Genomic DNA, 72089 nt, shown 5'->3' with positions numbered 1-72089 from the left:
CAAAATGAGGAAAACTGTGCAAAATGGGAAACAGAAAATACAAATAAAGACTCCATAAATGGCAGTATCCTTGGTGTAACTGTATTTTACAGTTGGGGAAGTATTAATAAAAGAGGTAACCGTACATGAAGCAAATCTCAAAATAATTGTGCTAAGGGATCAAAAAAAAAGCCAAACAACAAAACATAATTTATTCAATTTTTAATTTTTTTTTAAATTGTGAATTGAAAATCGATTTGTAATGAATGAGGAAATCAGGAGAGTGTGTGACAGATATATTCAGCTTTTTTTGGCTCTGATGAACTTCACAGATGTATGTATATGTCAACACTCATCAAACTGTCCACTCTAAATAAATGCAGTTTTGCGTATGTCCATTACACACCTAATGAAAACAATTATATCGAGAAAGGAGGTAGGTTGCTGCCTTTATAAGTTATATCATTTGTGTGCTGGTCATAGATGTTCCATAATGTTGAAGAAGTTCTCTACTGTTCCTAGTTTGCTGAGATTTTATCAGGAATCAATGTTATATTTTGGCAAATTATTTTTCTAGATGGTAATACAGCATTTAATAATTAACATGTTAATATGGCATCTGGTCCTATCACTTCATGGGAAATAGATGGGGAAACAGTGTCAGACTTTATTTTTGGGGGCTCCAAAATCACTGCAGATGGTGACTGCAGCCATGAAATTAAAAGACGCTTACTCTTTGGAAGGAAAGTTATGACCAACCTAGACAGCATATTCCAAAGCAGAGACATTACTTTGCCAACAAAGGTCCGTCTAGTCAAGGCTATGGTTTTTCCAGTGGTCATGTATGGATGTGAGAGTTGGACTGTGAAGAAAGCCAAGCGCTGAAGAATTGATGGTTTTGAACTGTGGTGTTGGAGAAGACTCTTGAGAGTCCCTTGGACTGTAAGGAGATCCAACCAGTCCATTCTGAAGGAGATCAGCCCTGGGATTTCTTTGGAAGGAATGATGCTGAAGCTGAAACTCCAGTACTTTGGCCACCTCATGCGAAGAGTTGATTCATTGGAAAAGACCCTGATGCTGGGAGGGATTGGGGGCAGGAGGAGAAGGGGACGACAGAGGATGAGATGGCTGGATGGCATCACTGACTCGATGGACGTGAGTCTGAGTGAACTCCAGGAGTTGGTGATGGACAGGGAGGCCTGGCGTGCTGTGATTCATGGGGTCACAAAGAGTCAGATACGACTGAGCGACTGAACTGAACTGATGGTAATATATATTGATTAATGTTTTATTTACACTTTACTTTTAGAGAGGTTTTAGGTTCACAGCAATTGAGGCAAAGTTATTTCCATGAACTCAACCCCACACAGCGTCCCCTATTATCAACATTCCCCACTAGATGGCCAAACCATCTACAATAGATGAACCTACATGCACACATCTTTGTCACCCAAAATCTGTTGTTCATATTAGGATTCACTCTTGGTGTTGTGTATTCTATGCATTTGGACAAATGTGTAATGGCATATATCTATCATTATGATTATCATAGAATATTTTCACTGCCTTAAAACTCTTCTATGTTCCACCTATTCATTTCTCCCCTCCTTCTTCCAACCCCTAGCCTAGCAACCACTGATCCTTTTACTGTCTCCATAGTTTTGACTTTTCTATAATGTCATAGTTGAAGGGACTTCCCAGGTGATGCTGGTGTTAAAGAATCTGCCTGCCAGTGCAGGAGACATAAGAGATGTGGGTTCAATCCTTGGGTCAGAAAGGTCCCATGGAGAAGGAAATGGCAGTATTCTTGCCTGAAGAATTTCATTGACAGAGAAATCTGGTGGGCTATAGTCCATAGGGGCACACAGAGTCAGACACGACTGAAGCAACATAGCACACACACATATAGTTAAAATCATAGAGTATGTAGTCTTTTCAGACTGACTTCTTTCACTTATATATCTATTCCTTTACTAAAGGACATCTTGGTTGCTTCTATGTTTGACAATAATGAATAAAGCTGACATAAAGATCAATTTATGTTAAGTTTTGGAAAACAAAACAAAACTAACTTCCAAACTTGCTGTACCATTTTGCATACCTATCAGAAATAAATGAGAGTTCCTTTTGCTCTGTATCATTGACAGCATTTGGTGATGTCCATGTTTCAGATTGTGGTCATTCTAACAGGAGTATAGGTGTATCTCATTGTTTCAAATGGCATTTTCCTGATCTGATGACGTATAATATGCATCATTCTTTCATATGCTTCTTTGCTGTTTGTGGATCTTCTTTAGTAAAATGTCCCTTCAGATCCTTTTCCAGTTTTAAATTGCATGTTTGTGTTCTCATTGTTGAGCTTCAAGAGTTGTATATAAGATTAGTGTATTTTGGATAACAGCCCCTTATCATATGTGTCTTTTGCAAATATTTTCTCCTAGTTTTCCATACCAATTGCATCATTTCACAATTCCACCAACAGTTCACAAGGGTTTCATTTTCTCTACAATCTCACTGACAGTTGGTATTTTCTGTTTTTTTTTTTTTTTTTTTTTTTAATGGTAGCCATCCCAGTGGATGGCCTTCCCAGGTGGCTCAGCTGTAAAGAATCTACCTATAATTCAGGAGATGCAGATTCGATCCCTGGGTCAGGAAGATCCCCTGCAGAAGAAAATGGCAACCCACTCCAGTATTCTTGCCTGGAGAATCCCATGGACAGAGAAGCCTGGTGAGCCACAGTCAATGGGGTGACTAAGAGTCGGGACATGACTGAGCAATTAAACATCAAAAACAATAACAAAAACACACAATTACAGAAAATAATAGTGTAGACTCTCATATACTATGACACAGATAAAGCAGGAGAATCTTCCTTCACTACTTTAATCATAGGATAATTTTAATTAATCATTTGGTATTTTTGTGAAGTTGCTAGTTTTTAAGCTATCATTTGTGTCATTGAAATATTGCATGTTACACATATGTTGCATTTAGGCATATAAATCATGCCTTCAGTGAAATTGCATAATTGTTCTCCAATAAATGAAACTAACCTTAAAACTATGAGGATTATGATGGTAGATAAGCACTAAATGAAGTGGCTTATGTAACAAATAGTGGGGTCAGTCAGAGGGGGTTTAATATTGAGATTATATTTGTTTTCAAAAAAATAGTTGGAGGTTATACAGAGAGCTTAGTTTGCAGTTTGGTACTTGCTGAGAAGTCAGTGATTTTTTTTTTTTTTTTTATCAGCACCTTTCTGTACCGTGTCCCACTAGTTTTTCCTTCCTTCAGAAGGATCTCTCCACCCAGCGGCCCTCACCGTTTCACTCCTTGCTCCATTTCACCTAAATACAGTTTTATTCTAAAGGAGCTAAGAAGGAATGCTTAACCCTCTCAATGGAGCCATTTGTTATAGGAACACACACCTACTGGACTGAACAGTTATTTACCAAATAAATAATTAAGTTGAAATTTCAAAACTATTGATTGTGTGAGAAGAGATATTTAGAGAGAGAACAGAAAAACAACAATACAGGAGATAAGTGGCATGGATTAATAATAAAGTTCAAGTCAATCCTGGGTAAAAACAATGAACAATGAGTCTTAAAAAAAAATCAATGATTCTACCACTTATGCTTGGTCATGTGTAAGAAGCTGTTGTTGTTATTCAGTTGCCAAGTTGTGCCTGACTCTTTGTGACCCCATGGACTGCAGCACACCAGGCTTCCCTGTCTCTCACCATCTCCTGGAGTTTGTTCAAATTCATGTCCATTGCATCAGTGACCACTATCCAAGATGCTATGGACAAGAAGCTGATTAAGAAAGCTTTATTTGTAGGCTATAGAATTGTGAGTACCATTAGTTCTTAATAGTTTTATTCTATGAGTCTTTTTATCCTTCTGCTTCACTAAATTACTATTATGTAATCCATGAAAACAGCCAATGTGCTACATGGGTGCTAGTCACCTTAATCACTAAGTCACGTGTCTGACTGTGCTGCCCTATGGCAGTATTCCAGGCAAGAATACTGGAGGGGACTGCCATGCCCTCCTCCAGGGGATCTTCCCAACCCTGGGATCAAACCCTTGTCTCTTATGTCTCCTTCATTGGCAGGCAGATTCTTTACCACTAGCACCACATGTGAAGACCCATTATAATCCATATTTATATACATATAATATAAATTATAACAATATATAATTATAATAATATAAATAATTATTTATAAAATATAAATAAATATAATTTATTTATTGAATATATATTTATAAATTGTATAAAATATAAATTATTTATTAGAATAATTGATAAAATTATAATAATAATATAAATTATAATTATAATACATATTTTTGTTCTTTTTAAACTTTTAAAAAATTTTATAGTGAAGTATAGTTGATTCACAATGTTATGACAGTCCAGGTGTACAGCAAAGTAATTCACTTGTACCCAAACATGTATCCATTCTTTTTCAAATTCTTTTCACATGTAAGTTATTAAAGGGTATTGAGTAGAGTTCCCTGGACTATACAGTGGATCCTTGTTGGTTATCTATTTTAAATATAGCAGTGTGTGCATGTCCACCCCAAACTCCCAATCTTTTCCTCCACCCACCCACTTTTTCCCCTGGTAACCATAAGTTGTTTTCTAAGTCTTTGAGTGTTTCTGTTCTGTAAGTAAGTTCATTTTTATCAATTTTTAAGACTCTCCATATAAGCAGTATCATGACATTTGTCTTTGTCTGACTTATGTCACTAAGCATGATAATCTCCAGTCCATCCATATGGTTGCAAATGCATCATTTCAGGGAAAGTATATAATGGCTAAATAATTTCTATGGTTGCTCCCAAAAATTCTAAAATAATATTCTTGCTTTAGAAATGAAATTAATTTCATTGCATTAAATAATTCTCCTAAGAGGGCTAGGTTTTACTGCTATTTTGAAAAATAATGTATTTATGAGACATTACATTTTTAATATAACTATAATAGGAATTAAATCTCACCAGACTTATTTCAGAATTCAGAAGTTTTCAGAGTAGAAAAAGAGAAGATGATGCAAAGTTGTTATTCTTTGTGATATCACCAGGAGGGTTAAGGTCAACAGCCCATAATCAAATATCTTAATGTTATCATAGGAAAATTCATGAATATTCAAACTAAGAGGCATAAAATCAGATGATGAGTAACCTCATATCTCTTCAGGTCAGGATTTGCAACTAAATGAGATCAGCTAAGGTCACATTTTTCTGAAAAATTTTTACCAAAAAAAGGTATTTAGAGCTGTTTGGACTTCATATATTTTAATAATGTTTTATACTAAAGTAAGAAAAATTATTTTTGTGTAAGTCTGAATTCAGTCATTTTTCCTTATTTGGATTATCCCATTTATTGTGTAATCAAGTTCATTCAGCTCCTTCAAACTTGTTTCCTGGTCCATTCTTGCTGTTGTTATTCAGTCGCTAACTTGTATCCAATTCTTTGCAATCTCTCTATCCTTCACCATCTCCCAGAGTTTGCTCAAACTCATGTCCATTGAGTCATTGATGCCATCCAACCATCTCATTCTCTGTCTCCCTCTTCTCCTTTTGCTTTCAATTTTTCCCAGCATTAGGGTCTTTTCCAATGAGATGGCTCTTTGCATCAGGTGGCCAAAGTATTGGAGCTTCAGCATCAGTACTTCTAATTAATATTCAGGATTGATTTCCTTTAGGATTGATTGGTTTGATATCCTTGCAGCCCAAGGAGCTCTTAAGTGTCTTCACCAGCACCACAATTCAAAAGCATCGATTCTTCAGTGTTCAGCCTTCTTTATAGTCCAGCTCTCACACCCATACATGACTACTGGAAAAGCCATAGCTTTGACTATGACCCATCTGTCTTGGGTGGCTCTGCATGGCATGGCTCATAGCTTCATTGAGTTACACAAATCATTTCCCCAAGACAAGGTTGTGATCCATGAAGGGGGCATTTTAGTTATCTTGAATAGTTTAATCCTTCTCCCTACAATGATTTTTATGCAATAAAATTTATCCTAGAAAGTAACAATAGACACACTACATTACCTTGAAATTTCATTAATAAAAGTGGGAAAATAAGGTTAAATTTTATTAATAAGATATTATTCAATAGTATTCAAGTGCTCTCAAATCCATGCATATTGAGTCCTTTGTAGAGATAAAAAAAAATCTGCAAATGAGAATTACCTATTTGCATTTCATGACAGTTAAGGGTAGTATTTTGAAATATGTTGTGTATGCATTTACATGCTACATGCTTGTGTGTTTGGAATGTGTAGTTGGGGGGATTGAGTGAAAGTGTCTTGGTGCATTTAAACAAGTGTCTATATAGAAATGTACAGGCTTCTCAGGTGGCGCAGTGGTAAAGAATCCTCCTCCAATGCAGGAGACACAGGTTATGGGGGTACAGTCCCTGTGTCAGAAAGATTCTCTGGAGGAGGAAATGGCAACTCACTCCAGTATTCTTGCCTGGGAAATCCCATGGACAGAGGAACCTGATGGGCTACAATCCATGGGGTCACAAAAGAGTTCATAAAGGGTAGTTCTGACTACAATTTTTCTTACTATCTCAGGGTCCAATAATAGGACACAATCTGTTTTGCAAAAGTCTTCCCTGGTGGCTCAGATGGTAAAGAATCTGCCTGAAATGTGTGAGATCTGGGTTCATTCCCTGGATTGGGAAGATGCCCTGGAAAAGGGAACAGCTACCCACTCCAGTATTATTGCCTGGAGAATTCCATGGACAGAGGAGCCTGGCAGGCTACAGTCCATGGGGGCGCAGAGTCAGACACAACTGAGCAACTTTTATTTTCACTTTCATAGATGTCTACTGCAGATGATCTTCATCATCTTAGAAGTCTACTATGATTCTTCTTTGTAGCCTTGAGGTAAGTTCGATACAGCATCCTTCCCCTCTGCACATAAGTATAATGCCATTTATTCAGCTAGGTCACATGGTCCATATGGCAGAGCCACTTAATTGTCAGCCTGGAGCTAACTGGATTTGGATAGATCATCCTAGTGGATTTAATACTGTTCATATATCTTTAAGGTTGCTACTGATCTCTGCTACTGCCTCTGAAATATTGCATTCTTTTTATTTCTTTCCCTTGTGAATGAGAGGGAGAGGGTTTCATAGACTTCTAATTGACCTTCCCTCATATCCCAGAAACCAAAAACACTGATGTGAAGTTTTGACCTTTATTTATATTTATTTTAGTTGTACATTTGGTCATCAGAGAATTACCGCCAGGGGCTCTGTAGACTTACTGAATGGACTATGAACCAGACTTGATCACAGATTGAACTTATTACAAAGTCCCCATACATACCCACTCAACAGAAATCCATGACACACTTTGGGTCTTCTGTTATTACTGTTAATTTAGACCCTGAGTCTGATAGTCTTCAAATGCTTTGGCATTCCTCCTTCCCAGGATACTAATACCGAAGTAGATATTCCTTTGGGAAGGATTCAGAACTCATTATCAAAAAGACCTTGCCATGGTAGTAAATGATCCTTGCGTTTCTGAATGAGGCCTGTCTTACATGCAGCAGTTTCCAGGTCTGAAAACTGGCTAGGATCCAGGAAACTGGCAAAACTTTTATTTGGTGTGGTTAGTCATGGTTTCCTGATTATTTATCCTTCAGTTCTTTTGAAATACATTCTAGCCAGATACTCACTGATTATGCCACAATAAGTTAGAACGTGAAAGTGAGAGTCACTCATTTGTGTTCAACTCTTTGTGACCCCAGGGACTATACTGTCCATGGAATTCTCCAGGCCAGAATACTGGAGTGGGTAGCCTTTCCCTTCTTCAGGGGATCTTCCCAACCCAGGGATCAAACCCAGGTCTCCCACATTGCAGGCAGATTCTTTACCAGCTGAGCCACCAGGGAAGCCCCACAGTAACATACCCTAATAACTAACCCTAACTCTTCGATCTCTATAAGGGCTTCCCAAGTAGTGCAGTGATGAAGAATCTGCCTGCCAATGCAGGAGATGTAAGAGATGCAAGCTTGATCCCTGGATTGGGAAATGGCAACCCATTCCAGGATTCTTGCCTGGAAAATCCCATGGACAGAGGAGTTGGGTGCGCTACAGTCCATGGGGTCACAGAGGATGGGAAAGGACTGAAATGACAGCACACACACAGCTTACTCTCTATAGATAATGGCATAGTTTGAAACTCTAAAACTCCCTCTGCATTTCAATAATCCTGCCACATTTCATTTCCATTGGTAAAGCATCTCCACTTGGCCTCTGTTTTTCTCCAGATTCATCAGTCCCATTGTTACCAGAAAGCTCAGTTCTGTAATGGCATATCTTACTGTCACATATGTCCTACAGAGAGCAGTTACCACTGATCCTTTCAGAGTCCATATCACCCGGACCTCCCTCTTGCTTTGATAAATGAAGTGTAGTCTGGGACCACTCATGCGTTGTATCCATCTGGTGGGTTTTCTGACTTTATCTAGTGTATGTTCTCACAGTCACTTGTTTGAGTGTTTCTGTTCCTTCCTTCAACATCTCTCATAGTAGATTTGGCATTTCTACTTCAATGGGTGGTAACTTTCCTCAGGCTTTTGAGTTTTCCTGGGATCCTTTGCTAGGATGTGCATTCTGTATCATGGGGAAAGAGTTGCATATTGATAGAATTTCCATTTTGGAAACTGATATCCAGATCCATGTTCATCCTCCTGCTCCTCCTGGGAAATTTTGTCAAGATCTCACAGATATATCAAAAAAACTGAAATGTAAAAGCATTAGTCTCCCAGTCATGTCTGTCTGTTTGCAATCCTATAGACTGTAGCCCACCAGGCTCCTCTGTCCATGGGATTCTCCAGGCAAGAATACTGCAGTGGTTTGCCATGCCCTTCTCCAGGGGATCTTCCTGATCCAGGGATCATATCTGGGTCTCCTGCATTGCAGGCAGATTCTTTACCATCTGAGCCACTAGCAAAGTTCCTTATACACGAAAGGATAGTCCCCCTTTTCCTCTTAGCAAAACCAGCACTTTCATACTTGTATTGTGACTTGTTCTTTGTTATTGGCCTTTAGACAAGAGAAGGGTGTGAGGTGATTGGAGAGAAACTTCTGGCTTGATAGGCAGAAGCATCTGTATCATCTTCAAAGAAGCTGGAATCTGTTGCCTTTCACAAAGAGGAAGCCTAGACTTTTGATGTTGTTACTGTTACTCAGAATTCCTCATCCCAAGTCTAATAATTCAACCCCTCCCAATCAGGGTCCTGACTTTGACACAGCATAATCATCAATGATGAAAGTCAGCTTTCTCTGGAGCAACACTCTCCTTGCAAGCAAGTATTGGTTTGAAGCTTTTTCTGGCCTCTATTACAGGAGATGAAATTCTCTACCTATGATATCAAGAAGACCCTCTTGTTTTCCCATTCATCATTCTCATCCTTTCATTATCTTCCTTTTTCTAATTCCTCATTAGTGCCCAACAAGGCCACTTCATTCTCTAGTTTTTGTAATGATGGTTTGTCCAGTGTTTCTCAAGTGCATGATTAATGGCCAGCATCAGGGCCCTTTGGAAGCTGAATCTGGCCTCTGTACCCCAACACTGAATTAAATCTCAGAGATGAGGACTTCCCTGGTGGTCCAGTGAATAAGACTCCATGCTACCAGTGCAGGGGGCCCAGGTTTGATCCCTGGTTGGGGAACTAAGTTCCCCTATACCACAGCTAGCCCTCATTACAACTAGAGAAGCTTGTTTACCCCAAGGAAGACCCAGAGCAGCCAAAATAAATAACAAATTAAAAAAAGTAAGCAAGTAAAATATCCAAGACAGAGTTTTGGGTGAAATAGAAAAGAATAGCTTTATTGCTTTGTCAGGCAAAAAGGGCCACAATGGGCCCTCCAGAATATGTGTCCCAGTGTGGGAGGGTGGGAAGCTTATGAGGAGTCAAGGGGTGGGGTTATTGGTAAGGATCGGGTGCAGGCAGGGCCTGTACTCCTTCAATCCAAAGATCACTTCACATGAGGTGATGATGGCAAGCTGTAATCTTTTCTGGAGTGAAGAGTGCTTCAGCAAGCAGTTGGAATCTTCCATTTGTTGGGGGCTTCAGTTTTACAGAAGAGCTCAAAGCTATTTTGTGTATCCAGTAAGGGGGATCAAGGACCTGTCCCAAGGCTGCACTATTGTTTCCTGACTGCCCCTCCCTTGTCTCTTCATCCTCTCCTTTCCCTGATTAGCAACTGTTTGAATCTGGCCTTTGAGACTCAGGGAGGGTCAAGGAGGGTAAATGAAGCCTATTTCCTGCCAAGAAGAAAACAGGAATCTTGGAAAGGTTTCTGAGCCCAGTAGCCCCACAGGATCCTGCTCTGTTTCACTTTCTCCGACCAAGAGTTAATTTCCAGTAAATTTGAACACTCACACTAATTGCACCATGCTGGAGGCTCTGTGTTCTCAACCTATCACAAATGATGGGGTTGTATTACCAACGGCTAGTGGATGATCTGGCTCTGAAATCCATGGTCTGCTGGCTTAAACCACACTGGTGCCAACTGATGCTGTTGAGGTCCCCTGAGAAGGACTCTGTGAGGGAGATTTTTGTGCCCCATTTAATGAACAGAATCAGCAAAATCCGTTTATTCAGGAAGAGCAGAGAATTGCAGTTTGGGACAGGCAAGCTATGGAGAATCGTTGGCAAGTTCAAGGAGACAAAGGAAAGATCAGCTTTCATTAGGTTTCAGAAGTAAATTGGGGAGGCTTGTTTTGAGTAAAAGTTCCTTGGAGAAGAGCAAGGGTTGGAGGCTTGGTGGCTTCTTCTTGCCTGCAGGTGGTGGTAAGAGGATTATTTGGGGGGCAGAGAGGGATCTTCCTTCCTTTTCTTAAAAGCAAGAGATGAAACTCCCACATGAAAATTGTCCTCCCTTGCAGCAGAAGTAAAGCAATGTCCATTTCACCATGGGTAAAAAGTTGATCCTGAGAGCATTTTATACATAGAATTCTATACAAACAAACCTTGTTAAAGCAATTCTTCGTGCAAGTCATGCAGGATGCAAAGAAGGGTCCATGCCTGAGAACTCTCCCTCAGGGCTTTCTGACTCCACTTTAAATGAGATTTTCTTTATGTATTTTCACAGGAGAAAGAATTTTGCAGAAGGACAAAGTGAATCATGATTTTTGTTGAAATAGCTCCTTAGTGTCATTACACATTGCCCAGGCATACAGTGGGAGATGTTCCTAATGAGAATGCTCTCTTTACCTGATGGCAGACCAGAAAGGAACTTTGGTGAAAGCTGCTGACTGCCACCCCCTCTGGGAGGTCAGGGGATGTGAGTCTCAGTCCTCAGAAATGATTATCTGATGGAGCATTGTTTATCAATGTGAAAGATGGAAACAATATAAATTCACATTAATAGGGGGTATATATAACATATTTGCAGGGCAGGAATAGAGATGTAGATGTAGAAAGCAGACATGTGGACGACTCAGTGGTAGGGAGGAAGAGGGTGGGACCAGTTGGGAGAGTAGTATTTACACACTTCTGTGTGTAAATTGCCGGAGAAGGCAATGGCACCTCACTCCAGCACTCTTGCCTGGAAAATCCCATGGACAGAGGAGCCTGGTGGGCCGCAGTCCATGGGGTCGCTAAGAGTTGGACAAGACTCAGCGACTTCACTTTCAGTTTTCACTTTCATGCATTGGAGAAGGAAATGGCAACCCACTCCAGTGTTCTTGTCTGGAGAATCCCAGGGATGGAGGAGCCTGGTGGGCTGCCATCTATGGGTCTCACAGAGTCGGACACAAATGAAGCGACTTAGCAGCAGCAGCAGCAGTGTGTAGAACAGACAGCGAGTGGGAAGCTGCTGTACAGCACAGGGAGCTCAGATTGGTACTCTATGATGATAGAGCGGTGGGATGGGGAGATGTCCAAGAGTGAGGGGATATATGTACACATATGGCTGATTCACTTTGTTGTATAGAAGAAGGTAACACAACATCGTAAACCAAATATACTCCAATAAAAAATGGTAAAGATCAATAGACAATAATATTAAACAGTTAAAATCAATAAAAGTAGACCTTCAGATGGCAATGTAGACAGTTCTCAAAAAATGTGAAATTGAATACAAAAATCAACATATAGAGTAACATACAACATACAGTAGTATATATTGTGTATCATTTACACAAATATATAATACACAGAATAATTCCCTGTATTCTTCATTAATATAATCAAGTATTTATGAAAATAATAACTAAAAAGATAAATATACAATTATTGACAGTTGTTTGTCATTGAAGAGAGGAACCCACAGAGAACACAAGTTTCTCTGAATATTATCACTGTATCATTTGTATGATTGGATTCCCTGGTAGCACAGATAGGAAATAATCCATCTACAATGCAGGAGATGTGAGTTCGATCCCTGGGTCAGGAAGATCCCCTGGAGAAGGGAATGGCTACCCAATCCTTGCCTGGAGAATCCCATGAGCAGAGGAGCCTGGCAGGCTCCCGAGGGATGCCTGAGGGACTAACACTTTCATGCTGCTGCTGCTGCTTGATCACTTCAGTCATGTCTGACTTTATGTGACCCTATAGACTGTAGCCCACCAGGCTCCTCTGTCCATGGGATTCTTTGGGCAAGAGTACTGAAGTGGGTTGTCATGCCCTCCTCCAGGGGATCTTCTCAGCCCAGGGATCAAACCCAGGTCTCCTGCCCTGCAGGCAGATTTTTTACCACTGAGCCACCAGAGAAGCCCCAAATTTTTATATATACATATAATCATTTGTACGAAAATATGGAGCAAGCTTTTATGGGTACAAATATTTGAACTCTGGTCTCTCCAGTTGCAAAGTGAATGCTTAGCAGTGAAAGTTCTAGGTGGCATTTGGCAGTGTGAGGGTGGGTGTTCAAGGATATCTGATTCTTTATGTCTCAGTGTCGAAAGAACTCCCTGAGAGGCAAAGTGACGGATAAGAAGTGATGTATTAGAATAAGACATAGGATGCTTGTGCACCTTACAGATGGGTGGGTGAGAGGGTACCAAGCCCTGAGAAGTTAGTAGGCTAAAGTACTATAATCAAAGGAAAAGTGAGGAGGGGTAAAAGACCACCTTATTCCTTATTCTTGGGTGCATACTGCATGTTAAGTTGCTTCAGTCATCTCTGACTCTTTGCAACCCCATGGACTGTAGCCATGGGAGCTCCTCTGTCCCTGGGATTCTCCAGGCAAGAAAACTGGAGTGAGTTGCCATGCCCTCCTCCAGGGGATCTTCCCAACCCGGGGATCAAACCTGCATCTCAATGTCTCCTGCATTGGCAGTCGGGTTCTTTACCACTAGTGCCACCTGGGAAGCCAGATATTGCATTTCTATCACTTTCTTCTCTGTGTCAGGTGAGGAAGGTTCTTTGTTCCCTATGAGGACTATCATGGCACTATGGAGAAATTATTTCAGGTCTCTGTACAATAAGGGTCTTTCACTTGGAAATGTCACCTCTCCATAAATTCTTATTTTTCATGTGTTCAGAGAGCATGTCCTAGGGATTATTAACTTGTTGAGCTCACTGGGAAAGTTGTGGGCTTCATGCCACCATTGTTTTCTGGTTTGCGGACTTCTGTGTGTGGCTTTGTAGCTAAGCAAGCCTGCTTGGTTTTGTAGTTAAGCAAACCTGCTGGCTTGTTCAATCATTAATTTACAGGAGTCTTTCATACTTTTTTTCTTTACTTATAATCCCCTAGTGGGATTAACTATTTAATTACCTACTTTGTCCTTTTTCTCTGTCCTTATCAATAATATCTTGAAACCTTTTTCTAAGCATTATCTGTGTGCTGTGCTAAGTTTGTTCAGTCATGTCTGACTCTGTAACCCCATGGACTGCAACCTGCAAGGCTTCTCAGTATATAGATTCTCCAGGCCGGAAAAATGGAGTAGATTGCCATTTTCTCCTCCAGGGTATCTTCCCGAACCAGGGATGGAGCCACATCTCTTACATCTCCTGCATTGGCAGGTGGGTTCCTTACCACTAGAGTAAACATTATCTACTTTATCCCAAAACAGCACTCTCCCATTTTCTCTTCATCTCCACTGCTGCCAAGTGCTTCATATCTTACTATGTGTGCTTGAATGATTTAATGTTCTCATATGTTGACTGGCTACCACCTCCAACCCATCTTTTATGTTATTATTATGAAATAGTAACTTTCCCTAAACACATCACTAATAATATCACTACCCTGTTCAAATCCATCAGTTGCTCCTCACTGTCCAGCGAAACATGTAGGAAAAAAAGGAGAGAACATATAAGGAAATAGATAATAATAATAATTTAAAAAATTCCAAGATATCAGTACCTAACAAAAGGACTCCAGAAGTATAATAAAGAGAAAAAAGAGATTTTTTTTCTCAAACAATAAAGCACCTTTATTCTTAAATTATGCCTTAAATTATTCCTTCTTTTTTTTACAAGAAATCTTCAAATTTAGGAGATAACATTCATGTTTCTTATAATTAGGACAAACTGCTTCACTTAGCACTGACCTATTTGACCTGATTATCCTAGCATAATTATTAATAGTAAGAGTACTTCTTTTTATCCTCACAAATCCTCTAATTTGTCCTAAAATTTGTATATTCACCCTACATCAAACCTCATATTTTTGAAACCAAAATCCTTGTAGCCTTTAATTATGTGAAGCTCTTATTATATATTTAAGTCTTAAAAAGTCTAACTCTAGTAAAAATTGTGGTGAAAGTTTATACAACATTAAAGATCACCTTCAAGGTATTCAGAGGGAAAAATAATAGATACATGGAAAAATAATGAGAATAAGACAGGTATCAGAATCTCATCAGTTACATTTGAACACTGGAAAACAGAGCAAGGAGTTCACAATTCTTATGTAAATTTTTATTGAGCTTAGAATTGTATTTCATTAATCAAGTGTGAGAGTGGATAACAGCATTTTCAGAAGTGTAAGAAGATAAAGTTTTCTTCTGTGTACTACTTTTTAAAGAGTTACTTAAGGATGCTTTTCCAAAAAATGAATATGTCAAGAATTACATATGAGATCCCAGAACTATGGAGCCTCAGGAGAGAGAGAAGAGTCTTCAGGTGTCACCTGGGTGACTGGAGAGAAAGGAAGCATCACAGTCTAGAACACGGGGGATAAAAATCTGAGACTCAAGAGTAGACGGAGGATTCAGCAGAATAAACAGAAAGATTGATGGCTCAGGAAACCAGGGGAATATACTGATTCTTCGAGAAGAAAAGATGGTGTGAGAAGCAGAAATACAAATGTATGGCTTGAAGTTCTAGTGATGATCTATTGCAGAAGGGCAAGGCAACCCACTCTAGTATTCTTGTCTGGAGAATTCCATGGACAGAGGAACCTGGCGGGCTACAGTCCATGGGGTCACAAAGAGTCGGACGAGACTGAAGTGACTTGGCATGATTGCATGGATAGAAGAACAGAGAATAAAATCATAATTGGGAAAAAGGAGGGTGAAGAGAGATGTAGCCTTGTATAAATGAGGTAAATTTCATCTACCAAAGCAGAAAACAATAGATTAGGTCAAAAGTGTACAAATTGACCTTAAAAAATCAATAAGAAGTGCAAGTAAATTATTCACAGATAAGGGAATAAAGTCTAGAATACCTAAATCAGGTTAATGGTATACATATTATATATATATATGTATATATATATATATGTTTATATACACATATACACAACAAATTCTTTCTGAAGTCTTCCATTTCAGCAAGACTCTGTTGTTCATTCTAGAATTTTATGTTATACACACACACACACACACACACATATATATTTCCTTCATTGACAATAAGCAAGCAAAACTACAGATTATGAGGAAGACTATAGGGACTGCCTATGCTAACTTCCCTGCTGGCTCAGCAGTAAAGAATTCACCTGCCAATGCAGGAGATGAGGGTTTGGTAACTGGGTCAGGAAGATCTTCTAGAGAAGGAAATGATAAGCCACTCCAGTTTTCTCCTTACCTGGGAAATTCTATGGACAGAGGGGCCTGGAAGGCTACAGTATACGGGGTTGCAAAGAGTTAGACACGACTTAGCAACAAAACAACAACAATGCTAAGCTGTAGTGTAGCTTTGCTTTCTGGTTTCTGTCATCAAAATACAATCACATTGGTCCAGAAACAATACCTACTTTTATCAGAGGAAATTTCACTAGATGTTTGTTTCTGTTCAGTTCAGTCGCTCAGTTGGGTCTGACTCTTTGCGACCCCATGAAGCATAGCACACCCTGTCCATCACCAACTCCCAGAGTCCACCCAAACCCATGTCCATTGAGTCAGGGATGCCATTCAATCATCTCTTCCTCTGTCATCCCCTTCTCCTCCTGCCCTCAATCTTTCCCAGCATCAGGGTCTTCTTCAATGAGTCAGCTCTTCACATCAGGCGGCCAAAGTACTGGAGTTTCAGCTTCAACATCAGTCCTTCCAATGAACACCCAGGACTGATTTCCCTTAGGATGGACGGGTTGAATCTCCTTGCAGTCCAGGGGACTCTCAAGAGTTTTCTCCAACACCACAGTTCAAAAGCATCAATTCTTTCACGATTAGCTTTCTAATAGTCCAACCCTCACATCCATACATAACTACTGGAAAAACCATAGCCTTGACTAGATGGACCTTCCTTGGCAATGTAATGTCTCTGCTTTTTAATATGCTGTCTAGGTTGGTCATAACTTTCCTTCCAAGGAGTAAGCGTCTTTTAATTTCATGGCTGCAATCACCATCTGCAGTGATTTTGGAGCCCAGAAAAATAAAGTCAGCCACTGTTTCATTGTTTCCCCATCTAATTCCCATGAAATGATGGGACCGGATGCCATGATCTTAGTTTTCTGAATGTTGAGCTTTAAGCCAACTTTTTCACTCTCCTCTTTCACTTTCATCACTTTTTGTTTAGTTCTTCTTCACTTTCTGCCATAAGGGTGATGTCATCTGCATATCTGAGGTTATTGGTATTTCTCCTGGAAATCTTGATTCCAGCTTGTGCTTCATCCAGCTCAGCGTTTCTCATGATGTACTCTGCATATAAGTTAAATAAATAGGGTGACAATATACAGCCTTGACATACTCCTTTTCCTATTTGGAACCAGTCTGTTGTTTCATGTCCAGTTCTAACTGTTGCATCCTGACCTGCATATAGGTTTCTCAAGAGGCAGGTCAGGTGGTCTGGTATTCCCATCTTTTTCAGAACTTTCCACAGTTTATTGTGATCCACACAGTCAAAGGCTTTAGCATAGTCAATAAAGCAGAAATAGATGTTTTTCAGAAACTCTCTTGCTTTTTCGATGATCCATCGGATGTTGGCAATTTGATCTCTGGTTCCTCTTCCTTTTCTAAAACCAGCTTAAACATCTGGAAGTTCACGGTTCATGTATTGCTAAAGCTTGGCTTGGAGAATTTTAAGCATCACTTTATTAGCATGCAAGATGAGTACAATTGTGTGGTTGTTTGAGCATTCTTTGGCATTGTCTTTCTTTGGGATTGTTTACATATACATTAATTCATATGACAAATGTATGTGGGGTGTCTTTCACTCTACTACATGAGAGTCAGAATGTAAAACAAACAAAAAAAGCAAATCCATTTTTTTCTAATTTATAATATTTTACACTAATGATATACTAATGATATAAGACAATTAAATAGAGTTTAGACTAAGAATGTTCTAAGTGCTCAGAAACTAAAACTGATTGAATATATTTTAATTTTATAACATACTACTTTGAAGAAGTGAATTGTACTAAAAAGAGAATGAAGAAGACTTGGATCTATGGAAGAGTCACTGGTAGCAGAGAAGGGAAAAAAGCAAAAAAGGGGGGAAAAAAGGATAATAATAGAACCTTTGAGGACGAATATGAAAACAAAACAGAAAACTTGCACCGTTTTGGTGACAAAGACACAGTTCAGCTGCTGCAGGTGCATAGGTTTGAGTAATGTTCTGGACCAGGTCATTGGGGTTTTGTGAACATTGGTTCCTGTCTACAAAGGTAGCTGAATGGAGGAAGGGATGGGCACAGAGCGCAAGCAGGCAGAGTGGTAGGTGAGGATGGAATATCAGCAGAAGTATTAGAGACTTCAACAATGCAGAGTTGGCTGACAGTCAGTGCCAGCTCCTCTCTAAGGAGGAGGTGAACAGGGCTGCTAGCCATGAAGATTGAAAGCACATGGATGTTCAAAAAACATTTTGAAGGACAAAGGAACAAAGATTGTGGCTACAGAAGGCTGATGGAGTGAAGGAAGCTTGAGGGATAAAGGAGATGTAGAGCTTTTCATCCTAGTAGCACTAAAATGATGTTACCATTTTATAAATAAGTTTACTTGCATCTTTTCTTTTCAGTTCAGTTCACTCAGTCATGTCCAACTCTGTGAACCCATCAACTGCAGCACACCAGGCCTCCCTGCCCATCACCAACTCCTGGAGCTTATTCAAACTTATGTCCATCGAATCGGTGATGCCATCCAAACATCTCATCCCTTGTTGTCCCCTTCTCCTCCCACCTTCAGTCTTTCGCAGCATCAGGGTCTTTTCCAATGAGTAAGTTCTTTGCATTAGGTAGCCCAAGTATCAGAGCTTCAGCTTCAGCATCAGTCCTTCAGATGAATATTCAGGACTGATTTCTTTTAGGATTGACTGGTTTGATCTTGCAGTCCAAGGGACTCTCAAGAATCTTCTCTAAAACCACAGTTCAAAAGCATCAATTCTTTGGCACTCAGCTTTCTTTTTTTTTTAGGTACCACATATAAGTAATATCGTATGACATTTGTATTTCTCTGTGTGACTTACTTAGTTTAGTATAATAATCTCTTGGTTTGTCCATTCTGCTGCAAATGGCATTATTTTGTTCTTTTTATCGCTAACATTCCACTGTATATATGTACCACATCTTTATCCATTCATCTATAATGGAAAAGAATCTGCAAAAGAATAAATAGACACACAGATGGATAGATACGTGGGTGTTCAGTTACTTCAGTTATGTCAGACTCTTTGTGATCCACTGGACTGTAGCTTACCAGGCTCCTCTGTCCATGGGATTCTCCAGGCAAGAATACTGGAGTGAGTTGCCATGCCCTTCTCCAGGGAGATAGATTGACAGAGATAAGCTGAATCACTGTGCAGTACACCTGAAACTAACACAAATCAAGTATACTCCACTTTAAAAAATGACGTTACTATGACATAAATGGGAAAATAAGGACAGGAAATTCATTTAAAAGAACATAATAGAAACAAAAGAGAGATAGAAAGTAGGGTAAATGTTACATCACATCATTATGAAATAATTTTAGACTTAAGAAATTGCTCAACTAATGCAACGAGCTCTAAATAACTTGAGGAAGTGAATTATACTAGATAACTTTCTTTGAACTCTATTAATTTTGTTTTTCTTTAAGACAAAATCATTTTTAATATATTCTATTAACATGAGACATTAAATTAGAATATATTCATATTTGAGAATATTTATCCCATAATTCTCTGTTACCTGTCCTAATATTTTTAAAAATTTAAGAACTTTCTAGGCAATAAATTTGGTAATTTTCCTTATTATTACATTTCCAACTGATGAAACTTGCTTCACTTTGACGTTTTTCTGGGGAAAGTTTTCCCTTTTCTCTGATGACATCTGAATCATTGAAAGATTGCATCTTGACTGTAAAATTAACAGAATGTTGGTAGGCATATAAATCTTTTCAGATGTTATATATAATTCATGTTTATTTCCCTTCTCTGTTGTGGAAATGATCCTGGTTATTTACAGTTTATTCAAGGAAGAAGTATGAAAAATGTGTTCTTGCTAAATTTTTGTTGCTAAGAAAAGCAAATTATTGCTAATCCTGTCTCTCTCCCCACCCCACTGTGGTAACTCACTTGAGCATATGACAAAAAGAACTACCACGGCAGTATTTTTTAAATTTCAAAAGGCCTGATATAACCTTTTTGTTTCTCTTTAATAAGTTGTGAAAAATCTTCAAAATGCAGAACATGCACACACAATATGTCAAAGACAGTGTTAGAAAAATCCAAGAAAAGTACCAAATATTTTATTATTTCTAGATAAAAATATGCATATCTAATAAATATTATATCAAAATTTTGAGGGCAGAGCAAAAACTTCAGTAGAAGCAAAATCCTGCATATAAAATGAAGTAAGCAAAATTTTGATTTTCACTTATAAAATCTTACCTGCCAAGCGAGGTAAATGTGAAAAAAGATAGATATGAGTAAAATGATATTCATTATTTAAAAATATTTTTTGTCTGTGTACCACTCAAGATCTTTAGTTGCAGCATGTGGGATCTAGTTCCATGACCAGGGATTGAACCCAGGCACCCTTCATTGAAAAAGTGCAGAGTCTTATCCAATGAACCACCATAGAAGTCCTCACAATACTCATTTTTGTCATATATATATAAACATTACCTTTATTGAACAAAAAGGATATTGAGCAGGCAGGAAGGTCATTTTTAGTAACAAATTATTGAAATGTAAGAGTTAATGTGAAATTAATGTTTTTATTAATATGCTAGTGCACAAAAATCCAATTTGAAGGGAAATAACTGAACTGACCTTTTATTTACCTTGATGAGAGAATAGAAAACCATTGCAACTCAACACAAATGTCAAATGTTCCAACATAAAAAGAGGAGACTTTTTATTAAATAATTCATTTTTCAACTTCTGCGTTCATTTGTTTTCTTCTCCTTGACACATATAAGAAAATATATGGGACTTGGTGCTTGTATACTCTTTATATAATATATATTATTTTACTGAATTGTCAATAAAACAGGCTTTTTGTCCACTCAGTGTTTTTTTTTTTATGATTGTTTTATGTTCTCATACTAAACTATTATAAAATTGTGTATGAGTGAACTTTTTGAAACATTGTATTACAGAAATGTTCATGCACACACACACTCTCACACACAAGATGAGAGAGAGAAAACCCAGTGTTCCCCTTTGTTACTATCTCTGATCCACAGTAATTGCTACAATCAAACCAATAATGTGTTGATCCATTATTATTTGAGAATTTTAAAGCAAATTCAAGTAAACAACTTACTCTACACTTAAATAGCCCAATGTGTATCAATAATTTTCATAAGATGTTATTCTTTTTTAATATAGCCATAATAGTATTCTTACCCATTGGAAAATATAATACAAACTATATCCAGTCCATGTTCAAATTTTCCCGTATATCAGAAAAATAATTTTTGCACTTGTTTTGTTTGAATTATTGTACATTTTCTGATATCTATCTTTGTAATATAGCTAATGTAAATTTTACTTATGAATATGATCAACATAAATCTCTGTATTTCTATGGCATGTATTTGTACAGTTAATTAAACTACGTTATTTAAGTATTACATGCACAGGAGTTTAAAATTTCTGATGAGGTGGATGAAACTGGAGCCTATTATACAGAGTGAAGTAAGCCAGAAAGAAAAACACCAATACAGTATACTAATGCATATATATGGAATTTAAAAAGGTGGTAACGATAACCCTGTATGGGAGACAGCAAAAGAGACACAGATGTATAGAACAGTCTTTTGGACCCTTTGGGAGGGGGCAATGATTTGGGAGAATGGCACCAAAACCTGTATAATATCATATAAGAAACAAATTGCCAGTCTAGGTTCGATGCAGGATACAGGAAGCTTGGGGCTGGTGCACTGGGATGACCCAGAAGGATGGTATGGGGAGGGAAGTGGGAGGGGGGTTCAGGATTGGGAACACGTGTACACCTGTGGCAGATTCATGTTGATGTATGGCAAAACCAATACAGTATTGTAAAGTAATTAGCCCCTAATTAAAATAAATAAATTTAATTAAAAAAATAAAAAGTAAAATAAAGTTTTATTATATGAAACATATGTGTGAATTTATGAGTTTGTGTGTATGTGTATAAGTTTTACTTTGATCATAACTATTAGGCTAGATTTTATGTTGTAACCTAAGAGTGATAGTTCAAATTTCAGTTTTCAAAATTAACTCATTAAAACATTCATAAATAGTTACTGAACAGACACATACCAAGAACCTCTTACGATGTCACCATTTGTCTACAAGACAAAAATCAAAAGGAGAAAACTTATAATTTCCTTTGTGTTTTCATGGTAAGACAATGAAATATTGTATGAGAGGGAAAGATGAATTTGATAACACGTAGAAAAAACTCACAAGCTGAAAATCAGTGACTGCAATAGCTTTTCTGAAGTAGGTGATAGTTTTATTTGGTTTTCGTGGCAGCAACTTTCACAGACTAACATGGAAGTAAGTCAACGGAAGATCTGTTTGTTGTTCTTGTGTCTGCTTCTTGGCAACCACATGGACTGTAGCCTGCCAGGCTCCTCTGTCCTCAGGATTCTCCAGGCAAGAATATTGCAGTGGATTGCCATTTTCTTCTTTAGGGGATCTTCCCAACCCAAGGATTGAACCTGTGTCTCCTGCATTGGCAAGGGGATTCTTTACTGCTGAACCACCAGGGAAGCCTAAAATCTGTTTAGGGGTGAGTAAATGAAAAAGGCTAGTAAATATTAAGCATTTATACAGAGAACTGAGTTAAAGTGAGAAAAGGGTATTTATAGAAGCTCTTTATTTCAAAATTAAGGTATACAAATCACACTATAGAAAAAGGAACAAGCCACTTTAGTTATTTTATACAGAACGTGATTGGATGTGGGACATTTGATGATTCTTGATTATGTTCATAATCTCTTTAGTTGACACTCATGGTTTTGATAAAATGGCTGATATAAATCCACAGCGTGTTATCTATAATATTTTACTGTGAAAGTATCCGTTAAAGGAGGAATCCTTTTGAGCACCCACATGGCTTAGAAATATTGCCCAAGTCTGTGCACTCTGGGAGGGCTTCTTTCTTATCTCCACTTAAGGGCTCCTTGTGGCCAGACTTCCAGTCTTGTTTCTCTCAAGCTTCTCACCATCTTGCAACCTGACTTCTCACTGATCATTAAAAATCTGTGAATATACTTCTGTACATGTAACTTTCCAAGAAAAGCAAAAACCTTGATGGGTTATTGGAAGTTCTATCTGCCAAGATTTTTCTCGCTACTGTTGTTCAGGGCTTCTCCTGGGTGGTAATGTTACCTTGCAGTTGTCCAATTCTGACAAATAGCAAGTTCTATCGCATAACTATATATAAACCAGGCTTGAATCTTTTCTTTTTGGACAACCATCATATGAAACACTGCTGGAGGCTATAAACAGAATAGGTCTATTGCAAATATGAGCAGGCAACGAATCTTTCTTGTGCTGTTACACTGCTATCAGAACCTGCTGTCTACCTCTTTTGAAATACACCACATTCACTTTGTGATGGAATTCTGCTGCATGCACAAAGCTGTAGGACTTGAAAGATAGGATAATACCCACATTCTTTGGGGCTGGTCAATTCAGTCATCACTTAGAGTCCTACTGCTGGATCTTTCTTGTTGGACTCAGCAAGGAGCTGTTTATGAAAACTTGAATAATTATCACTAAAGAGAGCACTGCTTTTTAATGAAACAAGGCATGGTGTTTCTTCTGCTGAGCATATCACAGGTGCTATTAAGCTTACAAACATATTGCAGATAGTCTGAATTCTATTATGTCTGCTGAGAACTGGAAACTGAAGTTCAACTGGCAGTTCAGCCTCCCCTGCAATAGGAAAAAGGCAGCATTCTTTTGTCCCGGAAACACTTGAAGCAGGATGCCTCACCAACTCTTCAGTAGATAAAGAAGAGCAACACAAACACTACGGTAAATGTCTCATCAAAAATCTCTAGAAAAAAAAAAAAAAAACAGAAAATGACATGCTATTTCCTCTTCTCAGTCAGCAGAAGAGATGGAACCTCATTGTTCACTTCGGAGAGAAAAGCTGAGTCTGATGTAGGACCTCCAGAAAATTCACTGAGATGCCAAGTCCCTCAATGTTTCTGAGTTTAATTTCCTACTTTTCAGCATTGCTATTTCTTACCAAAGTAGGTGGATAGCCTACTACTTCCTGCATCGCTGAAGCTTCTGAACAAACTGTCATCAGCCCTGTGAGACATCAGGGAGATTGTGGGGTAGTCAAAGTTTTTTAGAAATAAGGTACAGTAGTAAGAAAGTATTACTGTAGTGAAGGTTTATATCCGTAACCGATTAAAGTAACCATGATGACCTTGCCACATTCACAGTGCTCCATTGGCTTCTGCCATTTCTGAATGTTATCCGTGGTGCATTGACATGGTAATAGCCCCTCAATGAATCACACCTCCTATACCCTCATCTTTCCAGTTTGACTCTGGCTTGCTCATGAGACAGCCTCCCCATTTCCTGGCCATTGGTATAGTAGCATATATGAAAAGCATTGCCTTGAAAACTCCTTGTTCTTTAAGTCTTCCCCTCTTATTATAGAAACTTTTCTGGGACCATGTTAAAAATCAGATTAGGCTCTTATGAGATGAGAGCATCTGGAAAACATGCCAGTATTTCCAACCAACCCATGATTCCAGTGGAAGCCCAAATGCCTGAAGAGCCCAGCCTACACCACGGGAAATAGAGGAGGCAACTCAATCCAACACAGTCCAAAGTGTAAACCTTCAGAGCTAGAATAAAGTGAATGATTGTTTAAGGTTCCTAAATTTGAGAGAGTAGTTTGTTGGGGATAAATAGGTAATCAGTAGAGAAATTGGTGGCTGGAATTGGGGCTATTACAAAAATATAATGCTTATGATAGAGTCTATGGAAATGGTTGGGCCGTGGAAGCTGGCCGGGCACGAGGAAATAGTAGGCAAAGGTGACAAATAAAGAAACACAATGAGGTAACAGCTAATGGGGGCTGAAAGATGATGAGTCTTGTCATTCAAAAACAATTGTCAGCCCACATAAGTACAGGCAACTGACTTTCGACAAAGGAGCAAAGGCAACACAATGGAGAATGAAGCAAAGAAAGTGTTTTCAATAAATGATGTTGAAGCAACTGGACATCCACATGCCAAAAAAAAACAATGAAATTAGATGAAACTCCTATACTCTTCACCAAATTTAACTTAAAATAGATCAAGACCTAAGTAAAAATGCAAAACTGTAAAAGTTCTAGAAGATAATATAGGAGAAAACTTCGATGATTTGGGTATTATGGTGCCCTTTAGTTTTAAAACCAAAGACACTATTCATGAAAGAAATAATGGAAAACTTAGATTTCATTAAAATTAAAAACTTTTTCTCTGTGAAAGATAATGTCAAGAGAAGGAGAAGACAAGTCACAGACTGGTAGAAAATAGCTGCAAAAGTCACATCTGGTGAAGGACTGATATCCTAAATATACAAAGAGCTCTTGTAATTCAATAATAAGAAAACAACCAATTTAAATATGGTCCTGGAACTTCCTTGGTGGTCCGGTGGTTAAGAATAGGCTGCCAGTGCAGGGGGTGCACAAGTTTGATCCATGGTCTGGGAAGATTCCACATGCCTTGGAGCAACTGAGTCCATGAGCCACAATTACTGAAGCCTGCATGCTCTAGATTCTGTGTTCCACAACACAAGAAGCCACTGCCAGGAGAAGCCCACACAGCACAACACAGAGTAGCCACGACTTGCCACCAACTAGAGAAAGCCCACACACAACAACTAAGGCTCAGCACAACCAAATAAACAAAACTTTGTTCAGAGGCCTCTCACTAAAGATACACAGACCGCAAACAAGCATATAAAAAATCCACATCATAAGGCAGAGATTAGGAAAATGCAAAAATAGCCAAAATTCAGATACCACCGCACACCTAATAGAATAACCACAATCTGGAACAATGGAAAATATGAAATGTGGGCAAGGATGCTCAGCAACAGGAACTTTCCTTCATAATGGCGGGAAAGTAAAATGGTACAGCCAGCTGGGTGGTTTCTTATACAGTCCAGAAATTGTGATTGGAACTTACCCAAAGGAATTTGAAATTTATATCCACACAAAGACAAATGAACAAGGATGTTTATAGCAGCTTTATTCATAATTGCCAAAATTTAGAAGAGGTCCTTCAGTAGGTGAATGGATAAATAAATTGTGCTACCTTCAGCTTTGAAAAGAAATGAACTATCAAATCATGAAAAGACATGTGAGTTCAGTTCAGTTCAGTTGCTCAGTCATGTCCAATTGTTTGTGGCCCCTTGAGCTGCAGCACATCAGGCCTCCCTGTCGAACACCAACACCCGGAGCCTACCCAAACTCATGTCCATTGAGTCAGTGATGCCATCCAACCATCTCATCCTCTGTCATCCCATCTCCTCCTGCCTTCAATCCTTTCCAGCATCAGGGCCTTTTCAAATGAGTTAGCTCTTTGCATCCTGTGGCCAAAGTATTGGAGTTTCAGCTTCAACATCAGACCTTCAAATGAACACCCAGGACTGACTTTTAGGATGGACTGGTTGCATCTCCTTGCAGTCCAAGGGATTCTCAAGGGTCTCTCCAACACCACAGTTCAAAAGCATCAATTCTTCGGTGTGCAGCCCTCTTTATAGTCCAACTCTCACATCCATACATGACTAGTGGAAAAACCATAGCCTTGAATAGATGGACCTTTGTTGGCAAAGTAATGTGTCTGATTGTTAATATGCTGTCTAGGTTGGGCATAACTTTCCCTCCAAGGAGTAAGCGTCTTTTAATTTCATGGCTGCTATCACCATCTGCACTGATTTTGGAGCCCAGAAAAATAAAGTCAGCCACTGTTTCCACTGTTTCCCCATCTATTTCCCATGAAGTGATGGGACCAGATGCCATGATCTTAGTTTTCTGAATGTTGAGCTTTAAGCCAACTTTTTCACTCTCCTCTTTCACTTTCATCACTTTTTGTTTAGTTCTTCTTCACTTTCTGCCACAAGGGTGGTGTCATCTGCATATCTGAGGTTATTGATATTTCTCCCGGCAATCTTGATTCTACCTTGTGCTTCCTCTAGCCCAGCATTTCTCATGATGTACTCTGCATATAAGTTAAATAAGCAGGGCAACAATATACAGCCTTGACGTACTCCTTTTCCTATTTGGAACCAGTCTGTTGTTCCATGTCCAGTTCTAACTGTTGCTTCTTGACCTGCATAAAGGTTTCTCAAGAGGCAGGTCAGGTGGTCTGGTATTCCCAACTCTTTCAGAATTTTCCACAGTTTATTCTGATCCACACAGTCAAAGGCTTTAGCATAGTCAATAAAGCAGAAATAGATGTTTTTCAGAAACTCTCTTGCTTTTTCAATGATCCAGCAGCTGTTGGCAATTTGATCTCTGGTTCCTCTGCCCTTTCTAAAACCGACTTGAACATCTGGAAGTTCACGGTTCATGTATTGCTGAAGCCTGGCTTTGAGAATTTTGAGCATTACTTTGCTAGTGTGTGAGGTGAGTGCAATTTTATGCAGTAGTTTGAGCATTCTTTGGCATTGCCCTTCTTTGGGATTGGAATGAAAACTGACCTTTTCCAGTCCTGTGGCCACTGCTGAGTTTTCCAAATTTTCTGACATATTGAGTGCAACACTTTCACAGCATCATCTCTGAGGATTTGAAATAGCTCAACTGGAATTCCATCACCTCCAATAGCTTTGTTCGTAGTGATGCTTCCTAAGGCCCACTTGACTTCATTTTCCAGGTGTCTGGCTTTAGGTGAGGGATCATACCGTTTCAATTAACTGGCTCATGAAGTTCTTTTTTGTACAGTTCTTCTGTGTATTCTTGCCACCTCTTCTTAATATCTTCTGCTTCTGTTAGGTCCATACCTTTTCTGTCCTCTATTGAGCCCATCTTTGCATGAAATATTCCCCTGGTATCTCTAATTTTCTTGAAGATATCTCTAGCTTTTCCCATTCTATTGTTTTCCTCTATTTCTTTACATTGGTCACTGAAAAAGGCTTTCTTATCTCTCCTTGCTATGCTTTGGAACTCTGCATTCAAATGGATATAATCTTTCCATTTTCCCTTTGCTTTTCACTTCTCTTATTTTCACAGCTATTTGTAAGGCCTCCTCAGACAGCCATTTTGCTTTTTTGCATTTCTTTTTCCCGGGGATGGTCTTGATCCCGGTCTCCTGTACAATGTTCCAGACTTCTGTCTATAGTTCACTAGGTACTCCCTCTATCAGATCTAGTCCCTTCAATCTATTTCTAACTTGCACTGTATAATCATAAGGGATTTGATTAAGTCATACCTGAATGGTTAGTGGTTTCCCCACTTTCTTCAATTTAAGTCTGATTTTGGCAATAAGTAGTTCATGATCTGATCCACAGTCAGCTCCTGGTCTTGTTTTTGCTGACTGTATAGAGCTTCTCCATCTTTGGCTATAAAGAATATAATCAATCTGATTTCACTGTTGGCCATATGGTGAAAAGACATGAAGGAGTCTTAAATACGTATTACTACGTGAAAAAAGCCAACCTGCAAACCCTACAGACTATATGAATCCAACTATATGACATCCTGGAAAAGGAAAAACTATGGATACAGTAAAAAGATCAGTAGCTGACTAAGGCTGAATGTGGACTAAGTGAACTACACTGAATGTTGCTATGATGACAATACATGTTTTTATACCTTCTTCCAAATCCATAGAATGTACAACACCAAGAGTGAACCAGATGGTAAACTATGTACTCTGGGTTATTATGCCATGTCAGTGCAAGTTAATCAATTGTTAACCAGTCCACCACTGATGTGGTATGTTAAAATTGGGGAGAGGGTTTAATCTACTTGGGAGGGGCTGGGGTGTATATGGAAAATTTCTGTACCTTTGCCTCAACTTTGCTTTGAACATAAAATAACTCTAAAAAGAATTTTTAAAAACATTGTTGAAAGTTGCCTGTGATAACAAGGGTGATATGAAACACACCTAATGAATATGTGGACCTCAGTTTCTAGCAAGAACTTCTCTGAATTGCTTAGAGTCACAAAGTAAAGTTTAGGGAACCCAAAGTCTCCATCCTCCTCCTGAGACAATTACTACCCTTAGTTACCAATTTTGGCAAGGTTGAACTATTTTGAATTATATTTCTGAGGTTGAGAAGTGATTCTTCTGTTATCTGGAGAATTTTTCTTAAAGAGTTGCTTAATTTTGCAAGTTAAATATTTTAATTCTTGTTATTTTGCAATTCATGGATTCATGGCTTCCCTCATGACCACTGCCATTCTGGTAACTGGTCAACAGGCACATGTGCTTCATCCCCTTATTCTCCCAGATGGTTCCTTTCTAGGTCACGTCGAGTTGTTAAAATAATTTCAGAGATGCAGAAAATCCTTCAGAGATATTTTCTGATAAAATTCAAACCTTGAAATACTGCTTCTTAAATCCCATTCTTAGTTTTAATGTTTTTCCTAACCATTGAAAATCTGAAATTTACTCTCCCTGTTTGTTCATGATAAGTTCTAAGGCATACATATGTGTGTACAATTGTCCAAGCTCAGTGAACACAGTAAATATTTATCTTATGTAAATTTTATATCAAAACTATCAGTAAACATTAAAAATATGCAATGGTATGCATATGGAAGTATTCAGAGGAAATCTACTGACATCTCAGATTTGAAATGTTAACAGAAAATAAGATGGAGTGTGGGTAGATAAAAGGATGGATACAGGATAGATATGTGAGAAGCAAACCTGGTAAAATGTGATTCTAGATCTTGTTTGTGGGTAAACCAAGGCTTCACTGTAACAATTTCCCCAACTTTTCTCCATGTTTGAAAATTTTTACAGTAAAATGTTAGGAGAGAAGTTCCAAGACTGGTGTATTATTCTCCAGAATATGTGGAAATTAGTATTCTCTTCCAGAAATTCTCTTAAGTCTCTTTTCTTACTGAAAACTCTGAATAGCATTTTGAGACTTCATCAGCATTCAAAAAACTAAGATCATGGAATCCAGTCCCATTACTTCATGGCAAATGGATGGGGAGATAATGGAAACAGTAACAGATTTTATTTTCTTGGACTCTAAAAATCACTGTGGATGGTGACTGTAGCCACAAAATTAAAAGATTCTTGCTTCTTGGAAGGAAAGCTGTGACAAACCTAGACAGCATATTAAAAAGCAGAGACATCACTTTTCTGACAAAGATCCATATAGTCAAAGCTATGGTTTTTCCAATAGTCATGTATGGATGTGAGAGTTGGACCATAAAGAAGACTGAGCCCTGAAGAATTGATATTTTCAAATTATCAATTTGAAATTGATAATTTCAATTTCTGGAGAAGGCTCTTAAGAGTCTGTTCGACAGCAGGGAGATCAAACCAATGAATTCTAAAGGAAATCAACCCTGACTATTCATTGGAAGGATTGATGATGAAGCTGAAGCTCCAATACTTTGGCCACCTAATGCAAAGAGCCAACTCACTGGAAAAGACCCTGATGCTGAGAAAGATTGAGAACAGGAGAAGAAGGTGGAAACAGAAGATGAGATGGTTGGATGGCATTACTGGCTTAATAGACATGAGTCTGAGCAAATTCCAGGAGATAGTGAAGGACAGGGGAGCCTGGCATGCTTCAGTCATTGGGGTTGCAAAGAAGTCGGACATGACTTAGGAATTGAACAACAAAACTACTTAAATTGTTGCCTGAAAATATTTCCTTGGTTTTGTTGCCACCAAAATCTTGGCTTTCTCTGCCCACCAAAGCTGAATAAAAAATGTGGAGGCAGTTTGCGGGAAATAGAGAGGTGACTTTAATCCTCAGCCGGCAGAAGGAAGACATAGCTGGCTCATGCGTCTGAAACTGTGTCCCTCCCTTCCATGGGAAATCTGGAGTATTATATAAGATGCTGCTGCTGCTGCTAAGTCGCTTCAGTTGTGTCCGACTCTGCGTGACCCCATAGATGGCCTCCTACCAGGCTCATCTGTCCCTGGGATTCTCCAGGCAAGAACACTGGAGTGGGTTGCCATTTCCTTCTCCAATGCATGAAAGTGAAAAGTGAAAGTGAAGTCGCTCAGTCGTGCCCAACTCTTCACGACCCCATGGACTGCAGCCCACCAGGCTCCTCCGTCCGTGGGATTTTCCAGGCAAGAGTACTGGAGTGGGTTGCCATTGCCTTCTCCGATTATATAAGATGAGGGCTTATATAATGGTGACTTACAACAGTGTAAGGATCTTATATTGTTTCTCTTGCATTGTTTCAAAAACAGTCGTAGGCTGGGGTCAGGGAGCCTGGTAATTGGGTCTGGCATCCAGCCGTTTAGTAGTTGCTTCTGTTGTCATTTGTATATTGCACTGGCTTTCTTTCTGTAATGCAGAAGGAGAAAAAAATACAAGGGACGATCTGTGAGGAGAGTGCTGTAAAGTTTAGCACCAGATATAGGATGTAATTAGCATAGAGGCAAAGGATAATAGGTACAAAATGTAGCTCATGCCCAGTTAGGGGGCAGTAAGGGAGTTGGTGATGGACAGGGAGGCCTGGCATGCTGCAGTTCATGGGGTGGCAAAGAGTCGGACACGACTGAGTGACTGAACTGAACTGAAAGCAAACTTATTTACAGATATACAGAGTTAGAAAAGCAAACTTAGTTACAGACTACAGATTAGTAACAGTTAAAGTGAAACATAGAAGTGATCAGACCTGTTCACTGTTCTCTTTATCTTCTTTGTTTTCAGGGAAGAAGAAAAAAAAAAATCTCATTCCTTTTTTTCCCCTTTTCACTGCAGCACTTTCACTGGTTGTATTTATTTTTATTTTTTTGGATTACTGTTTGTGCTGTGATTGTCTCAATAAAAGATTGTGATGTTCTCTGAAAATTCAGTTGGAATTTTATCATCAGAAGATTTACAATTACATGAGTCATTTTTATTCTTCTGTTGCAGGTGAGACTCCGGTGATTCTTTTATCTCAGGGACTGGCAGCCTCAGAAAACAGAAAGTGATGAGACCAGTCATCTGTTCAGAGTCGGATGACCCTAGATAGAGGCAGATAGTGATGGCTGCTGGCACAAAGCCATGGAACCCACTGTCTGCATAGATGGGGATGTTGACTTCAAAAATATTCACAGCCTAAAAGTTAAGACTTATGTTTTATTTGGTGGGTATTTTTAGGACGTCAAGCCCAGGAGACAGGATCTCAAGTGACCCTGAGAGAGCTCCTCCAGGGAGGCAGGGGAAGGAGCCAGGTTATATAGAAGTTTGCAACAGAGGGCAGGTAATCTGAATGCCAAAGGTATTTTTGTGAACTAAAGAAAACCAGATATCTCAAATTAAGGAATTTAGTGCTTTTCTGTGTATGAGGAGATGATTACTGAAATCATTCCTTTCATATGCATCTCAGCTCTCTGGGCCCAGTGCCTGGTGGTTTTCACAACCTGAGCTCCCCTGGGTTTGCTGGAGGGAGTGGCTGCAGTCTAATGACTGTCAGATTCCAGGTGTTCTTCTCCCTCCTGAGTCCCTTCAGGGCTCACCAGCTCACATTGGAGGGCCAGCATTGCTGACGACTGTGACATTCTTACTTACTGATATGGTAGAAAATATGTATTTCTCAGGAAATAGACCTCAACATCTTCCTTCCTGGTCAAACAGCAGAAGAAAGCCCTTATTTCAACCTACTTGTTTACCCAGTAAGAATGTGTGTGTGCTAAGTCGCTTCAGTAGTGTCTGACTCTTTGAGACCCCATGGACTATAGCTCACCAGGCTCCTCTGTCCATGGGATTCTCCAGGCAAGAATACTGGAGTGCATTGCCATTCCCTTCTCCAGGGGATCATCCCAACCCAGGGATCAAACCCATGTCTCCTGCACTGGCAGGCAGGTTCTTTACCTCTAGTGCCACCGACCTAGGTTTTATTACAATGCTCACAATTCACATGGTTAATTGTGACAGAAGAACTGAAGAACTATATGCAGTTCTTCAGTTTCCTGTACAATGATTGCTATATGGATCACACCAGGTATTTTGAGGTCCCTATTTAGTTAGTTCCTCTGTTCATTTGCTTAATTTCACACTCATCAAAAATAATAAAATTTTGATACAAAGGGGAAAATGTTTATTTTACTATAAAAATTATAACTGAAAGTTTTAAACTGTAAAAGTATAACTGAAAGTTTTAAAAGATAAAAGCTAACAAAAAGGTCAGCCAACAAAGACAGTGCTAATGTATCTCCAGTAATAATACACATTTAAAAACTGGATGACAGACACATATAAGACAAAATAAGGCAGATTTTTTGGCCATTTAGAAAATGGAAAATTTCCATGTTTTAATCTGTATCAAGGCATTCCTTCACAAAATGTAATAATTGCTGCAATTGCTGCCACCTGGATTCTGGTTAATCTTAGTATCATTGCATAGTCTGGGATCAATCTTGATTATAGTCAAGGACTGTGTAACAAAACCTAACTTGGTAGTTTATGGTTAAGGAAGGAACCTGAGATCTTCTGAATTTAATCTGCACAGGCTGCTATTGTTGAAAAAAAAAAATGTGCACAATGTGGGAGTGTCAAGTTAAGCTTAATTTGGGGCAAAATGAGGACTGCAGCCCAGAAGACAGCATTTCAGATGGCTCTGGGAAACTGTTGCTAGGAGGTGAGGGGAGGAGCCAGGTTATATAAAAGTTTTGCAACGAATGGCAGGTCATCTGAATGTCAAAATAGTACTGTTAATTAAAGAAACCAGATACATTAGGTTAAGGAGTTTAGCACTTCTCTATGTATGGGAAGATGCAAGAGTCTGGGCTCACTGAAATCATTCCTTTGATCTGCACTTCAGCTATCTTGGGCCAGTATCCTGAGTTTTCACATCCTGAGTTTCCTCAGGGCTCACTGTGGGGAGTGGCTACAGGCTGATGGCTGCTAGATGCCAGGTATGTTTTTCCTGCCTGAGTTCCCTGAGGGCTCACAAGCTCAGCATCCATGGTGGCTGCAGTCACTGATGACTGTGGGATCCTTGTTTACTGCTCTGTCAGGCAATATTCCATTTCTCACTGTCCATACCCTAATCTCTATGAAAGTTAGATGCCAACCAAGCTTGCTCTCTGTTGCTTTATCACAAATCCTGTGAATTTTCAGTATCCCTGAAGATACTGGCTCTAAAGATGGAAATGGTAGCATATGATTTTCAAAGGTGATGAACTATTGCTAAATCTAAAGTGATCACAAACATTTGTTGAACTCTAGTGCATGGAACTCATTTAAGTGCTTTGTGTGCCTTAACTCAAGTGTACTATCATCATTACTCTTTTGCAGATAAGAGATTTGGGGCTAATGACATTAAAAACATTTCCAAAAGTTTAAAATGTCACTAAAAATTGTAATTGGGATTTAAACTCAACCAAGATGGTTCCAAACTTATGTTTGTAATCATACTGAAGCATCTGGTTTGTGGGGTCTGGTTTGTGGGATTAATGAGTTAACCAACTCTTTATTCTTTGTGTTTAAATCTCCAGATATAAGTTCTAGCAAAAAGCCCAGTATCTCAGTGCCATTCAAAGTGTCCCACCTCCTTTCAAATTGCACAACCCAGTATTATGAGGAATACAACATTTACCCAAACAAATTATTGATAGTAGTAATAATATTTATTGCTCATTGTGGGCCTTATAGTGGAGAAGGCAATGGCACCCAACTCCAGCACTCTTGCCTGGAAAATCCCATGGACGGAGGAGCCTGGTGGGCCGCAGTCCATGGGGTCGCTAAGAGTCAGACAAGACTCAGCAATTTCACTTTCACATTTCAGTTTCACACATTGGAGAAGGAAATGGCAACCCACTCCAGTGTTCTTGCCTGGAGAATCCCAGGGACGGGGCAGCCTCGTGGGCTGCCGTCTATGGGGTCACACAGAGTTAGACACAACTGAAGTGACTTAGCAGTAGCAGCAGCAGTGAGCCTTATATACATATTTTACTTTTGCATTCATGATCTCATGATTCTAATAGCAATGTTAATATCTGCTGCTGCTGCTGCTGCTACTGCTAAGTTGCTTCAGTCATGTCCAACTGTGTGACCCCATAGATGGCAGCCCACCAGGCTGCCCCGTCCCTGGGATTCTCCAGGCAAGAACACTGGAGTGGGTTGCCATTTCCTTCTCCAATGCGTGAAAGTGAAAACTGAAAGTGAAGTTGCTCAGTCGTGTCCGACTCTTAGCGACCCCATGGACTGCAGCCTACCAGGCTCCTCCATCCATGGGATTTTCCAGGCAAGAGTACTGGAGTAGGGTGCCATTGCCTTCTCCAATGTTAATAGCTACTTACAATTATTACATATTTACAGATGAGGAAACTGAAGCTTATGAAAGTTTGCTTACATGATGTAAAGAAATTACAAATGTGCCTGTAACATCCACAGAGCTGTCTGCCAATTGCAGGTGCCCAGTGAGCAGGAAAAGAAAGTGAGGTCATGTAGACTATAACTGGTTTAGTCAGTATAATGTAAATCAAGTCCTCTCTGTACACGATGTCATAATTGCATATGGGGACCCTTTTCATTACCTTCTACTTGAACCTGGATCATTTGGCCTGTTCTGTATGCTCTGCTTCTTCTCTGGATCTCAGATGACTCTCTTCTGACCCATTATAGTCCCAGGGATCATTCACTCATGTTTTTGCCTGATGAAATAGAAAATGAGGATTTGTTGTTTCCAAATAAGTGATTAAATATACAAGTCAAAATATGAAAATAGGGAAAAGTGTGACGGGTTTGCTATGGGTTTCCCAACCTTACTTCCCACTCAAATTATGATTTTTTCACCATGTTTCAATATTGTAGAGGATGTAAAAACAACAACAACGAAGTCTTTCCTGTATACTCTCAGGTTCAGGAAAGAAGTGACTGAAGTCTGCAAATCAAATTGATAAAAGACAGGTGAGCAGGAGAAAGGTTCGTTTTGCATGCATACAGGGAGCCTCACAGAAAAGAAGTGGAAACCACAAAGAAGTGGTTAGATCTAGAGGCTTATAAGTCGTTTTAATCATGGGCAATAAATTGTGAAGTAATTAGACAAAGGAAGGGAAAGTTGTGTTTCTAGGGCAATAAATTACAATAGGTAAAATACATGGGGGAAAACTAATGGAAGATTAGGGTTATTTAGTAAGGTTTATTATGTGACTCAATTTGATGCTTTCATCATTTAAAAGAGTTGAAAGTGTTTTCAGTGACTGAGTCATGCTCATCTTCCTGGTTCTGGAAGAAGTCACACCTTTGCAAAGGGAAATGTGTGTCCTGCTTTTCTACTGAAAGGGGAAGGGCAGAAAGTTAATTGCTTTCAGCTCAAAACAAACCAGGGACGAGCGGGGAAGGATAAATTGGAAGACTAGAACTGACATACATACTCCTATATATAAAACAGATTAACAAGGACCTACTGTATAGCACAGGGAAGTCTACTTAATACTCTGTAATGACCTATGTGGTAAAATAATTTAACAAAGAGTGGACATATGTATATGTATAACTGATTCACTTTTTTGTACATCTAAAACTAACATAACATTGTAAATCAACTATACCTCAGTAAATATTTTAAAAAATTGTTTTGTCAAAGAAGAATATTTTGGTACAGCAAATTCTGATTTCCTTCAACATATAATTAATATTATGAAGTTTTAAACCTAAAACATGACTTCCTAGTTTCAGGTATATAAAATTAAAATTATCATAAAATTAACATTAACAACTCAAGTATTTTTAAGAAAAAGATATTTAAATTGATTTCCAATTTAAATGTTAAAATCATGCATTTGAAAGACTTTAGCATACCTTTGAATTATAGATGGTCTTCTTAGAGTGCATTTTCTTTTTATAATTGATACTTTCCTCATTTAGTAGATTATGTAGTCACATAATGAGTTTGAAAACTCATTAACAAATTAGAGATAAAACCAGTACATCTTTTTGAATTACAGTTTTTATACCAAGCCTAACTATATATCTGCTGCTAAGTCGCTTCAGTCGTGTCTGTGCGACCCCATAGATGGCAGCCCACCAGGCTCCCCCATCCCTGGGATTCTCCAGGCAAGAACACTGGAGTGGGTTGCCATTTCCTTCTCCAATGAACTATATATCTACCAGGAAATAAAAGTTGGTTTAAAAGGGAGGTTTTTTTTTTTTTTTTTTTTTTTTTAGTGTATTACATGATATAAAGAATGTCTAGTGCTCCAAAAATAAAATTTTACTTTATAGTATTGGAAAACTTACTGTTTAAGGATTACTGCAAAAAGACTGCAAACTTTCAAAGTTAGAAATGCAGATTTTGATTACTTTTTGCCCCACTGTTTCTCCTTTACAGACTTATTATACTTGTTACAGTGAAATTTCTCAACAATCATCTGCTAAAAAGATTTTCTCTTGGATTATAGTTCTTTGTCTATTGTATTCTAATTAGAGATCTTTGTACGTTAAGATGAATATTTGCAACTAAAACCAAAGTAGAGTAAAACTATTTAATGTCCCTGAGAATTCTCATAACATCTGTTCCATAGCACTCATTCCACTTCTTGGGTTGTCCCACATCCTCACAAAAAAGTATGCTGAGACATCAACATTCACAGTCATCTTTTGTAATAAACATATGAGAATATTTTCAGTACTGTTCTCAGGTTTATGTGTTTTCTTTACATTATAATTATTCTTTAATTTTCAGTTAAAATGATAAAATTATTACCTTTTGGGGTAGTTGTTTTATTTTATTATACACTTAATTTAGAATATATGCATCTATCTTACAAATATACATGTTGATACATACATGCATTATATATCTAGTATATATCTATCCATTTGAATGTTGGAATCACCAGTTCGGCAACTTTACATTTATTCTTTCCACACAGTCAAATACAGTATGTCTTTTGTAGGCTTAAAACTTGTAATTATATGTATATGTTAGGCAAAAATGTTTAAAAAGTGACAAAAATGCCTTTTATGGATGCCATCTATACACACAAAAACTAACACACATATAGTATATAGTACATAGTAATAAGAATTATTAGGCATAAGTGTGTTTATATCACCTAGTTATCCTCCTTTTTGGAACCTAGAATGACTCACAGTCATCTCAGAACCGTATATTCATGACTCCACTCTTCCTTCTGCATCACCTTCCTTTTACCTTAGTTGCCCTAAGTGCTCAGCATACTTCAGCCTTGAGTTTCAAGCAGACAAATTCTATATCAGTTACTACAATCTATACATGATCAGTACTATTTTTCCTAAGTGGACAGACACATGCATTTCAAATAATCTTCCTGTCCCTCTTTGAAAAGTCTATGTGTTGAGAAATGCAATATTTGCTTTCATATTCATAAACAAGGATGTTACAGTCATCATGGTTTTCAACTCTCCATATGTGAATTCCTGAGTCCTAAGGGCACTTAGAAAGAAGACATGGCATCAGCCACCATGAGGCTGCAGCCACGCCCTATGGTGAGCCCAAAGGAAGCCTAGGATGTGAGAAACAGGATACTGGCCCCAGATAGCTGAGATGCATATGAAAGGAATGATTTCAGTAAGCCTAGACTACTGCATCTTCCCATACATAGAAAAGTGCTAAATTTCTTAACTTGGGATACCTGATTTTCTTTAATTCACAAAATATATATATAATATTTTTATATATTCAGATTACCTGTCTTTTGTTGCAAACTTCTATATCACCTGTCTCCTTATCTGAGATGGAGCAACTAGAGATGTGAGTTACTATCTCCCAGGCTTAAGTCCTAGAAATTTCTGCTGAATAAAACAACTCTCAACTTTAAGGTTGTGACTATTTTTTAAGTCTAAAGTGTCAGCTCCCATGTGTCAAATATTTCATATAAGTTCCAACAAAAAATATTTTCTTTGATGGATATAGAACTATTTCTGGCCAGCTGTTCTTTTTGTTTCCTAAATTGCATCACACTTAAATCTACATGTTAATCCTGTGGTTTGTATTTGTGTTCACAAGTCTGCCTTTTGTGTTTGCATGTAGGCTTCCTTCTAGATGACAAAGTCCTAAGTAGAGAGATGAGTCAGCTCAGTCTGTAGAAATTCCTGGAAGAATGTTTGCTTATCCAACTGCTTGATAGTTTCCTTGCTCACCTAAAGGTTCCTGTGAGAACACATGAAGATACCTTCACATCTCAGGTAACTATTATACAGTATATTCTAGAAATAAATTAATGAGCTTAAATTTAAAATAAACTCTTTATAACATGCTGGAATTTACAAAGACATCTTGCTACAAATCCTAATAAAAAGAACTTATGATTTAGTTGTAAAGCCACAACTAACTTACATATATATATGTAATATATATTACAGTTCCCTGCAATAGAGTGTGTTCTATCTGTCCAAAGTGAGATAAGTACAATATTATGGGAATAAATGAAGAAAAGACAGAAGATCAGGGTCTTTTGCTAGGTCATGGCATTTTCCATTTAAATCCCTGTATAAATATTGTCTCAAAATATATGTAAATTAAAACTTCTATCTTCCCCAGGAAATATGAACTAGTCATATTGCTTTCAAATCCTTTTTCCTGACAAAGTAAATATCTTTTACTATTAAGATTGGATTGACAATTTCTGAGAGATAAAACTATTACCATGAATTATATGGCAGCCTTGAAACATGCTAAATTAGCCTTTGCTAATTTATATTTAGAAATGGAAGAACCTGTGCACTTCAGATTTTTCTTAAGGATATAGCCTATTAGATTTAAATGAAAACTGGCATGAATTAGGAATATACCAAAATGAAGATCAGTGTAGTGATGAAATACAGTAATTCAGCATTACCTTAATGCCTCAGTGACAACAGCAAATACCAGTTGGCTGTGAAATTATTAACCCTCTGTACAATAAATGTTGATGTTTGAATTGTATCTGAGATTAATATGTAGTCTGGTTCAAAGCACATAATTCTTTATAAGCCAACATATAAGTATGCCTGATATAATAAGAACATCTATAAAGGAATAATCAAAAACATGTTAGCAATCTAAAAACTAAATTATATCAGATTTTTTACCTTTCTAAAGTAAATATTTAAATAATAAACTCTTAACACCTTTCATTTCAATCCAACTTGCCTAGAATTTATGTTTAGAGATACCAAATTAATGGAAACTTGAAGTTACCCTCAAATCCAATTCCCATCCTTCATTTTGTAAATACAAATGACCCCAGAGAGACTGAGGTGTGAAAGTGGTGTACCCTTGAACTTGCACACCGACCCTTCTTCCTTCCCTTCTCTGTACCAAACCCTCTGAGCTGAGGGATTTGAATGTTTGAAAAACCAAGTCCGCTGTATCAGAGTTCCCTCTCCTGTGACCATTATATGTTGTATTCGTGCCCAGTAGGGCATTTCCAGATTGTCATTTTTTCTTCTTATTTTCTGGCCACTCTCTCATCTTCATCTTATTCAAGGTCAGTAAAAGCCAGAGAGATCAGCAGTGAAAGAGGAAAGCTTTTTGATGTGCTTTTAAATGCCTAATCTGAATGGTTAGGCTAGATGGGGTTGTTCTAGACCTGTCCTGGGAAGCTCTTCTCTGTCCACTCTTGTGTCTGTAACCTTGCTCTCATTTGCCCTTCAGTAACTACTGAGACATCACCCCTTGTCTTAGTATCTTCACAGACATCTGAAAATTTCACATGCAGATCACCTCCATTTAGGAAGCTCAATTTCTTCCTGTTAGAGGCTTCCTGTTAGAGGCTTAGTCACTCAGTAGTGTCCAACTCTTTGAGACCCCATGGACTGTAGTCACGAGGTTTATCCACAGGGACTCTCCAAGCAAGAATACTAGAGTGGGTTGCCATGCTCTCCTCAGAGGCTCTCCTCAGTTCAGTTCAGTTGCTCAGTCATGTCCAACTCTTTGCAACACCATGAATCACTGCACACCAGGCCTCCCTGTCCATCACCAACTCCCAGAGTTCACTCAAACTCATGTCCATTGAGTCGGTGATGCTCTCCAAGGGTGGTCCTAATTTTGAAATCTTACTCTCTGGGGCTTTCTTCTTCTTCCCTGTAACATTTTCATAAGAGGAAGGCAATGGCAACCCACTCCAGTACTCTTGCCTGGAAAATTCCATGGATGGAGGAGCCTGGTAAGCTACAGTCCATGGAGTTTCAAAGAGTCGGATACGACTAAGCAGCTAACACATACACATGACTGCAGTCATCTGTAAAATGTCTTTCAGATTTAGCTGCTTTGTTTTGCTAAGTTGGCACTTTCTCTTATAATAGACTTCTGAGGTCCTGTTTTTCAATTAGAATTTTTTGATTAATTCTTCGTGATTTAGAGCATCTTTATCTCTTCAAAGAATCAGATTCAGTTAACCTAGAGTAACCTCAATTTGGTACATAACATAAGAAATGTTTTCTTTACTTCTACCTTTTATTACAGGCTTGTTTAGACAATCTTTTTCTGGTGACCTTAGCAGAACTTTAAAGGAAGATATAGGTAAAATATTGCAAGAGCAGAAAGCTAATTGGAATCTCAATTTAAAAATTAATTGCCATATCCTTCAACAATAAAGAGGTCAAACAAATCTCCACTGTATTTTGCCAGCAAGACATTTGCATTAGAAAAGATCAATAGAAGATAATATAACAGATTAATTTAGAAAGGGTAAATTAATTTGTTAACCCTTGTATTACCATTAGGGTGGGTGGTACTGAAGGAAATAGAACTGGTTTTGTCATAATTGGTCTTATTCCTGCTTTGAACAGAATTGTCTCTGAGAGTTTGCTATTATAATTATGGATATGCATGCAGTACGATGGGAAAACAGTTTTTCTGAACCTTTATGTAACTAGAGGCATGGGGCTTAGAGACCATCCAATGAATGGGTGTGTGTGTGTGTGTGTGTGTGTGTGTGTATGTGTGTTATTTTCAACATTTTGTAGATGTATGTATTTTCAATCAGGGTCCAGTGAAACATCTGTCACATTGAAAGGTTGTTGCTGAATCACAAAAGACGCCAGGATTCTTGGCCTCCAGAGAATTCAATCTGGGGCCAGAGATGAGGCTCGATTGCTCAGAGCTTTTGTGTAATAAAGTTTTATTAAAGTATAAAGGAGATAGGGAAACTTCTGACATGGACATCAGAAGTGGGCAGAATACCCACCTGCTCGTCTTTAGCTGGATGTTATATAGTTACTAGCAGTCTGTTAATGAAAGAAAGGAATGTCTTAAAACTCAGAGAATGGCACCAGGCCCTTCACCCACAAGATGTATTTTGGATAATCTTGGCACCAGGTGAGTCATCCCAGGCCATAAAATGGTTGACTTGAATCTTGTAGAAAGGCAGATTACCATACAAATAGTTTCATTTACATAGATTAGGAGAACAATGTCTGAGTATAACATACTGGTTTGTCAAGTCTCCTCTGTGCCATTAGGCTGAATGACTTGAGGAAAAGTTTGGGGTAAATGCATAGTAAGTACATTAACATAGCTTAAGACAAACATTTCCATAAGAAAAATGCATTGGTTAACTCAAGATTTGAGAAAAGTTAAATTCAGATGGAACCAGGTGTCATTATGGCAACAAACTATTTTAAGAGAAACCTCTTTTTAAATTTGTGTAGAAAAGGGAAAAAATACATCACTAGTTTGCTTCCTCCTGCCACTTAAGAGAGAAGAAAAAACAACAACAAAAAAAAGGTCTGACTGCTGCTGCTGCTGCTAAGTTGCTTTAGTCGTGTCCGACTCTGTGCAACCCCATAAATGGCAGCCCACTAGGCTCCGCCATCCCTGAGATTCTCCAGGCAAGATCACTGGAGTGGGTTGCCATGTCCTTCTCCAATGCATGAAAGTGAAATGTGAAAGTGAAGTCACTCAGTCGTGCCCGACTCTTTGTGACCCCATGGACTGCAGCTTACCAGGCTCCTCCGTCCATGGAATTTTCCAGAAAAGAGTACTGGAGTGGGTTGCCATTGCCTTCTCCAAAAAAAAAAAAAGAAAAAAGTCTGACACTTGCAGCCTATTTCCTCCGTTTGGAGATCCCTGGCCTTCCTTCCTGTTAGCCTCTCAACATGCTTTCCTTTCCTCTATTCATCCATTTTTGGGCTCCAGTATTTTAAAAAATGAGGACTTCCCAGATGGTGCGGTGGTAAAGAATCCATCTGCAATGCAGGAGACACAGAGATACAGGTTCAGTTTCTGGGTCAGAAAGATCCCCTGAAGTAGGCAATGGCAGCACAATCCAGTATTCTTGCCTGGGAAATCCCACTGACAGAGGAGCCTGGTGGGCTACAGACCATCAGATCGCAAAGAATTGGACACGACTGAATGACTGAGCAAGAAAGCAGCCTTTAGAAGATAACAGGATCCACTTGAAATAATTCAAGTTGGTTGGTTTGTGAGGACAATTCCACCATAAAAGGGGAAAACAGTTTGCAGGCACAGTGCTTAAGAACTTCTTTGACAGTTCTTTTCTCACGTTGTTTGATATCTCCTTGCAAGGTATTTCTCTTGATTAGTTTTCAGCATTTTCTCTAGTACTTTCTTTTAAAATAAAGTTCTATTTTTAGTACTATTTTATAAAGCCTGCTAACATCCCAGTGATCACCATAATTTAAACAATCTAGGCATGAGTAGAATTCCTTTCTAAGAAGTTTCTTCACCTTGAACATCTCCCCTCACGGGTCTTTTGTTCTTTTACCAGCAAAAATGATTTTCCTCCCTATTATCCATATGTGATTAGAAAATTTATACATATGATGATGGAGGCATTTAACTGTGCATTTTTCCTGAGGTCAAATTTAAATGTTTAACTGGGGGATTTGTTTCCATAGGCATTCTATTCTTTGAGGGTTTAAATCAGTACATCTATGCTTGCTAAATTGCTTCACCCATGTTCTACTTTTGGTGAGCCTATGAACCGTAGCTCTCCAGGCCCCTCTGTCCCTGGGATTCTCCAGGCAAGAATATTGGAGTGGGTGGCCATGCTCTCCTGCAGGGAATCTTCCCGACCCAGGGATCAAACCCACGTCTCTTATGCCTCGTGCACTGGCAGGCAGGTTCTTTACCACTAGCGCCAGACTGCCCCAAATATTTTCTCCTCCTCGGCATCATCTGCCACAGCAGCCAGCAAGCTGTTTCTGAAAAGGGCTTGTATGTCAGCTTTCTTTCTCCTGCTGTAACAAATTACTGTTCATATAACAGTTTAAAAAACACACTTTTTTTTTTTCCAGCTAGAGTCCTGGGGGACAAAAGTATAAATTGAGTCTAACAGAGCTAAGGTCAGGGTGTCCTCAGGTCTGGTCCTCAGAGACCCTGAGGAGAGAGTTCATCCCCTCGCCTTTTTAAGCCCCTAGAAGCCACATGGTCACTGTGGCCTCTTGCCTTCATCTTCACATCTCTCCTGCTTCCTCCTCATAAGGGCCCTTGAGGTGACCTGGGATCCACCTGGATAACCCCAGATACTCTCTCTGTCTTAACAACCTTAATCACATCTGTAATGTCCCCCCACCCCTGCCCCACCACCATGAAGTTAACGTTCTCAGGTTGTGGGGATAAAGATATGGACATTCTGGGGGATGGGAGGCATGGATTAGCCTAGACAGACAGTGACTGCTCAAGGATTTGCAGGACACAGTCTTTATCATATATTCTTCTTTGTTCTATTTGTTTGGCTGTGTGTTTATTTGCCAAGTCGTGTCCAACACTTTTCAACCCCCTGGTCTGTAGCCCTCCAGCTCCTCTGTCCATGGGATTTCCCTGGCAAGAATACTGGAGTGACTTGCCACACAATACAGCATGTAATCAAACTACCGCAAACTGTACCCTTCTCACAGGCTAGCAAAGTAATGCTCAAGATTCTCTGAGTCAGGCTTCAAAAGTACATGAACTGAGATGTTCACATCAACTTCAAGATGTTTAAGCATTTTAAGAAATTAAGAAAAGGCAGAGGAACCAGAGATCAAATTGCCAACATTCGATGGATCATCAAAAAAGCAAGAAAGTTCAGAAAAACATCTGCGTCATTGACACGCCAAAGCCTTTGACTATGTGGGTCACAACAAATTGTGGACAATTCTGAAAGAGATGAGAATACCAGACCACCTGACCTGCCTCTTGAGAAACCTGTATGCAGGTCAGGAAGCAACAGTTAGAACTGGACAGGGAACAACAGACTGGTTCCAAATAGGAAAAGCAGGATGTCAAGCCTGTAAACTGTCACCCTGCTTATTTAACTTATATGCAGAGTACCTCGTGAGAAATGCTGGGCTGGAAGAAGCACAAGCTGGAATCAAGATTGCTGGGAGAAATATCAATAACCTCAGATACGCAGATGGCACCACCCTTATGGCAGAAAGTGAAGAAAAATTAAACAAAAAGTGATGAAAGTGAAAGAGAGTGAAAAGTTTGGCTTAAAGCTCAACATTCAGAAAACTAAGACCATGGTGTACAGTCCCATCACTTCATGGCAAATAAATGGGGAAACATTAGAAACAGTGGCAGACTTTTTTTTTTTGCTCCAAAATCACTGCAGATGGTGATTGCAGCCGTGAAATTAAAAGACGCTTACTCCTTGGAAGGAAAGTTATGACCAAGCTAGACAGCATATTAAAAAGCAGAGACATTACTTTGATGACAAAGCTCCATCTAGTCAAGGCTATGGTTTTTCCAGTAGTCATGTATGGATGTGAGAGTTGGATTATAAAGAAAGCTGAGCGCCAAAGAATTGATGCTTTTGAACTGTGATGTTGGAGAAGACTCTTGAGAGTCCCTTGGTCTGAAAGGAGATGCAACCAGTCCATCCTAAAGGAGATCAGTCCTGGGTGTTCATTGGAAGGACTGATGTTGAAGCTGAAACTCCAATACTTTGTCCACCTCATGCGAAGAGTTGACTCATTGGAAAAGACCGTGATGCTGGGAGGGATTGCAGTCAGGAGGAGAAGGGGACCACAGAGGATGAGATGGCTGGATGGCATCACTGACTCAATTGACATGAGTTTGGGTAAACTCCAGAAGTTAGTGATGGACAGGGAGGCCTGGTGTGCTATAGTTCATGCGGTTGCAAAAAGTCAAACACAACTGAGCCACTGAACTGAATTGAACTGAACTAATCTGTGGTGTTGGTAAAGACTCCTGAGAGTCCCTTGGACTGCAAGGCGATCAAGCCTGTCAATCCTAAAAGACATTCAGTCCTGAATATTCATTGCAGTGACTGATTCTGAAGCTGAAGCTCCAATACTTTCACCACCTGATGGGAAGAACTGACTCATTAGAAAAAAACCCTGATGATGGGGAAGATTGACAGTAGGAGGAGAAGGGGACAGCAAAGGATGAAATGGTTGGATAGCATTACCATCTCCATAGACATGAGTGAGCAGACTCTGGGTGTTGGTGGTGGACAAGGAAACCTGTTGTGCTATAGTTTATGAAGTCAGAGTCAGACATGACTGAGTGACTGAACTGAACTAAACAGCTTATATTTAAAGAGTCTTTTTCCATTTCTTTCCAATATACCACACCACTCTTAGTGATAACAGTGGTGACTAGAATAATATTATTTTGACAATTCTGAATTCCATCTGGTTTGTGAATATAACTACACTGTAAAACAAGTGTTTTCAACTGACAACTTTCAACTGTTATAGTGTATTAACACTATCTACCTCCCTTAATGTCTCTTTTGTTATCGTTCAGTCGCTAAATTGTTTCCGACTCTTTGCCACCCCATGTACTGCATCACACCAGACTTCCCTGTCCTTCACTATCTCCCAGAGTTTGCTCAAACTAATGTCCATTGATTCAGTGATGCTATCTAACCTTTTCATCTTCTGTTGCCCCTTCTCCATTTCTAAGACAAGTTTTTCTTTCCTTTATTTGTCCATTCAAAGCCACTTGTATCATCGATAAGATAAATTTCGTTTTCATTCAGAAGACAATGAAAACCTGACTGTCCAGTGATAAACTGCCATGTTTGGTTTAGCATAGATTTCCCATCATTGGTCTTCCTTAACCTGGCTCTCTAGAAGTCTAGCCGCTTTGCATGCATTCCATCCTGGTCTCAGCATTATCCACAGAAGTGAAGTTCCAACACAGTTTTTATTCTGTTAATTCATTCAATTAGGTATATGTTGTCCCTCCAGACTGGTTTTATAACTGTTTTTGGTCTCCTGGAAGAGACCTCCCTCTTGGGTCATTATGATAGTTTGCAAGTCCTTTATATAATGATGAATAACCTAAAATACTGAAACTGATCATTACCCTAAGAGCAGCTCCTAACAAACTGGATCACAGTGGACCAGTGCTGACCAACCCATCACATACAGCACTGCTTTACACACCAATGAATCTCATACCGTTTGAAAAGTTGTCCTGTGCCAAAAAATATTGTGTGTCTCATGAGACTGTCACTGGGGCCATCTAATTCCTATCACATCTCTACCTGGGAAGGCCATCAGTCTTCCAATTCCAGTGAAATGGAGGTAACATAATGGTAATTTGGGGTTTCCCTGCTGGTTCAGATGGTAAAGGATCCTCCTACAGTGCAAGAGACCTGGGTTCCATCCCTGGGTCTGGAGGATCCCCTTGAGGAGGAAATGCAACCCACTCCAGTATTCTTTCCTGGGAAATCCCATGGACAGAGTATCTGGTGGGCTATAGTCCATAGGGTGGAAAAGAGTCAGACATGACTGAACAACTGACACTTTCACTTTTCAACACCTGTAATTTTGGCCACCAAATCATACCCAAATCCATCTCTTTTGTGACTAGAGTCTCCTTCCACTATCTTTAAGTCTGTGTTTCATTCACAGATGAGTGGTGATAACACTGACCAGGCAGCTTCACCCTGCTTTTCATCACGTTAAGGCTGCTCTCTTGGCAGTTCCACATTCCAGCTTAATTTATGGTCACCCAGAATGCCGAATCTCTGTTGTTCAGCCTTCTGCTCTGTCTAGTTTGTTGATATCATTTCCTCTGGCTAATCTTTTCATTAACCAGATGAATTCATGTGACTGATATACTGTGGACCAGCTGTTTTGGACTCTGATAAGCATCACATGAGTATCCCTTCCCACTCCTTTACTCAAAATTATTGACATGACCCTGTAGATGAACTTGGAATTCAGCGATTGTCTATTTTCCCTTATCCAGAGAGGACAGCCCCAGAAGTTATCCCCAACATTGGTCATTAGTATCAGATCTGAGACAGGTGGGAGTTTTGTTCTAGCGTTTCATGTACTTGGGGGAAACAGAATGGTAGCCCATCCCTGATTGCAATAGAATTCCAAGAGCCTCTTCCCTATGCTATGATCTCCTACTTTTTCCATTTACTACCCCTTTTTCCTGGGCTTCCCAGGTAGCACTGGTGGTAAAGAACCCACCTGCCAATGAAGGCAGACACAAGAGACACAGGTTCCATCCCTGGATCAGGAAAATCCCCTGGAGTAAGAAATGACAGCCCACTCAATTATTCTTGCCCACAGAATTCCATAGACAGAGGAGCCTGGTGGGGTACAGTCCATGGGGTCACAAAGAGTTGGACATGACAGCACACACACATCTTTTAACCCATCTGTCTTCTCCATGGTTGGGTTTTCCAGGTCAGCAGAAATACTACTTACCCTTGAGAAAGTCAATTCCTAGGCAAATTGATAAGAAGTCCAGGGGTCCCCAAGGAGAGAGGGGTCTGGAGTTCTCGAGGAGGAAGAAAAGACAAACATTTTTTATCCCTCTACATTCCTTAGGATTATATAACAATAATGTATCCTGCTTGAAGACAGTCTCTGGAAAAAAACCTTCTGGCTAATCCTATTATCTTAAAATGTAAATTATGGGAGTAGGGCTAGTGAGTTCTTTACAACCTCCAGACATTCTTTTGATTCACTGTAATAACTAATTAGAGAGTATATAACTCCATGGCTAACACTAGCAAGGGGGTACTCTTTCTGCCCCTTCTGATGTCTATGTCAGAAGCTTTCTCTATCTCCTTTATACTTTAATAAAACTTTATTACACAAAGCTCTGAGCGATCAAGCCTCATCTCTGGCCCCGGCTTGAATTCTCCTCCGGAGGCCAAGAATCCCAGCATCTTTGCATGGTTCAGCAACAACCTTTCACCCTCTAACATGATCATAACAGCAGACTAGCTCACATTTCTCCCCAGTCCCTTTTCAAGGCAGATATTACACAATTAGACAGGAAAGGAATCAAGATCTTCCTTCCCACTGAGTAATGGAGCTGCATTCAGAGCCTGTTAAATTTAGCAACAGAGAAAGAAGTTAGAATTACCCTTAGAGAATACTTGGCTCAGGTAGTAAAGACTCCTCATACAATGCAGGAGAGTTGGGTTTGATCCCTGGGTTGGGAAGATCCCCTGAAGAAGGAAATGATGACTCACTCCAGTATTCTTGCCTAGAAAATCCCCTGGACAGAGGAGCCTGGTGGGCTATAGTCCATGGGGTCACAAAGAACTTGACAAAACTAAGTGACTGGCACAGTTTAGAGAAGACTTACTAATACACTTTTTCAAAGACAATGGTTTGAATGTCATTTGCATCACTTGTTTACATGTAAATTTGCATCCAGGTCTAGAACAATGTATCAAGCAAAATGAAAGACAGTTTTTATGAGGTGATGAAAGGAAGGAAGGAGCAAAACAGCTGGCTTCTGATCCCCTCACTCAGTTTACCAGAGCATGTGCCCCTGGCAAAAAGAAAAGAAGAAACGTGACATACCTTGTTGCTTGGGCTACAGGTAAATTGACTCAGGGGGTGGTATTTCTCAGGTGAAGAGATATTAGCTTCAAAATAACTTTAGCAGGGTGCCCCTTGCTAAACATGCATCCACGAATACTCAGATGTGTCCGACTCATTGTGATCCCATGGACTGTAGCCCACCAGTCTCCTCTATCTGTGGAGATCTCCAGGAAAGCTTGCTAAAGATCATTTACAGGAAATTAGCAGAGAATCCAAGAATCATGTTGCTATAGAAGACAACACAAGTAAACAATCCTAGGAGAAAACAATGAGGTTGCTCATAACTGAAATATTTCTAAGGAGCTCCTAAAACCCTACATTCAGACCTCAAGTGTTGTCTTAGGTGGAGCAGCACAGGTCAGCTGTGAAAGACAGGACCTAGGGCAGAACTGGAGCTGGTCTGGATCACTCTATTTTCTTAGCTGTTGATAGTATATATCCTTGAAATAATTAGGAGCTGTTGTAACATTTGACATTGGATACATTGATGGCTTCTGTGAATCCGATTTGAAAATCTGATCTGGTTTTATATATATATTTGTAAAATTTTAAACAAAATTGCATATAAGGAAATGGCAAGCCACTCCAGTGTCTTGCCTGGAGAATCGCAGGGACAGGGGAGCCTGGTGGGCTGCCATCTCTGGGGTCACACAGAGTCGGACACGACTGAAGCGACTTACCAGCAAACATACAAGATGATATTTTGATCCCCATATGCATAGTGAAATGATTATTACAGCCAACCTAATAAGCATATGCATCTCCCTTGGTTACCTTTGATTTTTTACTGAAATCTACTCTCAAGAGGTACCTCCAGTGGGAAAGATATGAATCATGTAATTATATCCTTTCCAGCCTTCTTATTTTTTTACTTTTTATTTTGTATAGCAAATTAACAAACAATGTTGTGATAGTTTCAGGTGAACAGCAAAGGGGCTCAGTCATACATATACATGTATCCATTCTCCCCCAAACTTCTCTCCCATCCAGGCTGCCACATAACTTTGAGCAGAGTTCCTTGTGCTATAGAGAAGGTCCTTGCTGGTTATCCATTTTAAATATAGCAGTGTGTGCATCACCATCCCAAACTTCCTACCTGTCCTTTCCCCCTATCCTTCCCCCTGGAAACCATTAAGTTTATTCTCTGTCTCTTGCTGTTTTATAAGTAAGTTCATTTCTTTTTAGATTCCACATTTAAGGGATGTCATACAATATTTCTGACTTAATCAGTATGACCGTCTCTAGGTCCCTCCCTGTTGCTGAAAATGGCATCATTTCACTCTTTTTAATGACTAATACTCATGTGTGTGTGTATCTACCATCTCTTCTTTATCCTTTTCTCTGTTGGTAGACATTTAGGTTGCGTCCGTGTCTTCACCATTGTTTATTATCCAGTTTATCAGAGGCCCAGAGGCCTGACCATACAGTGAAGCCACTGAATGCCTAAATGCTAATCCAGCACTAACTCATCATTAGCTTAAATATGGAGTCTTAGACTCCACCCACCCTTGAGACTTGCCCTTCCTCCCATGGTAAGTTGTTCGCATTTGCAAGCCTTGTGTTTGAGCCAAGCAGCCTACTCGGGCACAGCTGGGAGAGACTGGTGGGGCTCTGACCCCACAGGAACACAAGAGGTGCAGGGAAGACCACCTTCTCTATATGACAGAACGGCTGCTCCCACTCACACAACGTGCCCCTTACGGTGTATTCCCTAACACATCCATTCAGAATGAAATCTGCAACCCTGCACCTTCCATATTCTAATAACTCCCTGACATCCTCTAGGGCATGATGGGATTTTCTGACCTCAGAATTTTCTAATGCCCTTTTGTAATGAGAGCAGTCATGACTACTGCCAAGTGATATGCCAATAATTACCTTTCATTTTAGGTGTAGTGAGTGACTTTCTCATGGAACTGAGAGTCTCGAATCCAAAAAGTCACCACTTGATAGCACTTTTCAATTTAGAACAAAGGTTCCTGTCTGCCAACATGGTCTATTATCTGAGCACACAGGTCATAAGTACCTACCTGAAGCACCTTTACCATTTACTCTGTAAGATGTTTGAATGTTTCTGCCCAGACCACATGCAAACTCAGACCTCTTCATCTTGATTTTGAGAACAGGGCACAGTAAGTTTCCTAGATTAGAATGACAGTTTGACCAAAAGCAAAAAGTCTTGTTAGCCTCTGAAGTTCTTTATTAGCAGCACCTTGTGAAATAATAATGAATTTCTCATAACTAGATTGCTTGCTTGGTTTCTCCAGCCCTCTAATTTCCAGGAATGTCACAGAATCACTTGTTCTTTCAATTTTGTCAGGGTTTATGCACTGGACTCCATTTGTCACTAAGGTGCCATAGCAATGGTCCTTGCTGCTAAGTCACTTCAGTCGTGTCCGACTCTGTGCAACCCCATAGATGGCAGCCACCAGGCTCCCCATCCCTGGGATTCTCCAGGCAAGAACACTGGAGTGGGTTGCCATTTCCTTCTCCAGTGCATGAAAGTGAAAAGTGAAAGTGAAGTCGCTCAGTCGTGTCCAACTCTTAGCGACCTCATGGACTGCAGCCCACCAGGCTCCTCCGTCCATGGGATTTTCCATGCAAGATTACTGGAGCAGGGTGCCATCGCCTTCTCCGAGCAATGGTCCCTACTTCCCCCAAAATACTTCTTCTGAGAAGCAGTTACTACAACAGGTTTTCAGTTCTAACTCAAAGGCTATACCAACATACCATGAAATTTAGCTATACTTTTTCACAAAGTAAATGTTTATTGAGCCTTCCATTCTATAAGAATACAAATTTTGCCTGACTGACATTCAAGCCAGGAATAAGAAAGAAGTGGGACCCAGGTCTGTAATGTGATACAGCTGTCTTTAAACTTGTGCTCTTCTTAAGTTGCCTTTATCTACACAGTTATGGTGGAGAATTCAGGGGAAACACCTTGGTGTTTCAACCATTATGTCTACAAAGTCTGAAAGGGCAATTTGGCTTCTAGAATCCTGATATAACACAAAGTATCAGAACATCAAATGCATTGCATAAATTATAAGATCTTTCCCAATATCAAGTTATCGTAAGAATTTTGAGGGCACTAGTAACCTTGATGCAGGTATGAAGCAGCTTAACTCCCAAAAGTTTTCTTTTTCTTTTTCACATCATATATCTTCTAAGCAAATACACAGAAGATGCTATATCATTCATAAAGCAACTCAATATTTTTGGAGACAATAATGTATGTCACATGGCAGTTACACACACACACACACACACACACACACTGTTGTTATTGTTTAGTTGCTTGGTCATGTCCAACTCTTTGAGACCCCATAGACTGTAGCCTACCAGACTCCTCTGTCTGTGGGATTTTTCAGGCAAGAATACTGGAATGAGTTGCCATTTCCTTCTCAATGGTGTCTTCCTGACCCAGGGATCAAATCTGCATCTCCTGCATTGCCAGAAGGGCTTTTTACTGCTGACTCACCAGGGAATCCCCCCACGTCCATATATTTATATATATGGATGTGTATATCCTCCCAGATGGCACTAGTGGTAAAGAACCCACCTGCCAATGCAGGAGACATAAGTGATGCAAATTCAATCCTTGGGTCAGGAAGATCTGGAGAAAGGAATGGCAGCCCACTCCAGTATTCCTGCCTGGGAAATCCCATGGACAGAGAAGTCTGGTAGGCTACAGTCCATGGAATCACAAAGAGTTGGACATAACTGAGCAACTAATACATGCATATATCTATATATATACCCTTGGTGTTGAGAAAGTGTTACTTGCTCAGTCGTGTCCAACTGTTTGCAACCCCATGGACTGTAGCCCACCAGGCTCCTCTGTCCATGGGCTTCTCTGGGCAAGAATACTAGAGTGGGTTGCCATATCCTTCTCCAGGGGATCTTCCCAACCTGGGGATTGAACCAGGTCTCCTGCATTGTAGGCATATTCTTTACAGTCTGAGCTATAAGGGAAGTCCTTATGTACCAATAAGGCAGACTCATTCTGCTAAAAGCTTCAGAGATAATGATTCTGCTACTAACAGAAAGCATTTACTGTTGACCCTTGAACAACAGGAGTTTGAAAGGGGTGGGTCAAGTTACCTATAGATATTTTTCAAAAATAAATATTACAGTCCCACAAGATCCCATGTTGGCTGAATCTGTGGAGCAACCATGGATACACAGCACCAACTGTAATTTAAATCAGGACCTTTAAATATTGTGACCCCCGTTAAATCAGTCTTCCTTCATAAACCTATTGACGTTCATCGAACCAACCAAAGGCCTTAGATTTCCTGACCCTGATTCAATCAATAAATACTTATCAACTCCCTGAAGTTTCCTGATCCGCATTAAATGAACATGTCTTCTGAAGTCTCCTGACACCCATAACAAAGAATGAATTAGGGTCACAGTAGTTAAGGCAGATTGAATCAGGAGTACAGCCATCCCTGAGGGTGGGGAGGTTTGGATCCCCATGGGGGGCCTTGGACCTCCCCCCATGTACAGAAGACACAGGTAGGGTACATGCTCCCCAACCCCAATGTGTTGTTCAAGAGTCAACTATGGTCTGTCCCCAGAGAAGCCAGCCACTAGTGTGCTTTTACATGAAGGGTAAATCAGGTCACCTACCTTTCTCCCTTGTAGAGCTCCCCCCCATTTCCTTATCCTCCAGCCAGAAAAAGCAAAGCAAGTATTTGAGGATTGTAGGTATGCAAATTTTCTAATGCTTATTTTTCCTGTAGTAGCAGTAATTTATTTTATTACAGTGCTTCTTAGAGCTAGAAAAATGAAAGCCTTTGCTAATTCCTAGAACGCCAATTAGTTTTTAAGATAGTTTTTCCTTTTTTGTAGTTGATTATCATGTTAATATTTTATGCAAAATCTGATAGCCAAGTCCATCTATCCTTTTAAAAGTAGGTTTTATTAAAAAATCAGTGTTTCATAGAATGATAGCATCAATTCACAACATATTTTTATATTTTTAACCCTTACTTTTTGGAAAACCTTATTTTAAAAAATATCACTGTTGTCAAACTTGAAGTTTCACTTTAGTTTTCAAATCAACAAAAAAATTAAATCATGCCTGATGAATATAGTTTTGGTTAATTATATTGACTTTGGACTATTAAGTCAAAATCTGGAGATTAAGATAGTATGGGAAATTTTGTCACAGAGCTTATTAATTTGCTTTGAAGTTTAGTTCATAAAGTGGAAGCAATATGTTTTTATATTAATTTTTTTTAACACATACAACTGATTATATTTTGGGGGTACCCATTGAAGAAATCAATTTAAGGAGATAAAGTGATTTATCAGTCTTTTAATATATGATGTAACATGTTATGATATAAATAATACATACCTTTGTTGTTTTCATGTGTTGTGTGCTCAGTCGCTAAATTGTGTCTGACTCTGTGACCTCGTGGACTCTAGCCCACCAGACTCCACTCTCCATGGGATTTTCCAGGCAAAAATACTGTAGGAAATGCCAATTCCTATTCCAGGGGATCTTCCCAACCCAGGGGTTGAACCCACATCTTCTGCATTGGTAGGTAGACTCTTTACCACTGAGCCACCTGGGAAGCCCAATATATACCCATACATACACAGATACACACTGTATTGCTTAGGTGAGGTAAGGTTATAGTGTATTGTTTTGAGTGACTGTTTTTCTCTCATAAAAGTTTGCTGAAAAGCTTAAAATAATGAAATATAATTTCATATATTTAAGTTATAAATGAAAAATATTCTATCTCTGTGGAAAAGAAGAGCCAAATGAATGTTAAGATGAATTCAGGAAAGATCATCTTCAGAAACTTCTATGTAAGTCAGTGCACGTGTGTGCACACTCAGTCATTTCAGTTGTGTCTGACAGGCTCCTCTGTCCATGGGATTCTCCAGGCAAGAATACTGGAATGTGTTCCCATGCCCTCCTCCAGAGGATCTTCCTGACCCAGGAATCGAACCTGCGTCTCTCATGTCTCCTGCATTAGCAGGCAGGTTCTTTACCACTAGCACCACCTGGGAAGCCTGTGATAGTCACTATTGCTTAATCTTTTGGCATGTTACAAAACACAGTACTATCTATCTTATGTATCATATTTTGAGTTACATGCTATTCTGCAATTCTAACCTAAAGATAAAAATTCTTAAAAATTAATATTCATTTAAGAATACAGTAAGTCCCCTACATGTGTATGATTTCCATTCTGAGAGCACTTTCGTAAGTCCATTTTGTTTTTTTTTCAAAACTCCAAAAAGGTTAGCCTAGGTACACAGCTAATGCACTCAGCTATATATTGATTGGAGAAGGCAATGGCACCCCACTCCAGTACTCTTGCCTGGAAAATCCCATGGACGGAGGAGCCTGGAAGGCTGCAGTCCATGGGGTAGCTAAGAGTAGGACATGACTGAGCAACTTCCCTTTCACTTTCACTTTCATGCATTGGAGAAGGAAATGGCAAGCCACTCCAGTGTTCTTGCCTAGAGAATCCCAGGGACGGGGGAGCCTGGTGGGCTGCCATCTATGGGGTCGCACAGAGTTGGACACGACTGAAGCGACTTAGCAGCATATATTGATACCTGTTTTTAGGTGAAATCAGAAATGTCAGTTAAAAATATTTGTATAAGGTTGAATAGCTCATACAGAAAATCTTCATGTTTTATTAAAAAAAATTACCCATATAGCTTCATGTAAATATGGCAAGGATATTTCAGAAACAAATGAAGTGACAATGTTATTGTAAATTGCTCTCAATTCACATTTTTACCCCCAGATGAAAAGATGAAAATGACAAAGAAGCCTTGCCTTCCTTTTTTATTTGCTCTCTAAATTGCCTGCAGTCCACACATATGCAGGCATTTAGGTAGAGTAATGAAGTTTTCCACCTTAATTTAGGAAACAGAGAGTCTGGATTTAGTGTGTATACACTGAGAGCTAATGTTTCAGGAGGATCACTTTGCTGACTTAATTTAATGCAATTGTAATTTATTAAATGGCATTTCATTGTTCAAAACATGTTCACTTAATTTTAAATAAAACAGTACTAAAGTCATTGAACACAAATAGGATTTCTAAAAGGAATAAACAAGTCTCTACATAGCCATGTGCATATTCCTCAGCTGAATGTTGTAAAAAAAAAAAAATAATAAAGTAATCAAACATAGTCCTTAGAAAATTACATGAGAAAGTAATGTTAGAAAAACACCACATTGAATTCTGTCTACAGTAATCTCTTAGAAACTTGCTAAATGTATGTAATCATGGGGCACGGGAAATGAACCACTACCAACTACAACAAAGGCCGATATTCATCCAAAGGAGTTGATACTGTGTATGTGGTGGCACTGGAAAGGACTCCTCTATTATGAGCTACTTCTAGAAAACCAAAGGATTAATTCCAACAAGTACTGATCCCGGTTAGACTAACTGGAAGCAGCATACCACAAAAAGCATCCAAAATTAGTCAACAGAAAATGTATCATCTTCTACCAGGATAACACAAAACCACATGTTCCTTTGGTGACCAGGCAAAAACTGTTAGAACTTGGCTGGGAAGTTCCAATGCATCTGCCGAATTCATCATACATCGCACCATCAGATGTCCATTTATCTGTCATTTAAAAATTATTCTAATGGAAAAAATTCCAATTCCCTGGAAGACCCTAAAAGTCACCTGGACCAGTACTTTGCTCAAAAAGATAAAAAGTTTTGGGAAGACAGAATTGTGCAGTTGTTTGAAAAATAGAAGAAGATAGTAGAACAAAATGGTGAATTTGTTGTTCAATAAAGGTCTTGGTGAAAATGAAAGATGTCTGTTATTTTTATTTAAAAACCAAAGGAACCTTTTGGCCAACCCAATATCCATGAGAATCGAGCTATATTTTGTTGAATCAGACATTAATGAGATTCACAAAATGTGAAACAGTCTCCTTTCTAGTTAAATTTGTGTGTGGTTTTAAGAAATATTCTTCTATTCCATGAAAATATTGTATTTATGTTAAATTTTAATGATTGTGTTATTTTAAATATACTAATATTTTTAATTACTATTTTAAATTACTAAAATGATAAATATCAATAGATATAACCCACATAAACAGAAGCTCTAGGGAGACTTTATGAAATTGACTAGTTTAAAGCATTTCTTAGACTTCAAAGTTTGAGAACCTCTGTTTTTATATCAATAATTCCTTCTCAAGCAATGGGATTTGAAAGGTTAAAGAATAATTTTCTCACTTTTTTATATGCCTTGTTTTCTCATTTGTTTTCCAAATTCTATTGTGTATTTTTTAAGATTCCACCCAGTTTATCTGCAACTTCTAATTTTATGTGCTATTTAGGCATCAATGAAAAAGATTTATTTTTCCAATTGCTAAAAACACTACAAAATAAATGAATTTGCTATACTAATTCAACAGTGATTGAAAAACCTCATTCATTCTAAAAATTATGCTTCCTAATACTTGAAGAAATGCTTGCTCTCTTTTTGAAATATTTTTAAAGCACAAAAAAGATTTTAAAATAAAGAAAGTGCATAGAGATGAGGGAAATAATTGTCTAATCTCACCAGGGATATTTGCAAAATGATCATTATAAGAACAGTTTCTCAGACTTTCTGGGGAAAACCTCCTTTCAAATGGAATGATATATTACAGGTGTATTGATCAGCAAGGTTTTTTTCATATTATTAAATTTAATAAATAATTTTTATGAGTAAAATTACAAGCAGTATTCTCTACCAGTAGTGTGGGTTTTTTGTTGCTGTTGTTTTCTTATGCATATACTAAGGTTCATTGGGAAAAAGTTTTTCATTTATAGATGTGATTGGAGAATTGAGGTTTCATCTCACTTAGCTAATTTAATACTACATCATCAACCAGTAAGTACATACTGGGAGTCTTCTGGCTATGTGAATCTTGAGCATGAATTAGGAATAAAACTTTCCTAAATGACAACTCTGAGTATTCTCAGTCAAGTTATACAACTCACTGTTCAAGTCTAAAATTCCAATGGAATATCAAGTCACATGTAGCTGTTCTAAAGCAAAGAGGGACCTGCCTGTGTTATATTCTAAATATTTCTTGTTATTCTATTAATTAAATATGTAACAGGAGGTAGAAGAGCAAAGCACATACATCTCATCATGAAGAAATTAACAAATGCTTCTTTCAGTAAGCTTAGAATAATGAGTTGGAGTGTAGTTTCTTCAGGATCAATTGGGCTAAATAGAAAATACCAATGAGAGATGAACATGGTGTACCAAAGGTAGGGTAAATTATAAAATATTAGATTTATTGAACACACATCTTCATTTTCTTTAATTTGTGAAGGTTTTCATCTTGTCTCTATATAAACATGAAATAACATATTTCCCATAGGAAAATAATTATTGAGTCTCTACTTTGGGTCTAAGATATTAATATAAGTATATAATAATATGAAAAGATGTTTAAATATAATTACTTTTGAAAATACATTGCACTTAACTCTTTGCAAGCTCCCAAATATATCTGCTATTGGAGGATTGTTATGTGACAATGTTTCTCTTCAGCATAATTAAAGTATAAAATATATTGCCAAAACCATCTCCTTCTCTCAGTTTTATCTGAAACACACTAAATATGACTATATAATCCCATAGTAGTTTTTGAATCATGTTGTGAATCCTGCTGTAATACTCATATGTATTCTCAGTTTAATGATTGTTAAGCTTGACAACCAGAACTGCATATAAATAAGTTGTTTCTGTGAATGAGCATTTTAATTATTGGTTTTACTCTGTATGTATCATGAAGTTAATAAAGTACTCTACTTGCCATCAAGTTTATTACAAGAGTCTGGATGAGAAAGATATTTCATTTTTACAATTAACTAACAGCTCACTTCTTTGTGTCCCACAGATATATTTTAATTTTGTTATATATCAATTAAAGTATGTCAAGGATGAGAATCCAATAAGTAAGCCAGGATTCCAATTAAGATTGTTATTTTGTAGATTAAAAAACCATGGCTTCATTTATATTTAATTAACAGGAACTAAAATAATGCAATGTATTTCTCATAATCCCTTTTTGTCTATGACTCTGCAGAAGCAATTTTAAATTCTGAACACTTGAGAGAGAAAAAAAAAGATGCCATCATCAACTGAGCTCTGAGTCCTTTAGCAAATGCCTGCTCCTCAGCCTAGATTACAGAGCAGCCATGAAGAGGACTGTCCACGTGACTCAGGCCTGTCTGGATTTCACACAGTGCTGTGCCCTACCTGACCTAAAAATTTATTCCTGTACAAGGAATGCATCTCTGTTGTTGTCCAACCACTTTGCTAACACTTAATGCTAGCAGTTTTCAGAAGATTCTTTCATGTGCCTGAAAAAATCGTTTAAAAATTACTTTTAAACTGGAAGCTTTCTAAAAAAAAAAATTAAACTTTAAACCAAAATATTTTATCCTGTGTTTTACATGGTTAAAATAGACTGAGTTTAGGATATTGTGCAAATATGGACATTTTAAATTATGCTACATTAGTCTTTTAATTTGACAAAATACAGATGAATCCAATCAGCAAGCTTGAGCTAATAATCATAAAGTTGACATTTCCCTTTTATCATCATGAACTTGAATTTCCATTAAAATAAGTTTACCTTATAGTAATGTATTTATTCTTAAATTATTTTATTAATTGGTAATAAATGCATACTCATACACAAGACACAATTAGTTACTATTTTTTCTAAGTTTTCTATTACCATATATCTCTAGGTGTCAACATTTTTTATAGTTTGAATTATCATCACTGTTATTCTTACCACAAATGAATCAAGCTGACAAATTTAAAATTAAATACATAGAAAATATTTGTTGAGCATTTTAATTAGAAAAATGGGGCTTTAAAATAAGCTCAATGATTTGCATGCTAGAACAAGTCGTTACATCTTCAGTTCCATTACTGTATTTATGTCCTGCTACAAATAAAAATTCTGAGAACCTCTTTTCAAGTGATACATTAATAAGCCCTGTGGGATCAATTATTCCATTTATTTTTTAATGTTATATCAGCTGACAGTTCTATTAGGTAGTACAAAAATTTTTTGAACATGAGGAATTGAAAACCTTCTGATTGCAGACTAGTTTAGTACCCAGACATTCGAATCATTCATTATTTTTAGCACTGCCACAAGTGTGGAGAACCGTAGTTTCATTTGGATATGCATGTTGCTTGGAGAAGCATGCCTGGATGTAAATAGAAGGAGAATGGTAATGAAGAAGTCAGGGGAAAATTGATCCATCAGATCGGTCATGGGATCAAGTACATACAGAAGGTGAGTCCCTTAAGACCATCTCTGTCTGTCTCCAGCAGAATGTACCCTACTAGGAGGGTCCAGACTCCAGTGTCAAGACTGTAGCAAATATCCCCTTCCTGCTTGGCAAGACTCACACTCTCCTCTGTCTTTAGTCTGTGTCTGCTCTACTGATTTTTCAGTAAAGTCACCCTTCTATACCCGAGGGTCTGGCTTATTTGGATTCAAGCAACTTGGATGAAAAATATTTGAAAAAATATTCCAGGAAGCTCCAAAGATCAAAATGTGAATATGCTACATGCTGGTAATTATTTGCATAGTGTATACATTGTATTTACAATAATTTGCATAACATTTACATTGTATTAACTATCATAAGTTGTCTAGAGATGATTTAAAGTCTATGGGAGGATGTGAGTAGGTTATATGCAAATATGCATCATTTTATACAAAGGACTTGAGCATCTGTGGATTTTTGTATCCATGGGGGTCTTAGAATGAATTCCTGGAGGGACTACTGTATCCAAAATCCTTTAACTTCTCCTTTATAATGCATGAAACATTCTCCTGACCCCTATTTCTTACTCTAGTCATTTTAATTCTTAACAAATTAAAAAATAATCCAATTTGGTTTTATTGACATACATCCACTTCACTGTTTTGTAGTTCCTGATTTCTCTAGGACCCTGACATTATGCTTGTTAGCATCACTAATGACCTCCTTATGAATGCAGTTATAAAGATGTTCAAGTCCCTTGTATAATATGATGCATATTTGCAAATAACCTACTCTCATCCTTCCACAGATTTTAAATCATCTCTAGATAACTTATGATAGTTAATACAATGTAAATGCTATGTAAATGATTGTAAATACAATGTATATTCTATGTAAATAGTTGCCGGCATGCAGCAAACCCACTTTTTGCTTTTCGGAGCTTCTTGGAAATTTATTTTTTTTTCAAACACTTTTGAAAAAAGTGCTTGTATCCATATAAGACAGACCCTCAGGTACAGAAGGCTGAATTTATTGAAAAATCAGCAGAGCAGACAAAGACTAAAGACAGAGAGGCACGTGAGTCTTGCCAAGCAGGAGGATATTTTGCTGCAGTCTTGACACTGGGGTCTGGCTGGACCCTCCTAAGAGGGTACATTCTGCTGGAGACTGAGACAGAGATGGTCTTAAGGAACTCACCTTCCAAATGTACTTATTCCGAAAGCTGATCTGCTTAATCAATTTCCCTTGGACTTCTTAATAACCATTCTCCTCCTATTTGCAAATAACTTTTGTACAAACTCCCATACACTTTAAATCATCTCTATATTACTTACAATACCTAACTCAATGCAAATACTATGGAAAGTGTTGTAAAGATAATATATATGCCACCATATGGTAAATGGTGGCCAACCCAAAGCAAAGCCAGGTGTTAATCTGGGGATCTTTCTTTTTTTTTTTTTATTTTTATTTTTTTTATGGAATTGGTCCCTTTACCCCAGACCAGCTCCTTTTCACCTCTTCCCAGGCTCCAGGTTTCCCCATTCAACTGTTAGGAATGTATATCACTTCTCTTTCCTTCCACCTTCTGCCTCATTCCTCTGGAAAGCCCCTTCCTCTTCCTCACCTTTTCCTTGCTAAATTTAATTTCATTGTCACCTCTCACTGGAGCAGATACGTACATAATGCTTATTCTGTGCTAGGTACTATCCTAAGTGCCTCACAAATATCAACTCATCTTATTCTCACAATAACCCCATAACAGATATGCTATTATCATCCTCATTTTACAGACAAGGAAACTGAGCCCCAAATCACAAATAACTCCATTCCCTAAGCTCTACTGTGCCTCTTTTGACTACATTTTCTTTTTCTTTTTTTTTTTTCACATGTGTTCCCCATCCTAGACCCTCCTCCCTCCTCCCTCCTCCCTCCCCATACCATCCCTCTGGGTCGTCCCAGTGCACTAGCCCCAAGAATCCTGTATCCTGCATCGAACCTGGACTGGTGACTTGTTTCTTACATGATATTTTATGTGTTTCAATGCCATTCTCCCAAATCTTCCCACCCTCTCCCTCTCCCACAGAGTCCATAAGACTGTTCTATACATCAGTGTCTCTTTTGCTGTCTCGTACACCGGGTTATTGTTACCATCTTTCTAAATTCCATATATATGCGTTAGTATACTGTTTTGATGTTTTTCCTTCTGGCTTACTTCAGAAGCCAGAAGGAAACTTTCTGTAATTTTATTTGTACTATTTTCAATCTGCGGTTCATTAAATCTGCAGATGCAGGACCTGCAGATTTGAGGGCTGATGGCATATCTAATGACACTTTCTTTTCCTTTACTGTGCACTGTTTATTTCATCATGTGATACATATCTACTGAGTCTATGCTCTGTGTCTAGGACTTCATTTGGTGATAGGGAAACAGCAAGAGGAGGTGAAAATGTCCAGGGAAGGGACACTGTGGACCACCCTCTCCTTTTGAGACAATTAATCTCACATCCAGTGTACATAAGGAGAGCCTGAGCACAGACAGCCCAAGTCAAAAGCTTAAAGCTGTGTCCAAAAATGGAGGAGCCAGAGAACCAGAGAGACTGCCTGCAGAGTCCCGGGCCTTTGCTGTTCCTCTACAGCTCCTCTCAAACCACCACTTCATTGTTCATGTGTTTTGAACACCCACTGGAAACCAGACATCTTGTAAAATTAAAAAAAAAAAAGATTCCATTTATCCTGGTGACATTGGTCTCAGAGTACCTGGGGTATACTGTCTCCTCTCTGCCTCCTTAACTGAGCACACTCCATCCACAGGAAGATGAAAGAAGCCTGGATCATCATCATTTCTCCCATGGAGTACGTCCTCCTCCTGCATTTACAACTAGTCTGCCCATACAGACAAGCTCTATGTTTGCCCTTGGTTGTTGCCTAAAGGCTGCATTCAGGGTTTCAAATTCTTGTTGTGAAGCATCCTAAGTGGAATGGATAAAACACTACTACAGAGGGCTTGAAGTCAGGGAAGGAAGCTAAGTAGTCCTCCTAGTTCTGGGGGACAAGAGAGTTGGCAAGTTAGCCTCCTTCCCTACAATGCTCTGGAAGAACTTCTGGATCTTTCGGTTTAAAAAACATTCATCCTTATGTCAACTTTAAAAAATATACAACCTAAAAGTTGAGAGTTATGTTTTCTTTGGCAGACAAAACTGAGCACTTAAGCCTGGGACACAGCATCTCAGATAGCTCTGAGACACTGTTCCTAAGATGTAAGGGAGGAATCAGGTAATATAGGGGTTTTTGCCACAAAGACTAGGTAGCTACAACATCAAAAATTTATTGTTCATTAAAGACATACTGTGCTAATCATTTAGCAATATATATAAATATTGAATAATTGTCTTATATATTTGAAACTAATAATGCTATATGTCAATGTATGTTGTTTAGTTTCTAAGTCACATCTGACTCTTTGCAACCCCAAGGATTGTGGTCAGCCAGGCTCTTCTGTCCTAGGGATTTCCCAGGCAAGAATACTGGTTCAGTTCAGTTCAGTTGCTCAGTTGTGTCCGACTCTTTGCAACCCCATGGACTGCCAGACCTCCCTGTCCATCAACAACTTCTGGAGTTTACCCAAACTCACGTCCATTGAGTTGGTGATGCCATCCAACCATCTAATCCTCTGTCTTCCCTTTCTCCTCTTCCCCTTAATCTTTTCCAGCATCAGGGTCTTTTCAAATGAGTCAGCTCTTTGCATCAAGTGGTCAAAGTACTGGCGTTTAAGCTTCAACATCAGTCCTTCCAATGAACACCCAGGAGTGACCTCCTGTAGGATGGACTGGTTGGATCTCCTTGCAGTCCAAGGGTCTCTCAAGAGTCTTCTCCAACACCACAGTTCAAAAACATCAATTCTTCCGCACCCAGCTTTCTTTATAGTCCAACTCTCACATCCATACATGACTACTGGAAAAACCAAAGCCTGACTAGATGGACCTTTGTTGGCAAAGTAATGTCTCTGTTTTTTAATTTGCTGTCTAGGTTGGTCATAACTTTCCTTACAAGGACCAAGCATCTTTTAATTTCATGGCTGCAGTCACCATCTGCAGTGATTTTGGAGCCCCCCAAAATAAAGTTGCCACTGTTTCCCCATTTATTTGTCATGAAGTGATGGGACCAGATGCTATGATCTTAGTTTTCTGAATGTTGAGCTTTAAGCCAACTTTTTCACTCTCCTCTTTCACTTTCATCAAGAGGCTCTTTAGTTCTTCTTCACTTTCTGCCATAAGGGCGGTATCATCTGCATATCTGAGGTTATTGATATTTCTCCCAGCAATCTTGATTCCAGCTTGTGCTTCATCCAGCCCAGTGTTTCTCATGATGTACTCTGCATATATGTTAAATAAGCAGGGTGACAATATACAGCCTTGATGTACTCCTTTTCCTATTTGTAACCAGTCTAGAGTGGGTTGCAATTTCTTTTTCTAGGGTATCTTCAAGACCCAGGGATCCAACCTGTCTCTGCTACATTGGTAGGTGGATTATTTACCACTGAGAAACCTGGGAAGCCCATAAATGGGATAATCTTGGCTAAATAGAAATAAAAGTTGAATACTGTAGTTAATATGGAACTAGCATGGATGAAGTCTTTCCTCTGCAAACCTCCATTCCAGAATGCTCACTTCCTCACTCAGAGGGTGTTAAAACAAAAGCATCAAGTATTCTGCTGTGTATCCAAGTTTATATGTTACGTGTGGAGGTATGGTGAACATGGGGCTTCCCAGGTGGCCCAGTGGTAAAGAATTCACCTGCACTGCAGGAGACATGGGTTCCATCCCTGGGTTGGGAAGGTCCCCCCAGAGGAGGGAATGGCAACCCAGTCCAGTATTTCTGCTGGGAAATCCCATGGACAGAGGGGCCTGGTGTGGTACAGTACATGGGGTTGCAAAGAGTCAGACGTGACTAAGTGATTAAACAACTATAACAACAAATGATGAACATACATTACCATGTGCAGATAATAAAACTAATCAGTTTTGACAAATGCAGACACTCCTATCATGATATTAACATTACAGCTACCCCAGATAACTGCCTTCCCTGCTTCTCATCAGCCTCCTTCCTCAAGGAACCTCTGTTCTGGTTTCTATTACCATCAGTCACTTTGCCTATCATGTGACTTCAGATAAGCTGTTTGATACAGTTTTACCTGTTTTGTGTTTGATTTCCTTCAGTGCATCTGTGACACCCAACTTTCTTGAGTTGTTTGTCAATAGTATATTCCCTCCTAATGCTGAGTTGGGTCTACCAGATGTTACTAATTCTCTCAAAACAGAGTTTATTCTTATTAATTGATTCCTGATGTCTGGGTATGGTATCTCTGAAAAAGAGAGAAATTTAGAGACAGGAAAAACAGTCAGTTACCAAACTATTTTTCAGCATCATTTCTGTGTCTGATGATAATTACCCTATATAAGTAATTCCCAGGTGGCGTTAGTGCTAAAGAATTTGCCTGCCAATGTTGAGACACAAGAGTTGCGGGTTTGATTCCTGGGTTGGGAAGATCCCTTGGAGGAGGAAAAGGCAACCCATTCCAGTACTCTTGCCTGAAAAGCCCCATGGACAAAGGAGCCTGGCAAGCTACAATCCAAGGGCCGCGGAGAGTCGGACATGACTCAACAACTAAACACATGAGTAATTCCTAGATTCTATATCACTGAATAAAAGAGATTCATTGAGGATAAATGGAAGCAGAACCCAAGGGTTAGTTACTCCTTTTATTTAGTGTCTGTTTTATGCCTTCTGAAGCCTATTTATAACCCATTCTTCAGGTAAAACTTTGAAGAGAGTTAGCAGAGGTATCTATGTCAGATATTTACATTATTTTTGTGAGGGAAATGGGATCATCTTAGCAGCCTATTTCAAAGACATCAAATATACTAGTATCTGGTTTCTATAATCTCATTATTGATTTAACTCTCATGCTGACATATTTCTTCTACAAGAGAGGAACAGGGCAATGACAAATGGATTATTATTATCCTTTTAATGTACAAGATGCACTGAATTAACCAGTACTTATTGGGCTTACTTTCAGATTGATTTTACTTTTAGTAGTTCTATTTAATTAAACAATAAAGCTAGAAACTTTAATTGACATAAAACTTCCATGAATTCTGATTTTTTTCCTCCATTCATTAAGTTCATACTCTATTAGTTTTGAACTTACAGTCAGCCTTCTGGCAATTAAATAAATGAACCTTATTGATGGCAATATCATACTGTGATATTCATTTTATTTGGGAAGAATTTAAAAGAAACAAATTATTATTTTCCACTGAGATAGGTTTTCTAGTCTTCATTCTCTGGGTAGATAATTGTCAAGAAGAGACTTAAAGAATTAGAAGTAGTTGGAGCTGCAATGAGTCGGGGAAAAGAAGTTCAGGAATAATGGGCACATGTAAATAAATCAGAAAAGTGTTTTGCAAGTATAAAAAACTGATCCTTAGTAACTGGGAGGAGAGTTTATTGTTGTAGAGATGAGATCTTAATAAAATCATATACATTAAGACTACAGAAGATCTTCCCTGCACTAAGGAAGGTGTGCCTCTTTATACACTTACATCCTTTACAGGAGTTGATCTAGAAAACATTAAACTACTTGCTCTAACATTAAAATGCATTAATAATATATTTATCTATTTACCTGGGACAAAGAGTTAAATGACAGATGTGTCATAAGTATGTGAGCAACTTAGCTTGTAATTGGAATAAGCCCACATAGAGGGTTTATTGTATAGGGCATATGGTTAGATACATCTTGTTCAATTAAAAAAGATGTCAAGGGGGGAAAAAAAAGATATAAAATTTGCTATATCTTTTTGTTTACCTGTTGTACTTTTATTTTCATTCATTTATAGAATTTTATCCTAAAAAATGTCTTTTTGTGATTTAAAAATGAAAGATGTCAAATGTTCCCTCAGACTACGATAGAAAGTATCAATGCTGGGAGGATCAATACTGGGCTGGAAATAGATTAGATTAGATCAAGGAGTGTCTGGGTGTGTGTGTGTGTATGAGTTTTATATTTAAATAAAACTTTTGAGCAAAATAAGGAACTTTCTGTCCCTCTTGACTCACATTTTTTTAAATAGCTGAATGTTTACCTGTGTCGGGCTTCCCTGGTGCCTCAGCAATAAAGAATCTACATGTGATGCAAGAGACGCAGGAGATGAGGGTTTGATCCCTGGGTCGGGAAGATCCCTGGAGCAGGAAATGGCAGGCCCCTTCACTATCCTTGCCTGGAGAGTCCTGTGGACAGAGGAGCCTGGCAGGATACAGTCCATAGCATCTCAAAGAGTCAGACGTGACTGAGTGAGTTAGCTCTACACACACACCTACGTGATGGGGTCACTGTGGCCACTGAGACCGCGAACACACGCACATAACTTAGAAAAACGCCCAGAGCATAACAGTTGTATCAAATGCTAGTTGTCATTGTTATAAGCTATGTCAATTATTGTGGAAGTCCCTGTTACTCGTAGGCACCTTAACTCCTAACTAGCAAAGTTTTGAGAAGGCTTGTCTCCCACTTTAGTAGAAAAGAGAATTATGGACAGATTATGAGTGAGACATATGAAGAATTTTTTATACCCTGTATTGTGTGAGAATGAATCTTTCCCAGGGTCAAGGGATAATTAAAGATTACAGGTCTTGAGTTTCAGCTATAAAGTTTATATACTTCCCATAAATAATGAGAATTGCTTTTCATCTTTTTGAAAAGGCTATGTAAGAAAAATACTTGGCATAACATTTTTGAAGTATAAAATCAGCAGAAATAGTTCCATTGATATGAGTTTCTAGTACCCATGAGATAATTCACTGTTGCCTCATTAAAAAATATCCATATGAAAACTGTCTATGTGATATAAAATACACTTAGAATTTATCATATAAGAAACTATGTAATTCTAATCACAGTCTACACTCCCAATTCCCCTGCACATACAAAAATTCTTGTTTACTAGAGCTTAAGCCAAATTGTTTTAGCCTAGTGGCTACTTTAGTTTCTTGCTAAATTCAACTCTGCATTGTTTACTGATATAATTTTCTTATTTATGAAGATGATGCACTCTTACACTCTCCCCTTAAACACTGGTGATTTTTGTAATTTTATTTAACTGTATAATTATTTAAATTTTATATGTATTTCACAATTGTGGGAAGACACAGTTAACAAATTTTAGGAAACACTTTTGAAATGAATTGTTTCTGAAAATAACACAGATTTGAGGCTAATTTTGTACTGATCTATTCAAGTCCTATCATTTCATACTACAGGTTACTCAATTCCACTTTCCTCTAAGAAAAAGAGCGCCCCACAAGTCCTTAAATATATTGGTAACCCAAATACCCCATGATCAATAATTGAAGTAATAGCCTCTAATATGATATCGTCCCTGAGTCTTCATCCTCCCCTTCTGACTCTGAGCTTGGCTCTGTGATTTGTTTTGGTTGGTTAATGGAACAACAGCAAAAGTAATGCACCAAAGTTTTAAAAAGTATTTGGACATTAGAGATATTTTTTTTTCTGTTTGCTGCCCTCAGAACTTATTCTACTCTATCTTAGCCCATTATATCATAACAAAATAGCACAGACTGATCTCATTTGAAAAGCAGAAGTAGGGACACAGACACAGCAAACAAATTTATGAATACCAAGGGGGAAGGTGGTGGTAGGAGCGATTGGGAGACTGGGATTGATATGTATAGACTATTGATACTATGTATAAAACAGAGAACTAATGTGAACCTACAGTATAGCACAAGCAACTCTAGTTAATGCCCTGTGATGACCCAAATGGAAAGGAAATCCAAAAAACAGGGAATATATATATACATATCACACACACATGTGTTGTGGTTTAGTTCCGAAGTTGTGTCTGACTCTGCGACCCTACGGACTATAGCCAGCCAGGCTCCTCTATCTATGGGATTTTCCAGGAGAGAATACTGGAGTGGGTTGCCATGTCCTTCTCCAAGGGATCTTCCCAACCCAGGGATCCAACCCATGTCCCCTGCCTATATGGATTGCCAATGGATTCTTTACCACTGAGCCACCTGGGAGTGTATTTATGTATGGCTGATTCATTTTGCTTTACAGCAGAAAATAACACAACATTGTAAGGCAGCTATACTTTAATACAAATTAGTTTTAAAAAATTGGCACAGACAGGGTGGCTTAAACAAAACATTTTCCCCACAGTTCTAGAGGATGGAGTCTAAGATTAGGTGCTGACAGATCTGGTGGCCAGTGAGGGCCCCTACTGGTTTGCAGTCCTCATCAATGTAAGCTTCCAGTAACACATAATTTTAAGTGTATATATATATATATATACATATATATATATATATATATATATATATATATGAAACTAGGAAATGTCTGGAAACATGATCCCTATCTAGGAGAATAATCAGTTGCCACCATCATATGCAAAATTAAAGGAATCTTTTCCTAGCAGTTTCAGAAACAGAGTGGGGATAACAGGGCTGCTGAGTCCGAGAGGGTGGTAAAAATCATCCACGAATAAGACATCACTATTATTTGCGTGCAGTCCCTCTTGGCCACAACCCATGGTGGGAGGATAAGTATATTTCCCCCTGCTTCCTATCTGGATATAAACTACAACAGGTAAATATTCTGAGTCTTTAGCCAATATACATTCATTCTTGGTCCCATATAATCCCTGACTATATTTATAAAGTGCTTACTGAAAAATAGCATAGATTGTGTGCTTCGTCTTTGTCCAAGCCTTTTATGACCCCGTGGACTGTAACCCACCTGGCTCCTCTGTCCATGGGATTTCTCAGGCAAGAATACTGGAGTAGGTCGCCATTCCCTCTTCCAGGGGATCTTCCCAACCCAGGAATTGAACCCACATCCCCAACATCTCCTGAATTGCAGGCAGATTCTTCACCACTGAATCACTGGGGAAACACAAGCACTAAAGAAATTCCTAGCTAGAAGTAGCCCTTCAGAGCCTAGCAACTAGAGGTGGGAAATGGAGTGGAAAAGCACGAGGCGCTTTAGACCAAGTTGACAAACTTAGAAACAAATAATTTACCAGCAGTAGATGGCACCAACCAAGGGTCTGAAGAAACTCGAGAATGACTTTGTGAAGGTCTTGGCCAAATTGGAACCAACCTTGCAGGTAAAAATAACCACATGCCATGGGAGTGGCATATTTCCAGTCAGACTTAGGCTTGCAAGGGCTGCAGAGGGAAGCTGAGAACCACAGGCAGGAAGGTCTTACTTCCAACTGCAGTATGGTGTTCAAAATGATGGTGAAGTGGATGCTTTCTACACACTTACAAGCTGAATCTTTCATCTTGAATGTATCTCTCACTCTTGAAGGGGAAGCAGGTGGCACAGTGGAAAAAGCAACAGCTGGAAATTGGGAGAACCAGTCTCATATATGTTCTTCTCCTACAGGAATCTCCCTATGTCTCATTAATAAATAAACACATTTTAAAAATGTAAGAAAAGATGAAAGTAGAGGATATAATCACTAAAATAGCTATTTAACTATTTAAAGGAAAACATGAATGTAATATGTAAGGATATTGAAAATACAGAAGTAAGGCAAGTGAAATAAAACCTAGAATGGAGTGTATAGTAACTGAAGTGAAAAATCCACTGACAGAATTAATAATAGTACATTAAACATGGATGAAGTAAAAATCATTGAACCTGAAGACATAGAAAATAGTAGAACTATGCAAATTGAAGCAGCATGATGGAGACAAATATAAAAAGAAAGATAATAGATCAAGTAAATTAACAGACTCAGTGATACATGAACTGATTCTAAGTGGTCTAACAGGTATCTCAGAAAGAGAACAGAGAGGGTAAAATCTGCAAAGGAAAAATGACCAAACATTTCCCAAAGTTGATGAAAACTATGAGAATATTGGTCCAAAAAAACCCCAAGCAATTCCAAAAAGGATAAACACAAGAAAATGACACCAACCCACAGAGTATACTCAAATTAATAAAGTACAGTGTTAAGGAGAAAACTTATAAAAACAACCAGAGGCAAACACATTAAATAAGTTTAGAGGGAAAAGTA

The 72089-nt window shown here is 38.7% G+C and overlaps 1 long non-coding RNA gene across 2 annotated transcripts; it reads left to right on the top strand.

Annotated features, from left to right (window-relative positions):
* The first annotated feature begins 22516 nt into the window (after positions 1-22516).
* Positions 22517-59793, top strand: LOC113896864. Of its 2 annotated transcripts, none has more exons than XR_003512153.1 (3): positions 22517-22554; positions 38935-39089; positions 59763-59793. It is a non-coding gene; the product is annotated as an uncharacterized LOC113896864 (long non-coding RNA). The 2 variants fall into 2 exon arrangements; XR_003512154.1 differs by lacking the exon at positions 22517-22554 and adding an exon at positions 35308-35828.
* The last annotated feature ends 12296 nt before the right edge of the window (positions 59794-72089 follow it).

This window comes from Bos indicus x Bos taurus, chromosome 8, assembly GCF_003369695.1.
Source record: "Bos indicus x Bos taurus breed Angus x Brahman F1 hybrid chromosome 8, Bos_hybrid_MaternalHap_v2.0, whole genome shotgun sequence".
Lineage (NCBI taxonomy): Eukaryota > Metazoa > Chordata > Mammalia > Artiodactyla > Bovidae > Bos > Bos indicus x Bos taurus.
The sequence above is the reverse complement of the archived record's forward strand: the minus strand, read 5'-3'. Positions and strand labels throughout refer to the sequence as shown.